This window comes from Acanthochromis polyacanthus, chromosome 21, assembly GCF_021347895.1.
Source record: "Acanthochromis polyacanthus isolate Apoly-LR-REF ecotype Palm Island chromosome 21, KAUST_Apoly_ChrSc, whole genome shotgun sequence".
NCBI classification, from domain to species: Eukaryota; Metazoa; Chordata; class Actinopteri; family Pomacentridae; genus Acanthochromis; species Acanthochromis polyacanthus.
In genome coordinates, this window is record NC_067133.1 from 18,895,700 (window position 1) to 18,955,370 (window position 59,671).

At 40.1% G+C, this 59,671-nt stretch overlaps 2 protein-coding genes across 4 annotated transcripts; one reads left to right on the plus strand and one right to left on the minus strand.

Moving 5' to 3' along the window:
* Positions 1-2,137: 2,137 nt before the first annotated feature.
* Positions 2,138-4,668, minus strand: LOC110962416 (protein PET100 homolog, mitochondrial). Its single transcript, XM_022210378.2, has 4 exons — positions 3,450-4,668; positions 3,161-3,247; positions 3,012-3,044; positions 2,138-2,730 (listed from the first exon to the last, which is right to left on the minus strand). The coding sequence occupies exons 1-4, from the start codon at positions 3,474-3,476 to the stop codon at positions 2,641-2,643; spliced, it is 237 nt and encodes a 78-aa protein (XP_022066070.1). The 5' UTR covers positions 3,477-4,668; the 3' UTR covers positions 2,138-2,640.
* Positions 4,200-49,623, plus strand: brd4 (bromodomain containing 4). Of its 3 annotated transcripts, none has more exons than XM_051941607.1 (19): positions 4,200-4,292; positions 28,906-29,299; positions 32,501-32,638; positions 32,725-32,860; positions 32,949-33,289; positions 34,543-34,926; positions 35,022-35,150; positions 35,501-35,731; positions 35,824-36,053; positions 36,473-36,804; positions 36,933-37,028; positions 37,113-37,502; positions 38,070-38,834; positions 38,994-39,100; positions 39,188-39,338; positions 39,423-39,553; positions 39,676-39,881; positions 44,354-44,612; positions 47,112-49,623. In XM_051941607.1, exons 2-19 carry the CDS (start codon positions 29,072-29,074, stop codon positions 47,178-47,180), a joined length of 4,323 nt encoding a protein of 1,440 aa, XP_051797567.1. In that variant the 5' UTR covers positions 4,200-4,292; positions 28,906-29,071; the 3' UTR covers positions 47,181-49,623. The 3 variants fall into 3 exon arrangements, with proteins under 3 accessions (XP_051797567.1, XP_051797566.1, XP_022066069.2); XM_051941606.1 differs by lacking the exon at positions 4,200-4,292 and adding an exon at positions 14,109-14,781 and having other exon boundaries at positions 39,191-39,338; XM_022210377.2 differs by lacking the exon at positions 4,200-4,292 and adding an exon at positions 14,110-14,781.
* The last annotated feature ends 10,048 nt before the right edge of the window (positions 49,624-59,671 follow it).

A 59,671-nucleotide genomic window follows, 5' to 3' on the forward strand; every position in this document is an offset into this window, starting at 1 on the left:
ACATCTTTAAGTTAGAAATATGTCCATATAGGATGTGTATAACATGAGGTATACCTTCATATAAAACACAACCTCATTCAGAGAGGAAATAATGTAAATGAATAAACTTTAAATAAGATGTTAAGTATATACATGATTGGTTCCTATAGTGTTAATCTTCCTTTACAAAGTTATTATTGAAAAAAATTTATTTTATAGAAATTATCACACAACTGAATCAACAGTACAATCTGAAGTCCCTATCAAAGAATTACTCTGACGACCAGCGAAGAACAACAAATTAAGTACCTGGAAAAGACTAACCTTCTAAGTAATAATCACTTTATTCTAGACAATGGCCGCCTTCTTTTTCCCCCTTCTTTCAACTCTAGCCATGTGTGGCATGCACCTTATCACAGATGTATTCATTATTTCATTTGATTCACTTACCTCAGACAACTTATTTTCATATCTTTGGTTCTAATGATCTTACTTGTTGATCTCTCTTTGCTGTGCTTTAACTACACAATTCAACAAGCAGGAGTTTAAAGAAAATGAAAGTGCTTTGCTTTGCACTCCTTCTCATTTGCATGAGCCTCAACCATTCAAGCCTTGAATTGAGCAGACAAATCAAATTGTTTTGAATGCCACAAGGTAATTAACAGAGTGTAGTAAAAATGTGAGAATTTAGATTCAGCATACTTGTAGCTGTTAGGTGGGAAAAAAATCCTGATGAAAAAGCAACAGTCAGATCCTCTACACTGGAACAAGTAACTAGTCTTGTATGCAAGATACTGTTAACAAAATGTTTAGAATATTTGAGCTAATGGTTGCCAGAAGGTATAAGGAAGTGTCTAAGTTGAAAGATGCTATTTGTCTGATGAGAACAAAGATTTGCTGTCATAGTTAAGGTAGTTCTGATGAAGAGCAAAAACCAGATAGGACAGGCACATATGGGTGCAACCAGAGGGGATGAAACACTGGGTCATGTTTATTCCAATATTAAACATGTCTATAGAGCCAATCCCCTGTCCCATCTTGCCAATTCTGTTCATCTCTGCTTGTCCCCCATCTCCGTATACACCCCACTCAGAAGGAAAACAAAGCCAGAGACAAAGACTACAAACATGGCATGAGGGAGCTCTCTGTCAGCTGCAGGACTGTTTTGCATGGACCTTTAGGCAATTATTTGAATTTCATGACCTACAGGAATTTTCAGGCACTGTACTTTTCTATTTCAAAAACTATGCTGACACTGTCACTGCCAACAAACAGATTCGGATTTCTTCCAACAAGAAACCCTGAATGACCAATAGTGAGGTTCAGACTCTTCTCAAGAGCCTCAACACAGTCATCAGGTTAGGGGACAAGGCCCTGTACAGCACAGCCAAGTTTGACCTGCAGAGAAGCATCAGGGAAATGAATTTGCTGACAACCACTGTTGTTGGGCTCATCTCAGTTGGAGATGAGTCTGCTTATAGAGATGAGGTCAAGAGACTGTCAGCGTGGTGTTCAATGAACAATCTCACACTAAACACCACAAAAACAAAGGAAATTATTATGGACTTTAGGAAGGACAGTGCAGACCTGGCCCTTCTCAACATCAACAAGCAGTGGAAAAGGTCCACTTGTTCAGATCCGAGGAGTGCTCAGGAAAAACAATATCAAGAAATATCTGTGCAATAGCTCTTAATGTGCAATATACATGAAAAAAATACCACACACACACACACACACATATATATATATATATATATATATATATGTTTTTTTTAACCAAATCTGTTATTTTTTGCATATTGTTTTTGTACTTACCATTTACATGCATCAAATTAAGCAGTGCTCCTAATTTCACTGTATACAATACAGCAGCAATAGAGGCATTCTGATATTAATATCAGCCCTGCAACAGATTGGCGACCTGTCTCCAGGGTGTCCCCTGCCATTGCCCCAAATCCCAAGGCTGGCTGTAGCCTATCCCAAGCCCATGGGGTAGGATCCAGGTCCCCAGTGACCCTAATGAGGATTAAACGGTGTGTAGATAATGGATGGATGATTCTGATATCCATAAGGGACCCTGATGGTGACAGTCATGCTGGGAGGATACTAATCTACAGGAGGACTAGGAAAGCAGATGAAAATTTCAGCACAAAATCAATTACTTTGTGTTTTACGTGTTTGCTTAATTTTATTTGAGCTTATAAAGATTTGTTTTACACCTGAATATCTTTCTGTTGATCTGTGTCAAAATGCCAAATTACATCATCTGTGATTCAGTGTTGCAAAATTTGAAACATGAAAACAAAATCTAACAAGCAGAACAGACTTATAGGCACTGCACCTTACAAAATAAATAATAATTACATAAGATGTAAAGCTGTACAAATCCAATAATTATTTAATGACAGTGTAATGATAGAAACTTAATGAATAAAACCCCTCTAGGATTTGATCAGTCTTGTGTGAAACAGATGCATCAAAATGAAACAACAGGAGGCATATAAGTCATTCTTGGAAAATGTCCAGCACACCCGAGGATATTGAAGCTTTGTAGAGACTTCCAAAGTGACATGGTCTCACTCCAGTCCAACCATTTTTTCTTATGGCCAAAAATCACTTTCAGATAATCCTGCATCAGTATTGCCTTGTTTGGCATTATGTTCAGTTCTCAGATTCCTTGGAAAAACTTCTTAATATCCGCTGCTCCTTACGAACTCGCATTCGCTCCTTAAAGTTTTCCAACTCTTTCCTCTGAAAATAAATACAGAACAAACATTACTATTATCAGATATCATGCTGCATCACAGTAGCTCAAAGCAGACTTCATTAAAAACACAACTTTTTGTGAATAGGTCAAACAAATAGCAGATAGAAATGAAGTATATAAAATACAAGTATGACTTGTCAGTATGATCTAAAAAATCAGTTTGATCTGAACTATTAAAATAAAAAAGTAGCAAGCTTTGTAATTCATAGTACGAGGTGCTAACGATAGATAGATAGATAGATAGATAGATAGATAGATAGATTACCTGTGCTTCCTCATCAGGGGGGAAGATTTCCCTCTGGATACCATTAAAAAAAGAAACAGTCATGATGGGACAGAGAAAGAAGACATTCTTTACAATAACACTTCAGTCAACTGATTCACATGTTTAAAAACTTTAAATTTCTTACTCACCTTCCTTTTTACTATATACTCTTCAAAGTACTCTGCTTGGTTTGAGATCCAAAACATGGTCACAGGAAAGGACAGATATAGCATCATCTGTTTAACACAAAATCAGAAAGACCGACCAGTGACTTAGGGTTTGGGTTAGTGGAAAACATGAGTGTTATTCTAATGGTAATGACTAGCGAAACAGCAAACGAAACCAAGGGAGACTCGCACCCTTTTTATACCTGAACAAAAATACATATTAAATATCAGTGCATAATATTATAATATTTTTAAAATATGTAATACTTACTCTGAACACCTCTATTTTAACACCCATTTTCACGTTGATTTCGGATCTCGAACGGTGAAATGTTACCAAACTCCAGCCATTACCCAAAGACCTTCAGAGTACTTCCGGGTTTCGATGAGGTCCAGTCACGTGAAAGTCAGGACGCATGTGTCAGTATTGTAAGAAATGCATATTTTTAACAAAAAGAGGGACACGAAATTCCAGATTTTCATATACATTTTCGCCTCGCGATAAAATACATTTTTATTTAAAAATCTTAATCTTACGTTTGAATTGCATTGTGTTTTAATGAAGGCATGTCGAACCACGGCTGTCCACAGAGGGGCTCCAAACCATTGATTTTGTCCACAGGATTCTCTCTGTGCATTTTTGCTGATATAATTACAAGCAAGTACCACGTCTTTGGGCAGTTGTTTGTGACAAGTAACTTCACTCACTGTCATATTTTATATTTAAAAGGCAAATGGGTCTAGCAACATATACTGATACCATCGGTTACAATGGTACCAGTATCTGTAACTGAATCTGTCCTGCGACTTTTGCACAGTCCAGTGCAGAAGTTTAGGCCTTAATTAATATTCAGTGGTAGTTCTATGGACCTCCATATACTGTATTTTTCACAATGTTTAAATTACACTAAATTGCATCTTTATCAGTACCTCTCCTGTCTTCATACTGGTGCACTGTGCAGAATTTCCTCCTCAGTTGCCGCTGAAGTTGCAGTCCGTGACGCGTCTTTACGTCCCCGTCCGAAGACCTACGCGTGACGTCATCCACAACGAGAGGTGTTCAGGATCCTCGGAGAGAAAGATCCCGCGCGCCCTGACAACCTGATAAACCCAGGTAAACGCCGTTGTTTCCAGCATTATTCTGCCAGTCATGTTGTCTCAGTGAACTAATTGACTAGACAGCAGGACACACGGTAACAGCGGTGTAAGAATTAAGAGGTAGCACTGATGCCCGGCGCCCACTGAGACCGTTCTCTTGCACGGCGGCCTGTTCTGGGTAGCTAGCTTGCTAGCTAAAGCTAGTTGGCAGTTGTCTATCAAAAGACACAATAACCGCACCTACATTGTGTGTGTCTCTGACATCCCTTGCCTGTCTCACCCACTGCTGGCCCCAATTACGGTACAAATAGTTCAACAGACAATGGCACGACCACCGTGTTGGGCATCTAATGCTAGTTTGCTCGTCGACTGTCTTGTGTTGTGGGAGACGGTGACGCCGTCACGGTGATGATGGCGCACACTCAGACTGAAGCTATTTGCTGAGAATGCAGTCAATTGAGCAGATAACAGAAAATCGAGGTCTGGTGGTGATTTTTACATAGCTTGGTCCCACGATCTTCATGACAAAATGCGTTCATCTTGGTCTACTTTCTGTTCTGCTGTGCATGGCACTGACGTCCATTACGAAACCCAAGCAATAATCTATGCCCTGTGGCCTAACGCTAGGATCTTGGCTCCTCGACGATGGTCGCTCGCAAGCAGTCATTACTCTGCAATTTATCGTTGTATTCAACGATCCAGTAATGGTCCCTATGCTAGACAGACGTGTTTGGACGTATTGTGCTTATGTCACCAATATGACCGGCTATTATAGACACAAAGCAGTGGCATTCGTCCGACCTGTGTCTTCCACAGATTACTAACGCTGAGGCCCGTTACTTAGCTTACTGTCTTGCTGCTTCCTTCTAAGAAATATCCTCGCTTTACAGACCTGTAACTTTGCTTTTTGATTTTAAATGTGGACTGTTGCTATAGAAGTTGGACGCAAGATGTGTAACAACATATCAGTGTATCTTAGGACAGACACTTCCTTACCTGCAGTTACTATTATATTTGGACAGGCTGCTTTGCCTGAAGGTGCACAAAGACAAAAGCAGTTTAAAGATCTGAACATAATGTTACTGCTTACTCATGCCTTTTTTTTTGCACCATCCCTTCAGAAATATCTTGTCAGTCTGTTACTATGGATTCTGAAAGAATCAAAGCCTGAGTGACTTATGATTAACTTTTCACTGATCAGATAAAAAGCTTCCTTCAGACATTCACTCCTTTCAGTTAATCAGATTCCATGTTAACCCGTGGCCTTTTGAGTAAAAGTCATCACAGCCATCTTACTAGGGTGGACGTAGTAACGTTTCCATATCACTTTCAACGGCACAAGTCTCAACTGCGTGCTTCACATAAACAGATAGCCACAGTAGTACTTTGTGTTGTGTAAGATGATGTGAGAAAGGTGTTTTCCGCATTTCAGCACCAGCATTGGTATGAAAACATCAGAGAACACATTCACTTCGCTCTAAAATTTTACATCTATTACGCTACAAACTAATATTTAAAAAAATGACAGTTTTACTGTGATAACAGAAAACTTACAGCCTGCTTAATGATATTCACCAATAATGACAATTTTTTTTGGCATAACAATAACAGGCGTTAAAGTTCTGTATGTTGCATTTTGCTATTTGTAGTAGACTTTCCTCTGAGTCATGAAATGCCTGCTGCAGCAGTCGGTTCCGAATGTGTGTCCCCAAAAGTTAAGTTGTACGCATTTATGCGCATGGAACAAGAGCAGCGGTAACTTCATATATTGTTTATAATATAAGTTGTCTCTGACATGGATGCAAGATCATTCAGGATCTAACGGCACATCGGACTGTATATGTGTCTTCGCCTCAGACAGGTAAGCTGTCATACCCAGAGTCTCAGTTTATAAGCTGAGGGTTGAGTTCTGAGTTCCATTACTGCTGTTGCAATATATTTATTTAACTATTTGTGAAATTGTTATTAGGTTAACATTACATATGCACAGAATTCCCATTGTTTAGGAAATCATAGATAAACTGGACAGTTTTTTGGGCAAGCATCTTTTGTTTATTAGTCCATCAGTATGTATTATACATCGCTGGGTGTTCTGTCTAATCTTGCATGGATGACAAACATGAACTCGGTAAAAGGGCATGGATTTGCCATTAATCAAACAAGCTCTGAGGGTTGAGTTGTTAATCACGTTACTCCAATTAATTTTCCTCGATGACGTTGATCAGCTGCACCATAGGTTTGTGAATTGGGTTAAAGTGCTTGTAGATACTAGGTAGGCTTCATGTTCAACATATTCCAAGAGTTGAACATACTTTTCTTGCACCTCTTGTGTTTTTTCTCATTTTTAAAAAAATCTTTTTTGGTCCTGTTCTCTCTGGTTTAGTTGCCATGGTAACACCATCCTTGGCCTAGTTGTGAATGACCCCTGAATGAAAAGGAGAGTGTGGTCTGAGAACAAATGAGCGAGCGAACAAAATTTATTATACTGTGTGTGAGTGTATGTGCTTCATTTATCACTTTTGAATCATACAATTACTACAGCCATGTTACTTTTGGTTTCTCTTCAGTCACATGAAAACTGTGTGTGTGTGTGTGTGTGTGTGTGTGTGTGTGTGTGTGTGTGTGTGTGTGTGTGTGTGTGTGTGTGTGTGTGTGTGTGTGTGTATGCGTGTCTTTGTTTGTCTCTGTTTCTGTGTGTGTGTTTTAAACAATACTTTGACATATTGAGATGTAATAGTCAATTACCCATGTGTTCTTTATTCTTTTCTTATGACCAGTATTTCCTATTGCTTTTTAGCCTATACTTATATTTTTATTTAATTTGTAATATCATCTGTGATGATCTGCTTGTGAGGCCCAGTCTGACTGCGACTTCAGCATCATTCGAATCAGACCGTATTCTTTATCACTTACAGTCAAGCTTTAATATTAGTCACTTTGACAGCTGTGATTTACTTGTGACTGACCCATGTCAGTTTCAGAGATTATATGGCAGAGTAATATATATTATTTTGTTGAATTTGTACATACTTTTCTGAAATTCACCCAGTATAGGCATTGATACAGTCCATCTCTGTACACAAGTGTCACATCTCACAAACCTGTGCACATTTCCATGTCTCAGTATTGTACTAACAGCATCTTATAAATGCTGTCAGTTCAATTAAAACTTCACTCAGCCCTGTTTCAAAGATATACCGATGTGTCAAGAGTTGGTTACGTTTTTCAGAAGCATTAGGCTGGCCTGATTGATTTGAAAACAGTCATTGCCACTTTCACAGTTCAAAGTCAGTAATTTCATCCTCTTCTCCTCAGGCTTCTCAGTAGGTATTGATCACACATGTGCTACTATTAATGATCAGAGTAGCTTGAAATATTTAAAAACATATATATGCAGTTTTTAGTTCTTTTAGACCAGGCCCTGATTTCATCTTGACTGCCACTGTGATCAGCAGTGTCAGGCTGCTCGGGATAAGACAAGATGTGAAGCAGGGTTTAGACATCAGCTGGATAAATGTGCTGAGTAATATCTGTTGGTATGTCAACTTTGCAACAGAGCCTGGCATTTTTCACTGCTTTACCCAGGGCGTATTCTCCAATGAACTTGCTAATGAGATCAGACCCAAGAACGTAAATAAGGTGTGAGAATGCCCGAGCTTTTCAGATGATCGACTGGGTGGTGAATACATCTTTGACATAGCATCGCCTTTGAAGTTGATAGGGCAAACTTGTAGTAGATAATTGTCTATTTGAGCGTCTGACAGTTATCAGTCTGTGTCTTGGTCTACTTGGTGGATGTAAGTCCAATATTCACTTTCTCTTAGCTTTGTTTTTGGTCTCTGTCAACTTGTAAAGGAAATGTTTGGTGTTTCTTGTTTTTCCCCCTGCTATGTTTACTTGCTAGTCACAGTGTGCGTTTACTATTTGGTGCTGAGCAGGTAGTCCACTGCTTCTTCCCTAAAAACAGTTTTCTGCTGTGGCTTTAAACAACACTCTTGACAGCACTATGAGCGAATCAGAACTGTAGAGTTGTGGCTTGGACAGCTAAACAATAAGCAAAAACCCCTATAAACCTGAGATAACCTGCAGAATTAGGTGTTCATTTTTACTGCTTGTTTCACATGAATATTTAATGCCTTATTCTCATTTTTATTATTGATCTGAAATATCTCTTATAGCCGATTTAAAGACTATATATTGTCTCATATATAATGATTTTCAGGCAGTCCCTAGCAAGTTTGATGGGTTTAAGCACAATTTAAATACTTGAGAAGATTTACAGATGTCCTGTTAAAAATGTTCAATTTGCCATAAGTTTTGCTCATTATTTCTATCTTTATACTGCTCAGATCTAAATTGATTTCTTTTGAAATGTTTATGGTTATTCCACCGCAGTTCATCATAAATGATAAAAAAAATCTCAGTGAAACCTCAATAGGTTCGAGGTGGATCATGATTAGGATAACATGAGCTTAGTTTTGAGTATTTAATAGAGTGGTCTGTGCCCATTTTGTTGGAAGGAACAAAATGACTTGAAAGGTCCAGATCTGCTTTGAAAGCAATATCCTCAATCCTAAAAGTACAAAGAATGAAAGTGCTCTAAAGGGTGTGAATGCAAGGAGCCATTGTGTGGGAACACTACAGTTTCTCAAGTAACTACAGTGATGATGGACAAAGATAGTTGGATTGGGCCAAAGCTATACGCCTGCATTGTTCAGTTGCGATTGGCCGTGTATCTGGTTGCATGTTGAACGAGCTCACTCATTTAAGATGGCAGTGGTACACGAAAAAGTGAGGATGCAAAACCAGCTTCTTGTGGCATTTAACTGGCCTCTTGTTAACAGTTCAGACTGGGCCAAAGTGGTAGCAAATGCCATAGATGTTTTTATAGCAGCAGATATGCGCACAATCTCTGCTGTTGAAAACACAGGTTTTGAACACATGCTGAAAGTAATTGAGGCACATTACAAAGTTCCCTCATGTTCACATTGAGCCAGCAGGTTATACCAGCCCTTTATAAACAAACACAACCTACAGTGGTCACAAGTTATCCATCTGCTGCTGTCGCTCTCCTGACTGATGGGAGGACATCTAGGAATACTGAGAGTCAAATGACCACTTGAAATGTATTGATGCATTTCAAGTGGTTAATTTTCTAAATGCTGTGCTTTAACTAATATTAGATTTTTTTATTTGAAATAATATTTCTGTTGCACAGGCAAAGTGGGAAGCTGAAAGTTGCTAATGTGAATACACGGTACAGGTTAAGCACAAGTAATCTTCTGAACTTGTTATCTTAATGGATTTTTTTGTTCTATTATATTTTATTTGAAATATTTATTAGTACATTACACTTTATCGGTAGGATAGGTTGCAGTTTAATAGCATGTATTTAATGTTTTCTTGGTACGGTACACTTACTGAACTGTGGCCTCAAAACAGAGGTATGTCCCAGTGTCCAGTGCTTTAGTACAGTTGGCACAAACAGAAAGTTGGAGCACTTGCAAAGCACAGATTAAAAATGACTGGTTAAAATTGCAACAGAAGACGGTAATTTTAGTCAGGAGTAAGGGCCAGCATTTCATTATTTTGACCCCCCTGCATTTTTAATGCCAACTGAAGTGCCCAAACACAGGCTTTCTGAGAAAAATGTTATTTTCAAGGCTAAGCTGAGATAAGCCTCATGATATCATTAGCCAAAAGTTAATCAGCCTGATGATCTTCTTGACCTGATGAGATCATTTCTGTACCTATGAGAGATCTGCCTGAAGTTTACAAAAAACAACAACTAATAACCCGGATGAAATTTTCAGTCAGAAATCTGATTTCATTTATATTTCAAGCAGATCTCTCATACAGAACAGAAAAGAGAAAAAATTCTCGAACTGATTTCAGAGGCTGAATGGAATTCCTACAATTGTTAATAGCTTAATAGCTGTTAAGATCATGTTAATAAAGTTGGTGCCACTGTAAATTGGATTGGCATTTTTCCTCACCCTGGATCTTGTGACTGTGGTTTGCACTAGTATAAACAATATACAGGTGTATAAAATATTTGTTGAATTTAAGGCAAGATGTCAGAAATGCTTGTGGTTACACAGGTCTTGGTGTAAAGAAGCAGCATTTTTCTACAGAGTCATTCATTGTTACATTTGAAATTCCCAAATAAGAAGACATGGCTGTGGTTTATTACTACTAAGTACCTGTCTCACCACCTGTTTTCTTTATGTTGTTTTCACAACATATAAATGAATGTACACACATGTGTGCTACAGTCTCTCGTGGCAAATTGCCTGTTCCCTGTTTTCTCTGCTCTTGCTCCCTGTAGATTTCAGCTGCTCTGGCACTGTGATGATTAATGGAAGCACTCTCAGACTTTCTTGGAGAATCTCTGTGTACTGCCCAGTCTTCTTCTTACCCAACCCCCAGTCTCAGTGCAATCCTCTTGCTTTCCTCTTGCTCTCGCTATCATCCCCTCCCTCCCTTCTTCACTATGTCTGAATACGATCTCCCCCACCCTTCTAGCAACAGGGCCATCAGTTTGGGCTTTTCTGAATTGCTGTAGGTTGGAGCTTTGTCACTCTGGCAGCTGCTTTATTGTCTCTGGGAATGGTGCATATGGCACGTGGACAGCAAAGTGGGTCTGTGAGGGCACCATCAGTGTGGCTGCTGCAATGAAGTGCTGCTGCTACGTGCTTAATATGAGAAAACGTGCACTGCACTCAACAACTCACCAGGATACATTGCACAGCATGACTCTTTAATTGCCTGACCTCTTGAGGTCTTGACATCTGACCAGTTTTGAAAGTGTGGGTGTGTCTGTTTTTATGCATATGAGACTTAAGATTGATAGAGAAATGAGAGGTCAGTGGTCAACGTGCCTGTGGAACTGTATATTAAGCATACAGATATATAATATAGTTGGATATATTGTAGTGAAGACAAAATCTCAGAGGAATTAATTGAGGATCTTTGTATGTCACATCTGCAGCTACACCTACATCTGTAGACTGATTGTACCATTACACAGAAGGATTCTTGTTTGTTTTGGCTCTTTTATAGGCATTTAGCATATTATGAGACTACAAGTACTGATATAAAAGTAGTATATACATTAATAGTATATTTGTAATATAATTACCTTTTTACTTTGGTAATTATACTACAAGTTGTCATTTGAAATTACCTGACCTTTGGTGAACTTTAGTCTTAATTGTGTGAATTACTTTGTTATATCTCCTGAAAAGATCTTGCCTGAAGTGAACTAAAAGCAAATGACCATATGTGTATTTTAGATTACATTAGTCTAGACATTAAAGCATTAATTATTTTGTGAAAAGTCCTGTTTCTGCTGCCAATGTAGTGTGGATACTGTAATGTCATGAACATACTTATTGGAGACTTATAGGAGTGCCCAGTGGGTGGTCTCACTTTGTTGCATTCTTTCTATTACACACTCTGTGGCTACATCCACAACTAATGCTTAAATTGTAAAAAGAAAACAATCTCTGTACAGACACATGTTTTAGCACCATTCCAACATTAATCTCAGTGTATACTAACACACCTGAAAACACGTCAAGTGGTCATGGACATACACTAGGCATGCAGATGCCAACGTAAACAAAAAGCAGGAGCTTGGTTGCTTAAGCCCATTTCAGACATTTAGCCCTTTGCAGTTAATCTGTTAGAAACTGAACTGAATTCTGTTTGAATGAGCAACTTTGTCGTAGCGACAGCAATCTTACTAGGTCAGACCTAGTAGCATGCCATGCATTAACAGATAGGTTTCCGCAAGTAACATACTTCAAGAAGATAAAGAAGTACCAAAAACATCAGAGAGCACTAAAGACGCTGCTTGCAAGCCAAAGTCACAACACCTTGTTAGCTATCCTTTTTGTACAACTTCACATCTATCGCAGTCTGAAATGTCCATAAAAATAAAAGTGCACTGTGATGAAGATGGAACTAATAGAGAGACTGGTAACTTCAGTAATTACTTTTACTAATAAATAAGTCCTGATGCAAAAACAAGATCGCCTTGGATCAGAATCTAATCGCAAGTCACATTATGGACTTTTCTTCACATCAGACAGGTGGGCTGCCACACACAGAATCATAGTGTATAAGCTACAGTTAAATCATTTGTTATATTGGGGTCATCATCACAGCTGTCAGGATATATACAGTCCGCTAAATGAAATTATAATTGTAATATTTATCTTACTGTTCTTAAAAAAAAAATAGTCAAATTATCATCCCACATGAACAGAACTTTCTGTGTAATAAATCATAAATAAACTAGGCTATCAGAATCCATTATTATCTGTCATACATTACTTGATGTACTGTCCAATCTTGCTTGAATGACAGAAATTGCATTCATACCATGGTTTTCTCTGTCGCTGTTCTGGGTAAGTCTGAGTGAGATCATGAAGAATATTAATGGTAAAGTGACCTATGTCAGTCATTTTATACAGACTATTGAAGCCAACTTTTACATGTCTTAAAAGGGCTTTAATGTAGAAAATATTGTGAAGGAAGAACAGCAACGACCAAAAGTAAGTCACGAGATTTCCTTAACTGCCCAGCAGTTTTTCATAATGATAATAAGATAAACAATGAATGGAATTCATAGGCATAGGCAAGGCTGATGTTTTTGTTGTCTTCTGCAAAAAGTGCACTAGGTAGGAGCATGATGCATCAAAGAGAAACACAAAATGATATTTACAATCCTGTCGGAAAGCAAACATGGGTGACTGTCTGAGTCATCATTTCCAAAAGTTTTTGTTTCTGCCTGTCTGGACTGAAACCTAACCGTGGAGTTTTCAAAGTAAGACGGACTCACCAGTGCTCACAGAAGTCTTTATTTTAGTGGTCCTGAAACTCTGAAGTAGCGTGAATGCCTGGCAGAAATTTGTCAAAAGTTATTTGTTTCAAAATTAAAATATAGCCTGGTACACTTCAGATCAATTTTGATTTCTTCACATTTGTTATTGTTCCGCTTCCTTATGATATACCCTGCATTCAGATTTGTGACAAGTTTACCTGTCGTCTTGATGTACACTGTGCAGCTTCTGCCTCTGTGCAAGTTGTTGACAGCGAGTATTGAAATTAATTACTGCAATTACATCTATCCATGCATTATCCATTATCCTCTCTAGGGTTGCTTGGGGGCTGTAGCCCATCCTAGCTAACTTAGAGTGAGGCAGAATACACCTTGGACAGGTCATCAGCACATCACAGGACCAACATAGAGAAAATAGACACAGAATAGACAGACAAAGTCAAGAAATTGTTGAGTGTTGTAGATTGCATCAGTAAATCTGAAATTTTCAGTGAGTGACTTTTTGACGAAGTGATCACTTTGTTGACTGTGATCAAGTTCTTTGAATTAAATGTGATTCAGAGGTACACTGGTGTTTCTAGGATTCCAGAGTTGGTTGCATAGATCTGGCTTATTGTCGTATGTTTTCCACTCAACAGTTTGCACAGGGAAAAACAAGGCTTGAAGTAATCTGGCCACAATATGAATGCTTGTTGGGCTGATTGAGGAAAGGATGGAGCACAGATAAGGGAGTCCTTAAATTGGTGGGGGAAGGCATACACAAGATTACTCTAAGGGAAGAGAGCGAGTGGGGGTGGGGCATGATGAAATGGACAAGAAAAAGACAGGAAGGGGGTGGGGTGTTAAAGGTGTAACAGAGTGAGAAAGAGAGAGAGGAGAGAGCAAGGACCTCAAGCTATTGATGGGGAAAGAGGGGAGGGTGGAATGAGAGAGCGCGTAGGAGAGAGAGAGGGAGGGGTGTGTGGGCTGAGGCTTGCTGAATGAGGAAGCAGCAGAGCCATTTTTACTGTTGAGTAACTGCATGCTGGTCTGCCTGTGCTAGAGAGAGGGAGAGCGAGCTAGAGGAATAAAGTGCTCCTCCAGGATCTTATCGGAGCCCTCTCCCCTCTCTTGCCTTCCCCTCTCCTCCTCCTTTACCTCTCGGTTGCTGCTTGTGTCCATTTAAGTTGGGGAGGCCCTGGAGAGGACACACAATGGAGCGAAGAGCCTGTGGCAACTGGGCCGTTGTACTGCTGAGAGGGGGATGGGGTAGAGAGAGGACCGGTTCACACAGCTAACACAGCTTGCCGGCTGTAGGTTTCTAACAGCCTCTCCTCCCTGCCTGGACCCACTGTTTCCAGGCAGGGGCCTTTTTCCTGGAACAGCCACCCTCAAACTCCGCTTGGACTACACTAAGGATTACTCACCGTGTTCTGTGGGATTTAAGGATACATACTGGAGCCTGAAGAATAAATCTCTTTTGTGCTTTGGATGAGAGAAAGGAAAAACAAACTTCTGTGTAATTCTTTCATGCCCAGTTCTGGTTTTTGGTTTCTGTTTTTGTTTAGTGGAATTCATAAATGGATTACAAAATGCATGCCAAGTCAAACGATTTGCTGGATTTTCAAAAACTGGACGCCCTTCTGGAAAAAATTGCACATTCTGTCTCTGTGAAAAGGTAATGTGACTTGATTAAATAGATTCTCCTATGAAGTTTGAAATTTTCAGATATGTTGTAGAGTTTCTGTTGTCCTAACATTCATGTGTATACAAAATGTTTGAATACATGGTTTAAAAGCTGAGGAGGAAAAGGAATTCAGGACAGCCTGGAGTTATGATCCTTGGGACTATCATGTGGGTAGCACTATCTTAGGTTTTCCCTGACCTAGCTCCCCAATCCAGTTTAGAAGTTTGTCTTCAGTGTTGTGTTGAAAGTAGTATTGTTATCCAGATTTCAACCAGAAGCCATGAACCTACCTCCTGGTGAGTGAGAGGGGGGTATGGGGGAAGGGGGACTACGGAGGAAGAGTTGGTGTGTGTGTGTGTGTGTGTGTGTGGTGTGTGTGTGTGTGTGTGTGTGTGTGTGTGTGTGTGTGTGTGTGTGTGTGTGTGTGTGTGTGTGTGTGTGTGTGTGTGTGTGTGTGTGTGTGTGTGTGTGTGTGTGTGTGTAGTAGAAATGTCTCCTAGTTCCTGGCAGGGTTTGCCTTGCTTATCCTAACCAGCTGGAAGTTTAGCTTCAAAGAACCAACATGATTCTTGCCTTTTCCTGTTATGTGCCTGACTCATGGTTAGACTTTTTGAGTCAGTTCATGTACTCATGCACTGACTCATATCTAGAGTACTTGTAACTAACACAGGGGTAACTTCTTTAAGTTGGCAACCATTCAGGGAATTATTGAAAACAATGAATCCTTTTGGAGTTAATCATTTCTGATTTAAAAAGCAATCAGACAGATGAACATAAAGACCAATTTGTACTTCGCTTGCATTTGTCTAGAAGCCAAAGTAGAACAGGTCGCGGGTGATTACGATTGAATTGGTAAGCATCCAATACTAGGATCTGGAACCATCGAGAATTAAAATGTAGTGTTCTGGCCAACAAGTGTTACCATAGAAACATCGGCAACATTTGTTTTTCTTTGAGCCATGTTTCAGAGGTGCTTGAAAAAGGCAGCAAAAGGCCAATCACACATGAAACAAAGTATACTAAGAATAGCTTACCCTGCTAAATACTTAATGTCTCTTGAAAGAAAGAAATTACACTCCACAATGTGAAATGGATATGCAGATTTAGAGCTTAACCTATTCTAAGAGATCATCAGGTTGTGATGAATTACAAATCATTAGGGCTCTTTAAAAATCCCTGCATGTATTTCCCTCGTTAAAGCTTTTTGTGTGTTTTTCAGCAGCACAAGCAAACCATTTAGGTCATAAATTTAATTAACTCTGTTATTTTGGTTATTCAGTTAATTACATAATGCTGTCCCATTTAAATTTGCTGCTTAGACTTAGCCTGTCATTATTTACAAACGATGACGTGATGAAATATAATTCTAGGCGGTTTACTAACTCTATTGAAGAGCGCAGCCTACAGGACTTTAACACATTGAATCAACAGTTGTCCTTGAGATGCCATCGGGTTATAGGTAGTGGTCTGCTGCTGACCTTTTCCAGTAATTTTTGGTGTGGCTGATAGTGTTTGCACATTTGAATCACCAGTGGAAAAAACAGCTCTGCTTGTTATGCATAGAAAATCACAGTGTCGCTCATTTAGTGTAGTTTCTCATTGTTTTTCCATTCATTTCTTCTCTTTTTTTTTTTTAGTTAGAGGGCAACAGGCCACAAACTGACTGTGTCACAGCAAAGTAAGGGTGCTTTCACACATACGCCTTTTGGTCCGCTTAAAGTGGACTGGAGTCCGCAACACCAGCAAGTACGGTTCGTTTGGTCTGGTGTGAAAGCAGACCAGATGTTTTGGTGCGGACTAAAGAACCGGACCGAGACCACCTCTCGAAGGTGGTCTCGGTCCGCTTCTATGTGAACTCCAGTTCGGTTCGCTGCTGGTGAGAACACAAACCTGTCTCCATTCGGACTGGCTTGATGGCGCAGCAGAATTTTTGGTCTACGGGAGCTTCCGTAGCAACCTGCACGGGGAATTTTGGGATAACGATAACGTCTTGCAATGCATCTTCTCCGTGCCAAAAACGACTGTGTAATGTTCTCATACCGAATGCGAGCTTCATGCTGGAACAACAGCAGTATTTGTGCTTGCTGCATAAAGCAATGATACGAATATATGGCAACAAGAAGGAACAGGAGAACATAGTTCATTGTTTACGAATAAACCTCAATCCATGGAATAAACACAGCCTATTGTTTTCTTCTGGGATTTTTCCCTCTTCACATGCTGCGCCAATCAGCGTTCACCTACGTCATTATTTTTGTGAACAGCGCCGCCAAACGACTAGGGGGAGATATAACATTCATCGTAGTTGGTTCAACTGCGAAAACACTGGTGTGAATGCGAACCGAACCAGTTGAAATTAGCAACATTGTAACAACTTTTGGGTCCAAACGAACCACTCTAACGGACTAACAGGTGTGAAAGCACCCTAAAGCACCACATTATACCTTAGTATTCCTGTCTGGCATTGTGATGTGCCATTATTGTTTTGGTATGGTTTGATGTAACTAAAAACATCGGTAATTGATGTGCCCAGGAGATACTACAAGGACTACAGCAGCTGGTTACAGGACATTTCCATGATTACTTTAATTCCTAATAATGATTGATGAGCGATCCTTTTACTTTATCATAGGGGTTATCTTGTTATTAATTTCTTGCTTTGATATTGCTCTACACATGACTTTCAGAAAGATAATGATCTGTATCTGTATTCATCTTACCTCACCTCAGAAGAAAGTTTCCTTTTCTAAATATTTTTTTTCGAGTAAAGCCAGTTTAAACTAATCTATTTATTAAAACCAAGTGAACCCAGAAGACAGTCACAAACAAAATAACCATCTAGTAACCAATCTAAGGCAAAAGTTCAAATAGACCAAATAATAAGAACATCAGTAGGATCAATACATTAACGTTTAGTGGCAGACAGTGTGGATTTAGAGTAGAGCTGCTCCCTGGAGACTGGTTGAAGGTGGTTTTGTGAAAGAGTGAAAGGGTGGTGAATAAACAAGGAGTAGTGTTCCTGGCCTTGTCACTGTAGGCCCATTAATTATTTATTTTGTTGCTTTCAGGAAAAACATAAGCCATCATTCTGACACTTAGTGGGTGCCTCAAGTGGAATCCGCAGGCCTGCATTTTTGCTTGAAATCAACCCCCACTCTTGTGCATGAATGATTAATAGCTTACTTTCACGGGGGACGCAAATGTCTTGCTATTATGTTTTTCTCCGCTTTTCATGTAGGACAGTCACTGTGAGGCTACACGCAGGACCAGATTTCCTGGTGTGAGAACCCCCACCCTAGTAACCAGAACCACTTCCTCCCCAGAAACATTCCACAGCAGTCTGCAGTGATGTATGTCCAGGTCAAAGGTCAACTGTTATTCCAGAACTGAGAACGATGTAGGCCAGGCAGCAGCAGGAGGTGAACTCTCTGACTGATCTATGTCTGGGACTTTTACAAACTCGATTAGTGTCACATGCCAACGTTGCTGTTTCACCAGGACAGCAGGTCATTGAGATTGGACTGACATCGACATCAAGATTTACTCAAGATTACAATGAAAGCAAAAATCAATATGATGCTTGCAAAAGTGCAGTAGCAGTTTAAATGCAGGATTTAAATGTGGATTTCACTGCCTCTGTGGTTTTTAACTTAAACGAGACATGCACTTAGAATAAGCGTTTTTAGAATTTCAGGAATACTCTTATTTTTTTGGCTGCATTTGCTGAAAAATAATGTCTTTACCTCAAATAAGGCATTCTTAACAATCAGTGTATTGTGTACAGTTTGTTTCACATAACTATTTGACATCATTACCTAGTTTCGGTCTTGATTTACTCTAAATACACTGTATTCACTAATGAAATGACCAACAGAAAGCAGTGTTTTTGTGAGATGTTCTACACTAAATGTATTTACTGAAAAAATGATTGATGATGATCAATATGATCAATATTTATATGAAATAATATATTAAAATATTCTTGGTAACATCCCTTTAAATATAAATATTGGAACTAGGTAAGGTTTTATTTAAACCAGAGATGATTTTATGCTACTTATGTTTTAATGGCAGTAATATAGTTGAGAAAAATGGAAAAACAAGAGGATTAACCTGTAACATCACTTTGCTGGTAATAAGTTTGTTATTGTGACTTACTAAACATAAAGGACACCAGAAGAAACCGGCTCAGATGGATCCCTTTCCAAATATATCAACATCAGCTGCAGCGTTTTAAAGGACAGCAAAGACAACAGCCCAAACGTCAGCCTTTTTCATGTTTGTCGTGTTTCTGTCTTGTTAAGTACAAATGGCACACAGGTCACAAACCAAACCACTGCTTTGTTATATAACGTAATTCTTCGTCGTTCTTAAGAATCAGTGGAGATTCAATGTAAAAACTTTTAGCTGCTGAGTTGAAAAGCCTCATGTTTAGGCTTGTTGATTCCTGGGACTGTTTGGGTGAAAATGCTGGCATGACATTTGGCTCTGAGCCCACCAAGCCATTTTTATTACAGTCGAAAAAGCAATGCACTCTTCTGAAAATGCCCAACAAGGATCACTGGACAATTTAGAGGCACTGTTTTTTACATTTATTTGTTGCTAAGACAAAGAATGGTTGCAGAAGTAATTGCAAGAACTGATCAACTAGCTGACCTGGTAGACCCATGGTGAAATGGTTCTTTGCGTTGAATTGTCTCATTAATAATGTGGCCATCCAGAAATGAAGACACGAATACTCAGTCTAACAGTATTGACCTGTCTTTCATTATTGCTTAGTCGTTGTTCAACACTTGCTCTAACAGAATGTGATGGTTGGTCAGTGTAGTATTGAACAGCTGGCTGGGTAAAAAGTTATAGTGACGAGTGCCGTGTTTTATGCAAGATGAACATTTGTCAAGTCTTGGATGTGGAATAGATGCTGAGCGCCTTGTCATTCTGCTGCCATTTTTAGCATAGTGTAAGTATGCAATGCTCGCATAGCATCATAACTGAAAAGATATAGCCTAGCCGCGCTAGACAACCCACGGCAACGAATTTAATTCTCTGCCAGGGTGGGTCTAGTTACCCTCCATAAGGCTCGAGGTTGGATGTTCCTAAAACTGGCCGGACGAATCACCATGAAGTGTAGAGTCAGAAGGCGGACGTAACTAAGTGACGACAGAGGCGCGACGATTCTGACAGAAACAACCGGCGCACAATAAACAGCTGTCTTTCGACTCGGCTTTGGCCACAGCCCTTAAAGATTTGAAGCTAAAATTCAACTTAAAGATAAACAAAGGACGGCACTGATGTATTTCATTGAGAAGAAAGACGCATTTGGACTTATGCCGACGGGATATGGCAAATCCTTAATATACCAGTTGGCTCCGCTGGTTGGGAAGCTAATGGGACTTAGCCACAATCCGGCGCTCTAGGAACTACGTCAGCTATTCGTTGCGCTGATTGGTTGTATACCTACCCAATTGCTGCAGAGTGATTTGAAAGACAACCTTTTAGCCCTCCTCCCTCCCTGTTGAGCGTTCCTAGACTCTTGTGTCTTAAGAGCTGGGTCTAGCGCGGCTAGGCTAGAAAAGATAGGCTGATCTCAGAAAAATTGCTTTACTGGACATACTTCCTTATGGCTACAGTACAGATTACAGACTGTCCTTAAATCACTTTTTAACATAACTGACACAGCGTCAGTGATTTATAAGACGCTATTCTTTGACAAACTGCAAAACCTAGATCAGACAGAAAGTATAATACAGGCTGTGTTGCTATTTCATAAATTTAACCTGTGAATAAATCCCTAGTAAAGTAACGCAATCACATCATGAAACATAAATATAGCAGGAGGTTGAATGCCTTTTGCTTTGAACTCTGTCACACCTTTGGTGTTCAGTGAGGCATAATCAAGTGCTTGTCTTCGTTATATAATCTATATGGCTTAGCAGAAAACAGTAAAAACTTTGTGCAGACTGTCATAATAGTTCCTGAAGAGATAGTGGATGGTATTGTCCTTAACGTAACCCTTTGATGCACAACATGGTTCAAGAGAGACACATTTTCCAGTGAATATGGGTCACTTTTGACCCATGTTGTGCATCAAAGGGTTTTAAGTGTCTCTTGTCAGCTGATCCTATCTGGTTAGAGTGTCATAATTAAGAAGTGTTTATCATGGTAACACATGGTTTTTGATACAGTTACAGTGCTCGATTTAGACGGTCGCCAGGTCGCTGCGAGCGCGGGGAATCATGGCAGGCTGATGACCATTTGCGATTAAAAACGTCGCAAATGGCGACCTGGCGACCGTCGAAATCGAGCGCTCGATCGAGCTGAACCGCCTGTCATGTTTTCTTCATGGAGGCAGCCACTCTGTATGATGTCATCAACCTGCCATGATTCCCGGCACTCGTGGCGACCTGGCGACCGTCTAAATCGAGCGCTGCAGTTACCATGTTGCAAGGTGATTGAAAACCTGTCTCTCTATGTAAAGACACGTAGTACAGGATTCTCATGGTTCTCTCGCAAATGTACATGAAAACTAAGTAAATTAGATATAAATACAAATAAAACATCTCAGAGTTTGCAGATTACAAGCTTGATGAGTTGCACGCAAATTTTTATGTGTTCAGTTGTGTTCGTGAGCGAGACTTTTGATGAGCACTAGGCATCAACAAACCAGACTATTGTCAGTGGCACTAGAGATGTCATTTGAAAAAATTGTTTCATTAAATACAGTGTACTGCATATCTGTATTGCAGATGCCTGAATCCTACAAGGGATGTCATCCATGTTTGCTTGTTTATTGCATCTGTCTCTGTGTGACAAGAAGTTTGTTTACACTTGTCATTGTTACAGTGCTGTAATGTCAATGATTGTCACTGTGAGTGTGCTTGAGTTGTTTAGGACCATCTGGCAGTATTTGTGTGTATATGATGGGACTTTGCTCCCTGCAGCTTTGGAGGCCAGCTGGTGCTGGCTCATATCTTTTTTGACTTCGTCCTTGTAAAAGATTTTCAGAGGTCTTTGTCTGTCTCACATCCCTACCTACTGTAATGGGAATAATCTATTTGTTGTCAACTATAAATAAGTTCTCAGCTATTTTGATTATCAATGAATTGCTGTTTTTAAAGAGAAAAAAATCTTAATTTTTTTTAAAATTCAGCTTCTAAAATTTTAATATTTTCTGGTTTCTCTACTCCTTTATAATAGTAAAAGGCGGCATGGCTCAGTGGGTAGAGTGGCCGTCTTGCAACCGGAGGGTTGCCAGTTCGATCCTCGGCCCGTCGTGCTCATGTCGAGGTGTCCCTGAGCAAGACACCTAACCCTTAATTGTTCCTGATGGATTGTGGTTAGCGCCTTGCATGGCAGCTTCCGCCATCAGTGTGTGAATGTATGGGTGAATGTGACGTATCTTGTAAAGCGCTTTGGGTACCTTGCAGGCATAGTAAAACGCTATATATTTACAGACCATTTAAGCTGAATGTCTTTGGTTTATGGACAAAACAAGACGTTTGAGGATGTTATCTTGGGCTTTGGGCAACACTGATTGACATCTTCAAACAATCGTTTGAGAAAGTAATCAACCAATGTACTGACAATGAAAATAATTGTTAGTTACAACTCGAGTTCAGGTTCAGTCTTACTTCTTGCTTGCTACCTTTTCCCTATCTTACCAACCTTTGATGTTTTTTTATACCAATAGAGCAATAGTAAATTTCCATGACATCTCAGTAATGACACAAGTTATATGTGGTTTCATCATCTTCATCACCAACTAGGGCTTTGCAAGTAGTCAAATAAGTTGACTAGTCAACATTATACACAATTTTACACAGGTTAGTATGTTCAGTTAATTTATTCTTTCCCATAGACAATCAATAAAATGAGTTTTATGCTAAAACTAATTTGGCAAGCGCTTGTCAGGAAATGCAAACATTTGATGATGAATAAATTAAATAAATAAATTAAAAAGCTGCAGTTAAAGTAATTTGATGACCTCACACACACACACTTTACTTTTGTTTTTACAGCTATGATTGCGCGCTTGTGACGCTGGCAGTGATCAGGTTATCGAAGCTCATCTTCCTGGAAAGTTGCCCTGACTTCCTGATAACTTGCCCAAATGTTGTCATTCTAGTTTGGCTAGGTGAATTATTCTGGTGCTGTGTTACTGTAAATAAAATAGTGCTTTCTCCTCATAATCTTTACCAAGGATGTTTTTTTGTTTTTGTTGTGCTTGGTCTTTGTGTCACAATTTAAAAACTGTTATCAAAACCCAGCTGGTTGAGAACAGAGTGTTCTCTGTCGTGAAGAAAGCATTTTTTTTTTTTTTATGATTCTCAAAGCTGTCACATTTTTAAAGAACATTTGGCATTCTTTAGCCCAGCTCAGTCTATTTGGTTATATGGGCCACCTGGCTTTTTCCCACCAGATCACTAGTACCTTTTTTCAACCAAGGCTGTTCAGGGGCTGGATTTGAAGCTGTAGAATCAGGAACCGCTCATGTCAGAAAATGGGAGTGGGATAACCATGACTAACAACACCAACTAAAACTTTGTCAACCACCATTTTGTAAGAACCAGAGCTAGTCTGAATAATCCAAAAAATAAGTTTAAAAAAAACGGCTTCAGTATGTTGTGTGTGGAAAGCCATTTTTCCTGCCGTTCGATGTTTTCATGTCATCAATTGGTGTTTGTATGTACTGTTGCATTCCGATTGCTGTTTCCAACAACGTATTTAGATGTGGACTGCCAATATTAATACATCGACCTCCGAGGCAGTCGTCTGTGGAAGAGACAAACTGTCTTCTTCAGGGTGTGTTAATAACAAAACTCATGTTCAAACAAATGTATGCTGTGTCATAATGATATGGTGCTATGGTGGGTTTCTAGCCCATGGAAAATGCAAACCGGTGCTTCAAAAGCCTGCAAGTGAAACTGACTAAACCAGCATTAGCCACTGCCCACAACTAGCACCCAGTTCACACTGACGAACAGAAGGTATAGAGTGTTTATGATTGCTTGGAGGAGATAAATGTTGCAAATGTCATCTGCGGTAAGACGTTTATAGTTTCTGTCTCTCTCTAACTGTTTTCATGTCTTTGACAATCAGTAATCAGTTAATGTAGATCTGATGATGAAGGCTGTTAGACACTTAAAAATGGGAATATCTTCAGCAAAAGTTCATGTAGTTTAAATTGTCTAGTGCAGGCTTTGAAACAACGGGGCTCGACACAATATCATAAATACCTCCACAGTTAGGTGCAATAGCTCTTGACAAAACTGTCAAAGAAGTATTGATTATGCCCTGCTCACTTTTTCCCTCCCTAATAACAGGCAGGAAATGAAAGGGCCTCCCGACTCATTGTACCAATAGTCAAAAGCCAATCTGTGTAGCGATTTGTTTTTTTTTATTACAATGGCAGGGCAGCGCACCCTGGAATTTTGTGCCATTTTTTTCCGAGTTTACGCCCAGAACCCCACACACTGGATGATTTGCAAGATGTTAAAACTGAAAGACAGAAGAAAGATTTCTTTATTTAGTTGTTTAAATAGTTTTCACATTTTTTTACACATTGCATTGAAAGTCTTTAGGACAATATTATTTTAGTTATTGTCTTTTTGTAATCTCTGTTTAAGCTAGTTTAACAAAATCTTAAGTGAAGATTTTTAGCGGGAAATTTGAGCTGGAACTTAACATGAAAGTATGTGTTACCATTTTGTTTTGTTGTGGTGGTGTTTTTTTTTCTTTTTGTATTGTTCTGTTTGTTTGATCATTGTGCTTCCAGCCACAAGAGTACATCTGACTTAGACCAGTGCTGTTTCTTTTCACGTGTGGTGACCACAGTAGTCATTCAACATATTGTCCAGTTAGTCTGAGTTGAAGGGCCTTCAGGAGCCAAAGGCAGTGATCATGTGGTGCGCAAATACTTCCCTCTTCTCAGAAAATGACTCATCAAGAATGAGATTAGTCACAGATCTATACAGTGGTGTGTTTATCTTTAAAGACTCTGTTGTGTGGGTGGACTTGAGGGTGTGAGACTGGGAAACGAACTTGAATCAGATAGAGGCTTGAATACACAGTCTTGTGATCAGTGCTTTTCTGTTCCACAACATTGTTTCTCTAAGTCTATTTTTAGTCGAATATTTCTACATTTTTATTTGGCCTTGTTGCCTTAACAGCCTTTGTGTGTAATTTGAATGTGATGTTCCTGACTGCCTAGGAATGGACGTGTAGGACTGACTGAGCACGCAGTGATTCGTAGTCTCTCAGCTACCAGATGACGCCAGCTCCCCCCCACTCTCCACCCCTGTCCACCCACGTCCCTAAACACTCCCAGGTCCCGAGACAGAGTGGGAAGACAAAGATCCATTAAAATGACGCACACATATGCTGAAACCAAGATCAAACATCTGAGCTTAGATTCATAGCCAGAGTAAGAAGATTAATGTAAACGATTGTAAAGTCCCTAAAATAATAATTAGATGGCAAACAGCACATCAATCAAAGTGGAAGAAATTCATATTTTCTAAAGCATTTATTCAAAGAAAATTCTAAAATAGCTAGCAGATAATTTCATGGCTTAATTTGTGTATTTAGCATCTACAAGGACAAAAGACATTCACTGACTGCTAATAAATAGGCAGTGCATCTTCTAGAAAAATACGTCTGTGTTTTCTCCTCCCGTGTCCATGTATTGCTCTCGTGCTGCTGTGATGTGCCATTGAAACTTTGCACAGTGTACAGTCCGCCTTATTGTTTAATGATTTTTTTTAAAGTCCATCTATACATTTAAAGCCTTGAATCTTTGGAAACGTTTACACTGAAAAGAGATGCCTTGAGCCCAAAATGACTTTTGCCATTATGCATAAACTGCATAGCGATACAAAGTTTTATGAGTTACATTACTGTAAATTTAATTATTTTAGGAATAAGAATGTTATAAACAAGCATCACTTTAAGATATTGTTGCCGTCAGCATTGATTTTGTGACTAATCGCCCACATTCGTTGGTGTACTCCTCATGATAGCTATTGTTGTTATGTTAGCATTCAGTCCAGAACAGTTTGTCATGCTGTGTTTATACAATCATTTAATCCTTCAAAGAAAAAATAAAGAAAAGAGGGATGAGAAGTCCATCAGGTTTATTATTAGAAATTAATCTGCATCTTACATGACCATTCATGTTCACTGGGCCAGTGGAAAACGTAGATTGGGAGCCGTTGAGTAACAGCTTTGCTCCTGCACATGAAGGCAGTAGTATCATTATTAATTGTAGGATTTATTTGTGTAGTTACATGTCTTTATTTACATTTTTAGCATGGACGACAAGGTCAGCAGCAGCAGCTGTAATAGTCAGTGGTGGGCAAGGCTGATGTCTTTGTTTTGTCCTGGAAAAAGGGCACGTAAAAAAAGCATGAGGAATCACAGGACAGGTAGTGTTTAAAAAGACCGAAACAGAAAGCGAATGCCGTCATCATTTCCAAAAGTGCAGTCCTGAAGTTAACTAAAACGCGGCCTGAAAAGTTTTCAAAAAGTCCTAATTTTAGGGATAAGTGTGGACTCTAAATATAAATGATGTAAAAGTTGTGCATTTTAAAACAAAAATGGATTATTGTGGATGTAGTTGTAGAGTGTAGTATCACAGTAAACCTCAGGTCACTGCAATTCTCCTTTCAATGTGTTATTCCATTAACATCTAAGGTAGAAGCAGCACCCTCCTTCGATATCCTATTATAGATGATCTGTGCAAATAATCCGGGGGGGGAGTACTGGGAAAATAGTGAGTTTAAAGTATGTGAAAAGAAATAAGCTTTTCGCTCAACATCTGACAGTCAAGATGCCGCAATGTTTCCTGTGTTCCTTAGAATGTCTTTTTCCAGAAGTGAAGTACAAACTAGAAAAGAGACAACGAATATAAAATCTTCTATGCAGTTATTCAGTTATTGCACAGGAGAATTTAACACCCTGATCATGTGATGTAATTACTGTAAGATTGTACTATTAAGGTTTAAGAAATGTACTGTGCATCTCATTTACAGTATCTGGTCATTACATTTTTAGCATAGGGAATGCTCAAAAATAACTAAATAATACGTGCTGACATGTTTATAGTTGCTCTTAATAGCCACACTCAAAGATGGGATGAGAAACCGACATGGCAGGACATAGCACTCCACTCTACAAGAAAACCAGCCAGAGAAAGCTGTATATAGAATATACCAAAGAAAGAACAAGAGAGAAGTTCAGTCTTGCAGTGATGTTTTTAGAAATTTAGTGAAATTGTCCCTCATTAGATTTGTCCTTGTTGACTCTTTATATGTTACTTGACAATCCATCAGGAATTTGATGTTTTTCATTGTCATGGCATGAACTGTGATTTTCTACAGTCCCTTTATCTGCTGTTGTTGATACATTCATTGTCATGACCTTGTGTGAAATTATGTGTATTGCTGAGATGCAGTACTTTGAGCTTGGAGTGAAATGTAAACAGGAAGCATCAAATGTTAGCATTAAAGACAGCGAAGACCATGTTTAAGACATGAAGTTGACTATCTTCTTCACCAGAGAATCTTGTGCCTTTCTGGATTTGTATTTTACCAACTTAGGTGCAGCTGAAAATGCGTTAGATTTGTCAAGTGGGTATTTTGAATACTCAATGTAAGATGCCTTCGGTTAACTTTTTTGAAGATACTCTAAGTGTTTTGTCACCTGTTCTCTTATTCAGACTAATGTTGGAGTAATTCAACCAATTTCTCTGCATTTGTGCACGTTTTGCCCCCAACCCATAAATGAAGCAGGTCTGTAGTATATCAGGACAGATGGACTCACATGAGTTTAAGTTATGTTCAAACCTGACAAACTATAATGCAGCAGCAATGTAAAGTATTTTATTAAAAATACATACACTACCATTCAAAAGTTTGGCATCACCCAGGCAATTTTATGTTTTCCATGAAAACTCACACTTTTATTCATGTGCTAACATAATTGCACAAGGGTTTTCTAATCATCAATTAGCCTTTCAACACCATTAGCTAACACAATGTAGCATTAGAACATAGGAGTGATGGTTGCTGGAAAAGTTCCTCTGTACTCCTATGTAGCTATTCCATTAAAATCAGCCGTTACCAGCTAGAATAGTCATTTACCACATTAACAATGTCTAGATCCATTTAATGTTATCATCATTGAAAAAATCTGCTTTTCCTTCAAAAATAAGGATATTTCAAAGTGACCCCAAACTTTTGAACGGTAGTGTATTTGAAAAATATATACACCTACACTAGTTCATTTTGTTTCAAGCAAATATAGTACTTACAGCACTCCCTTGCTTCTGTTTGTATCAAATGACTGAAAACCCCCTGGTCCAGAATGTCTTTGTGCATCCTCGGGACAAAACCTCTTTGAGTGTTTGAACAATAATTTCCAGTGTTCATCTGAGAGAGCAAACATTCCGTATCCGAGTTTAAAAAATTAACTTTATGTTGTCCTCTTGCCTGAGCAGTCGATGCATGCTAACCCTGAAACCCAGCTGTTTTCTATTGTTAACTTGTTGCTGTCTTTCCTAGCTAGGCTCTCTACATGCTTGCTAATAATTTCTTTAAAGCACTGGGTCTCCATGACTTACTATGTGTGTTGTGTTTAGATGCATCAGGTTTTAACAAATTTGTGCAGAGGTGTTCATGATGCCAATCATTTGTGAAGCCTATATTCTTCTCATCAAAAAATCGGCAGCTGTCTTTTCTGCGAGGAGAAGTTAACAATTCTTCCTTCTGCTTGTGATCATGTTTAGATTCAGTATGCATGGAGAGGAGACGCTATTCACAAACAAGTCTGTTGATGACAGTGTGTTAGTGAGAGAGGGACGAAGGGAATCGATGGGCTGTGTCTGGAGTAAAAAAGGATTCAAATTAACTTTAAATAGTAAAAAAGATAGAAAATCGATATGTTGCGCTCAGTGTCGAGATTGTGATGCAAAAAATACATCAGTGTGTGGCAAAGACTGCACTGGTAGATAACTTTAGTAAAATGATGTGAATGATTGTGTAACAACAAAATGAAGTCTAATAAAGGAAAGTGTTTACAGTGATTCTAATAAGAGTGTGTTTTTTTGTCTTTCCCCAGAGAGTCCAGTGAAGAGTGCAATGGGATCAGTGGTGCTCTGTCAGTGGAGTCTGTGCCGGGGCCAAGACTGAACTGGTGTCCTGCCAACACCACTACCCCTGCCCCTGCTCCTGCTCCAGCTCCAGCTCCCACTCCGGGGCCCGAGCCCACGCCCTACCCTGCCAGAATGGGGGACGGCCTGGACACTGCGCAGATGTCGGGCAGCAGCAGCAGTCAGGGGCAGGCCCAACAATCGGGCAATCCCCCACCCCCAGAATACATCGACCCAAACAGACAAAAACGCCAGACCAATCAGCTTCAGTACCTGCTGAAGGTGGTGGTCAAATCCCTGTGGAAGCACCAATTTGCTTGGCCTTTTCATGCACCAGTGGATGCATTAAAACTTAACCTGCCTGTGAGTACTAGTACTTTGTTTCAGTGCGTACAATGCCACATACCTCTGTACTTTGGTTGGTACAGATTGTCACCAGGTTCTCAGCATCCACACATTTTTATCTTTATGTGTGTTGTATTTATTCATATGCAAACCACCCAGCTCACTCCTTTCATTTTCCTTACACAGCAGAAGTAAGTACCTCCCTGTACAACATCATTTAAATATCAAATGCATCAAGATTGTATACAACTGGGTACCATTTGTATATTAATTACTCTGAATCTGTTTATCGATTCTGGCCCTTAACAAATTTAATTCAGAGTCTTTTAGGGACAGGTAGTTAAGGAAGCTACAACAGTAAAATCCTAGTTTTACTACCGTCACGGGAGACATTTTTCTGTAGGAATACTTTGCCTTTTAACACCAGAGTACCTGATAATACACACATACTATTACTTTAAGCAAGTCTTTCACTGTTTCAGTTTCTAGTGGGTTTGTTTTAGGAAGTGAATCTGACCTAGCTTGTGAGAGAAGTACCAACAGGTTGTTCTGGTCAGAGTTACGTGTTGCTATACCAGTGGTAAAGTTGCTGTAGTCCGTTGTAACTTGTTTGGATAAGCTTAATAGTAACTAAAAGTCTGTGTGTGTATTTGCTTTCACAAAAGAAAAACAGAAGTAACATAGAGTCCCTGTTTTTGTAATCCTATTACACGGTCATCCTGCATTTGTCATGGCAAAACTATGTGAAACACTAACTTCCACAGATAAATGTTGCACGGACAAGTCGTCAGCAGAAACGGAGCTAGATAAAGTAATTGTACATGTAGCAACAGTTTTTTTGTTTGTTTCTGAACTATTTTGGGGTTAGGGATTTGGGGTACCGGTGGTCTTTTGTCTCATTTGCTAAATTAAGTTACAGATTGGTACAAGACAAGACTGACCAAGACCTGACGCTCAACCTCAAAACTGTGTCACCTCTCAATAATTATAATATTTTTAAGATAATCAGTGGGCTATTTCCTTTGTGCTTACCAACCATTAAAAACAAATATTTTGAAGACTTTATTGAAAATTAAGCCCCCAGAGAAACTAAATGCAACAAAAGTAAATGACACACAAGTTAAGAAACATGTGATCACTGGAATGAAGAAGCACATGCGTGATTTCTGATTAGCCTAAAATTGTTAGGAAATTATGTGCATACACTGCAATTTTGTTCAGCTTTGAAACTGTGGGCTGTGTCTGTGTCCATGTCTGTATCGTGGCTCCACTCAAAGAATTACCAGAGGAGGTGAAAAAGCTAAGGCTTGGCAAAGCTGGAAAAGGATACCGGAAGTATCCGTGGCATAGTAAAAATCAGCCAAAACACTATTGCAGTAGTAATAAAGAGATGTAGAATTAGCCATAAAACCATGGCTAGTGGTTTTATGGCTAATTCTATACCTTCTGACCAGTCACTGTCCTCTCAAAATGACGTAACCAGGTGAATTTGTTCAGGTCCGGCTAGTATTATACTTTGAAATGCAAATGCTCGAGGGTCTGCATGACATAACGTTTATCTTCTCCACGTGGGCCCATGCAGCGATGATAGTACAAGAGCAATTACTTGCATGCTTGGCAGCAGTGTGCATGTGTGGAAAATGTAGCTACAATTCATTGCACATGTATGGAACAAAGTGCTCCAAGCGGACTCCCATGGACTACAAAAGTAGTATAATAGCAACAACTGCTTATCAGTGGTGTTCACGCAGGGAGTACAATTAAATCGCAGATAAGCTCCATTATGTTCGACAACTTGGAAACAACAAAAACAGCCAATGCATAGTCCCAACACTGAAACACAATGTGAGAGTGTGATGATATGGGCCTGCGTAAGTGCAAAAGGTGTTCGGGAGATGATATTTATAGATATAACGTGGATGCCTGTGGATATGCCGGAATACTGGCTGACAAGATGACTCCCAGCTTCCCAAAGTTTGGCAGAAGAACAATATTCCAACTAGTTCAGAATCCAGAGCGCTCTGCCAAAATCACACAAGAGTTTCTATAGAAGGAAAAAGTGAACATTTTGACCTGTCCAAGTGTATTACTTGACTTCAATCCAACAGAACACCTTTGAGGTATTTAAAGAGAAGAGTAGAGGAATGCAACCTCTCCAGCGAGGGACAGCTGGAAAAAATAGTCTCTGAAGAGTGACAGAACAACGCTTTAGAAATTTGTGCAACGCATTAATCCTTCATACTGAGGAGGACTGCCATCAGAAATAAAGAACATTAGAGGAAGAAAGATGAAAGATGTTCTGACTTTTGTTGCATTGAATTTGTACTGTGCGGCCTGTATTTTAAATATAATAAATCCAAACTGCTAGTCTTTAATTTGACTTACGAGCAAATATCTTCATGTTCAACCTATAAATAACATGACTACTGTAAGTAGTTTAAGTTTAAGTAATATTTAAGTAATATTGCACAGGGGTGCACTCACTTTGGTTACTCTACTTAACACTGATAGTTTTTCCCCATAATACAAATATTCTGAAACTGATTCAGGAATAATAATTCACAGTGATTACCTCAAGCAGTACATGAATGTGTTTTTTTTCCTGCTTTTCTCACATTTTTACTCACAGTGGGCTCATTTCTATTGCAACATAAAGTCCTGAACCTCTGTGGAAACAGCATGACAATGGCTAAAAGTAGAGAAAATCCCCAAACTGCACAAATCATACAAATAATTCATTCAGAAAACAAGAGTTGAGGGTTTTTAATTATTTCACAAAAAAGGGGGGAAAAAATCTTTTTTTTGCCTCAAAGTGTTACCAATACTGGAGAAAAAAATGTGATTCCTCATACAACAGACATCCCACTACTTACATTTCTCATTTGTTTCCATTCTCATCTTTGGTATAGCCTTTAATAGCAACAGTGTTGGATTTCTAGCTAGCATTGGCACCATAAAGATTAATGTGGATACAAATGTTTACAGATGGTATGCATTAGAGAATGGTAAAAACACATTAAATGTTTTTTAATTTAGTTAACTAAAAAAATGTGAACAATACTTTACTAAAATTCTAAAACCGATTTAGTTGTATAAGTTCCTTAATTTGACTTTATTTTTAAAGCAAACTGCTAATAATTGTACAGCAACATCAAACTAGTAGAGAATGTTTCCACTTAGTGGGTGCTTTATTGACATGCTTCTGTTTGACCATTTCAGGACTACTACACAATAATCAAAACTCCTATGGACATGGGAACAATCAAGAAAAGGCTTGAAAACAGTTACTACAGAAATGCCCAAGAATGTATCCAAGACTTCAACACGATGTTTACGAACTGCTACATATACAACAAGGTAACTTGGTTGTTCATCAGAGTCATTGTTCCCAAATATTTTATTATCCTTCCAGTTTTGCTAAAAGTGTTTGTCTCCCTCTGCAGCCTGGAGATGACATAGTCTTAATGGCCGAGGCTCTAGAGAAGGTTTTCCTCCAAAAGGTTACAGAAATGCCTCAGGACGAAACCGAGATTGTTGTTATGACAGGAAAGGGACGTGGCCGAGGCCGAAGAGACGGAGGTATGTGATTTACCAATGCTTCTGTTAACACATTGTTGTAGAGCGAGCTTCAGTGGAACTTATCCGAGTGTCTTGTTTCCTCATCCAGGTCTAAACTTGAAACCCGGGGCCATAATTGATTCTTCGTCCACGACTCCTCAAACGCGTGGTCTGTCAAATCTCTCAGCAGCACCACAGACTCGAGGACCAGTGCAGGGCCCGCCTTCACTACCTCCCCAGCCTTTGATGCAGGCCCTGCCATCCCACATGCCCCCAACGTTACCCAGCCATGCGCCACAGCTGGGAGCTCCCTACTCGCTGGGCCAACCAGACTGTGCTCCTCAAGTTCCTATCATGACTTCTGTGCCTCCTCCTGCTCAGACCTCTCTTCCCCCAGCGTCCATCCAGAGCACTACCCCCATGCTGCAGACCTCTATAACCATGACCAAAGTGAGTGTAACTGACACAGAGAAATAGGGCTGGGCGATATGACCAAAATTTTATATCCCGATATAGCTTATTTTATATCCCGATACGATATATATCACGATATAGCATATTTTTTCAGGTGATAAAAACAGTTACTCGTGTTCGAGTCTGTTGTTGGGACTGGACAGCGGCATACCTTACAAAGTACGGTAGTCTGATCCTTGTCGGTCTTTTTAAATCCAAACCACCGCCATATGACAGAAGTTCCCCCTCTTTTAGCTACAAGCTCATCGGTTTGAGCTGGTTGTTCGTCATATTGTTGTTTAGATTGTTCTTCTGAGTCGAGTCCACTGTCTTCCTCCATAGCTGTTTATGTTTTAGCCGCGTGCAGTGTTGCCAACTCCTCAGTAAGGAAAGTCACTGTTGGCTGTCCTAAAAGTCGCGAGAAGTCGCTAAATGACGTCATCGCCTAAATTGCATATTTCCCAGTTTGCATGTAATTGTAATCAGCGTTGTAGGAGAGAGGAATAACGTTGTGGAAGAGACCAAAAAGTGATTATAAAACACACAATATATGTTTTTGTACTAGAGGGTAAATGCTGTGGTTTATTTTAGTATGACAGTGAAGAAACATTTTCATTTATATCCCGCTCCATAAGTCTGGATGAGATCTGTAGTGACTTTGCGCATGCGCGATTCATCTGCCATCTGGCCGCAGAATGATTTGTCCTCTAATCAGACACTGGGACTGCTGTGGGGTTACTGGACTGACAGCCTGTGCTTTGGGATGGGGAAGAGCTCACAGCAGCACCTGCTGCTCGTTGAAAACAGTATCTGCAGAATGATCCAAGTTTTCCTTTCAGTGTCTCCAAAACGGCAGAAAAAGTCGCTAGATTTGTCGCTAGTCGCTTTTGACCAAAAAGAAGTCGCTAGGACGCTTTGGAAAGTCGCTAGATTTAGCGAGAAAGTCGCTAAGTTGGCAACACTGGCCGCGTGCCTGGGCTTGCCGTAAGGCACGTCGGTGATGTAAAATACTGCCGTAAAGCATGTTTTGCGATATAAATGATAGACATTTTCTATCGTCCAGACGATATCTATCGTCATATCGCCCAGCCCTACAGAGAAATATATTTGACCAGGTGGGCAAATTTTTGACCGAGCTCAGGAGTATCAGAAAGCTATGGTGGATGGGTTTTGGCATCTCAGTCTAATTGTTTAATTCCTTGTGGTTTTCTTCCCATTTCTCTGCTTTATTTATATTTACTGCTACATAGCAAAGAAAGAGCCAAAAAAGGAAAGCAGACACTACAACGCCCACAGCAAATGATCAACTGAGTGAGTCTTCGCCAGCAGAATCCAAGTCTGGGAAGACGTTACCCAGGCGAGAGAGTACCCGGCCTACGAAACTGATGAAGAAGGAAGCTCCGGACTCTCAGCATCATATAGGCATGGGAATGGGACTGAGTGGACCAAGTGGTGGTCATAGCCCGAAACCGCAGGATCAGCTGGGATATTGTGCTGGTCTGGTTAGGGACATGCTGTCTAAGAAACACGCTGCTTATGCCTGGCCATTCTACAAACCCGTTGACGTGGATGCACTGGGACTGCACGATTATCACGACATCATCAAACATCCAATGGACCTCAGCACCATCAAGGTGTGTTGAAAGTGATGTTGTTTGTGTACTGAAGCGCAGACACTGAAGATGGTGCATTTGTGTCGAGTAGTTAATATCCTTGATATGTTCAATAGGCCAAGCTGGAGAACAGGCAATATCGGGAACCCCAGGAGTTTGCTGCTGATGTACGATTAATGTTTTCCAACTGCTACAAGTATAATCCACCGGATCACGAAGTCGTAGCTATGGCACGGAAACTACAGGTACATACATGGCATCAGTGTCACTTTGGAAAAGAAAAATGGGGCAGGAAATTAAGTGAAGGTTTTGCAGCTGTCACTGTAGTTTCAATTTTAAATTGTATGCAACATTTTCTTAAGAAAACAATTAAAATAATGTCATCCAGACGTAGTATTTCCCATAACAAACGCTTTTGCTTGGATGTGACCCCAGTTTTTGATTTACTTTTTTTAATAACTACTTAATCAGAGACAGCCATGTTCTCAGTCTAACATGCCCTTTGAATTTCTGTCTTGATGGTCACTGTAGTCTTGTTTGGACCCTGTTCAAACAAACATATACAAACAATTCTATATTTCTTTTCATTTTATAGGATGTCTTTGAGATGCGTTTTGCCAAGATGCCAGATGAGCCTGAGAGCAAGCCCCTGATTACTGCCCCAGCTCCAACACTTCATCACCCTGCCCCTGTTAAGCCTCAACCCCCTTTGGCCCATGTCGCCTCGTCGTCGGACAGCTCCAGCGATTCTTCCTCAGAGTCTGAGTCTTCCACGGATAACTCTGAAGAGGAACGAGCTCAGAGGTTGGCAGAACTCCAGGAACAGGTCAGTGATCAAGGTGGATTCAAAGTTCAGACAAAGTTGTTATTCAGCTCTTGTAAACTTTTGTTGTGAACTGCCCTAATCTCTTTCTACAGTTGAAGGCTGTCCATGAGCAGCTGGCTGCCCTGTCCCAACCACAAGCCAGCAAACCAAAGAGAAAAGAGAAGGAAAAGAAAGACAAGAAAAAAGATAAGCATAAGAAGAAAGGTGGCACGCCTGGCCTTGTAGATGAGATCCAGGAGGCTACACCTGTTTCGCAGCTGTCCAAGAAGACCAAGACCAGTAACAATAACAACAAAGAGATTGTTCCCAAGAAGAAAACCAGGTGGGTATTAAACTTTCTCCTGGAACTTGAGCAAAACCATCAACAATAAGCCTGTCAGTGCATAATTTATTATTACCCTGACTGAATTTTGTATTCATTTCATTAAGACTGCGTTCTGAGAGCTCGGCCATCTGAGGACAAGTTTTAACATATTGTTCTTGTAAAGAATTACTGTTAAAAGGTGCATTGTTGTATTCCAAGCATGTCATAAATCATTGGTTTGATGTTTAAGGAATTTACTTCAATGTTCCAGTGATTGGAAGTTAATCTGTCTAATATGTTTTCTTTGTCATTATTTACATTTGTTTATTTTTAATTATATAACATTTCACATGCCATTTTCAGAAAGTTACTGCATGAATAAAGGCGAGTAAGTGCCACATATTTGTAAATTGCGTGTTTGTCTTTTACCTCTGTAGTAAAAAAGAGGCGATGAAAAGCAACCATCCCGCCAACCTGCAGCCGGTTCCCAGCCTGGAAGACGAGCTGGCAGCCACTGGCTCGTCACTTGCAAGCGAAAAATGCAAACCTATGACATATGAGGAGAAGAGGCAGCTAAGCTTGGACATCAACAAGCTTCCTGGGGACAAGCTTGGCCGTGTAGTGCATATTATCCAGTCCAGGGAACCCTCACTCAAAAACTCAAACCCTGATGAGATTGAGATAGACTTTGAGACGCTAAAGCCTTCCACTCTGCGTGAGCTTGAGAGATATGTATCTTCCTGCCTACGCAAGAAGAAAAAGGCTCCAGGTAAGCCTCAGCAGGGGAAGATGTGTGTGATTATCTAGTTAATGAAATGTGACATTTTTGAGTCTGTAGTGTAATGCTTTGGTGTTGTATTCTAGAAATGGGTGAATATATAGCTATTGTTTTTGTAGTTGAAAAGACCGTGGAGTCCATGGCTACCTCCAAAAAGGCTGGATCATCTTCAGAGAGCAGTGGCTGCAGCTCAGACAGTGAAGCTGACGGGACAGGTGAGTTGCTGCAAAGGCAACCATATAGATTCCAACAATCAAAAACGTCAAACCAAGTACCTGATCTTTATGTCCTTCTTTCAGGAACAATAAAACAGCTGAAAAAGAAGAGCCAGTCTGCAAAGGAGGGGAAAAAGACGCATCCTCACGTTCAGACCGGCCCTGCTCAGACTGGGCTTCAGCCCCAAGCTGTAGGCCTTCAGTCCAGCAGTCAGATGAAGCAGCACCCGCAGCAGCACCAGCCATCTCCCGCAGGTTTCATGGCTCCCCCTGTTGCTGCTCTGGAGTCTTCCCAGTTACTGGAGACTAGTTTTGACTCCCTGCCCCCTTTCGGCCCGCCCCTCATGCATCTGTCCCACCACACGGGCAACTCCTCCTCACCTGCACCGCCACACCTCAACGCTCATTCTGCTGGGCCAGTGTCCCCTGAGACACACCCCTTCCTCAACCAGCATCCCGTCCTCCCATCTCCAGGTAAGCCTATATGCAGGTGCTTCACTGGCAGGTCCATGACAGGTCCAGTACTAATGACTACCTACATTTTTACTGCTTCTGCAGGTGTGACTGCAGTCTCCTATACACTAATGGCTTCTGCTGAGTCTAGCAGTTTTCAAAATAGGCTCACACTATGTCTGCACAAATGTGACAGTACACTTTAGTTTTGGTTTTTCGACCTTACACTATTAATTAATCTTACCACATGCTTTGCATCCGATTTGTAGAACAAACTAAACATTTATTCCATACATACATTAAGTAGGACTGCTGTGCTGAGCATGTATATGAATTCTGTTTTATTTTAAGCTTTTTCTGACCCACAAATAAATAAACACAAAGGTTCCACATAGTACTTGTAATACACCACTGATCTATACCCACTGCAATTATGACTATGTTTCAATAGGTGGTAATTTCCATTAATTGCAGTTTTGCTAGCTCTCATAAAATAACTTGGAAGCTGTTATTAAAGATCATAATCACAAAAAATGCTTACACTAATAATTTATTTGTTCTCTCTTTCTTGAAACTGTGCCACCTTAGCCTTACACAGTTCCATGCCTCAGCAGCCTTCTCGACCCAGTCACAAGGCAGCACCGCTTCATCCCAAACCCCCTCAGCAGCAACCGGCACCACCTCAGCAGCAGCCAACCCTGCAGCAGCAGCAGCTCCAGCCCCAGACAGCAGCACCACCGCAGCACCAGCTTCCCTCTCAGATCCTCCACCCTCCTCAGCCCCTGCACCAGCGGCCCATGTCCCCTCCAACGCTCACACCCCAAGGCTTGCTGTCTTCCCAGCCTCCCCAGATGCTGCTGGAAGATGATGAAGAACCGGGGTCTACAACGTCGATGACCCAAGTACAGTTATACCTACAGCAGTTCCAGCAACCCCGTCAGCCCCAGCAGTCCATGCAGGCGCTCCAGGCCCAGGCTCGTCAGCAGCAGCAGCAGCCAGGACAGACGTCTCTCCTGCAGTCTGTTCAGGGACAATCTCAGCTCTCCTCCCAGACCACGCTGCCTCCTCCCCAGCTCTCTGTTCAGTCGCAGGTTCAATCAGCCTCATCACATCAGGCATTGCCCCAACAGATGCCCCTACACCAGACTCGACACATGCAACACACTCCGCAGCAACAACAGCAGCCACAGCAGCAGCAACTGAACTACCAGCAGGGTCCTGGACTCACTGGTCAGTCCCAGGGATCACAACACAAAGTATCCATGCCCACCAACAAAGCACAGCAGATCATTCAGCAGCAGCAGCAGGAGCAGCCCTCCCCTCGCCCGACCAAGGCTGACCCGTACAATACAGGCACGTCTAAAAAAAATAAAAGGACATAAAAAGTGTTGTTGATAGAAGCATAAACTATTGCTGTGCAACTACTTATAAATTATTACGCCATGTTCCCCCACAAGCAAAATAATTGTCTTGTCTTGACGGAAGTTTTATTCCTCTTCCTTCTGTTGACAGTTCACATAAGGGACAACCCATCCCCTCTCATGATGCATTCCCCACAACTTCCCCAGTATCCACCTGTGTCTCACCAGTCTCCGCCTCACAACATGCAGCCCAAAAAGGTGAGAAATCACAGGCTGATTGGGGGGTAAGACTGAGTGCAAGGACAACACAGTGTCTAACTTTGACTCCATGTGATTGCCATACAGCAGAGGGCCCCTGGGACCCAAGGTATGTTGAAAGAGGATAAACTTCCTCCATCACCGGTGATGAGAGGAGAGCCATTTAATCCTGCAATGAGACCAGACCATCACAAACATCCTGATACTAAGCCTTGTCCACCAGGCCACATCCAACAGAGTGAGAACTCCTCAACTTCTTGTTTTCCGTCTGACTTAAAATGAGAAAAGCCTTTGCTTATATGTATGTATCTGTATTGAGCAGATGTGAAATCCATGGACACCTCACGGCCTGTCATCCGCTCCTCTGAGCCCACTGGGCCGCCTGCCTCTCTGCAGGACAAGGATAAGTTCAAGCAGGAGGCCAAGGTCCCCATTGCACCAAAAAAGGTCCAGGTGGGTGCAAGAGTCAGTTTCTAAAATGATCTCAGACATCAATACCTGTTGTCTTTGCACCCTGAAGCATTTTGATTTGATTTGATTCCCTCCATCCTGTCTTTATGCGTGTTCCCCTTTAGGACGTGAAACTAAAGAATATGGGATCGTGGGCCAGCCTGGCACAAAAGTCCACGTCTACGCCCTTATCAGCAGTGAAGTCCTCGAGTGACAGCTTTGAGCAGTTCCGTCGTGCTGCCCGGGAGAAGGAGGAGAGGGAGAAGGCCCTGAAGGCTCAAGCCGAGCAGGCCGAAAAAGACAGGCTACGCAGAGAGCAGGACAAACTACGGTAAGACTGGAAAGCAAACACACTAAAGGCAGCAATGTGCACATTATGAGGGACTGCCGTGTATTGAGGAGATACCTTTGTCATGTCTCCTTCACAAAACTAAAATATAAAAGAGTAATAGAAAATGTTCAGCAGATTCTGCAGCAGTGTGGGCCATAAAGAGCAACCCCTAAAGCAAGAGTTTTGCATAGTTTTGAAAATGTGTGACTTGAGGGTTTGTACCGAAGCCAGATATTAAATGAGAAATTAACTAAATAGATTTCGTAGTTTTATTATTGCTATATGAAAACACATGCAGACTCTGGTCACTCATAGTGAGTGTCTTCTTCTTCTTCTTCTTCTTTTCCTTTTGGCTTTTCCCTTCAGGGGTCGCCACAGCGAATCAATTGCCTCCATCTAACCCTGATTCTGCATCCTCTTCTCTCACACCAACTACCTTCATGTCCTCTTTAACCACATCCATAAACCTCCTCTTTGGTTTTCCTCTAGGCCTCCTGCCTGGCAGTGGGAAACTCAGCATCCTTCTACCAATATATTCACTCTCTCTCCTCTGGACATGTCCGAACCATCTCAGTCTGGCCTCTCTGACTTTATCTCCAAAGCCTCTAACATGTGCTGTCCCTCTGATGTACTCATTCCTGATCCTATCCATCCTGGTCACTCCCAAAGAGAACCTCAGCATCTTCAGTTCTACCTCCAGCTCTGCCTCCTGTCTTTTCCTCAGGGACACTGTCTCCAGACCAAACAACATGGCTGGTCTCACCACAGTTTTGTAAACCTTTCCTTTGATTTTAGCTGAAACTCTTCTATCACACATCACACCTGACACTTTTCTCCAGCCGTTCCAGCCTGCCTGTACACGCTTCTTCACCTCTTTTCCACACTCTCCATTGCTCTGTACTGTTGACCCTAAGTACTTAAAATCCTCCACCTTCTTGATTTCTTCTCCCTGTAACCTCACTCTTCCACTTGGGTCCCTCTCATTCACACACAGATATTCCGTCTTGCTGCGGCTAACCTTCATTCCTCTCCTTTCCAGGGCAAACCTCCACGCCTCTAGTTTCTCCTCCACCTGTTCCCTGCTCTCACAGATCACAATGTCATCTGCAAACTGTCTCAACTCTTTCCTGAAAGTCATACAACACTCTTCCTTTTTCAGCTTCCACCATTTGGTCCTCTGCTCTGCCTTTGCCCTCTTTATCTTCTTCACCACCAGGGTCATCCTACACACCACCACATTATGCTGTCTGGCTACACTCTCACCTACCACTACTTTGCAGTCACTGATCTCCTTCAGATTACACCGTCTACACAAGATGTAGTCTACATGTGTGCTCCTACCTCCACTCTTATAGGTCACCCTATGTTCCTGCCTCTTCTGGAAGAAAGTATTCACTACAGCCATTTCCATCCTTTTTGCAAAGTCAACCACCATCTGTCCTTCTGCGTTCCTCTCCTGGATACCAAACCTGCCCCTGACCTCCTCATCATCTCTGTTTCCTGCACCAACATGTCCATTGAAGTCTGCACCAATGACAACTCTCTCACTTCTAGGGATGCTCTGCATCACTTCATCAAGTTCCAACCAGAATTTCTGCTTCTCCTCCCGCTCACATCCTACCTGTGGAGAATACCCACTAACAACATTGAACATCACACCTTGGATTTCTAGCTTCAGGCTCATCACTCAATCTGAAACTCTTTTTACCTCCAGGACATTCCTAACAAACTCCTCCTTCAAGATAACTCTTACTCCATTTCTCTTCCTATCTACACCATGGTAGAACAACTTGAACCCTGCTCCTAAACTTCTAGTTTTACTACCTTTCCACCTGGTCTCCTGGACACACAGTATGTCCACCTTCCTCCTCTGCATCATGTCAACCAGCTCTCTATCTTTTCCAGTCATAGTTCCAACATTCAAAGTCCCTACTCGCAGTCCTAGACTCTTGGTGTTCCTCTTCTCTCTCTTCCTACGAACACACCTTCCTCCCCTCCTTCTTCGACCAACAGTCGTCCATTTTCCACCGGCACCCTGTAGGTCGACAGCACCAATGGCTGTCGTTGTTAACCCGGGTCTCGACCAATCCGGTATGGAAGTCATGCATTTGATTCGCATGATTGATTTGGCCAAAGTTTTACGTCGGATGCCCTTCCTGACACAACCCTCTATTTATCCGGGCTTGGGACCGGCACAATAAGACACTGGCTTGTGTCCCCTTGCGGCTACATTGTCCCCTTGTGAGTCTATCACATACAATCATACAGACACACAAGGAGAAATGATTAGAAACAGGCCTTCATAGTTAACAGTAACCATTAGCCAACTGTTTTAGTTATGGATATTTTCATGAGTTCAATCTGAAACGGTCAGAGCATCATGATAAGAATTTCACAGTTTCAGAACGTGCAGATCAGGGTGGTCTCAATGATATGAAAGTGGCAAGAAAATAATCTGTGTCGCTTTATTATCGCCCTTTCATGACCTGAATATTGGTGTTGGTTGTGATAGAAATGGAACAGTTTTTTTTTCAAGTTAATTAAAGTGCACAGACCAAACACCGTTACAAAAAAGTCAAGGATTCAGAGAGAAAAAAGCAATTCTGTTCCTAATTTGTTTAGTTGTTTCTCTTGCAGATTAAAAATTAAATTAATCGAAATGCTGTTAATCATATCACTCAATGTGAGTGCTATTTATATTAAAATCTTCATGAATCCTGTCCCCCAGTGTAATTATCAATGAGACGCTGTCACTTCCCCTTAAAGGATGCGCTTACCTTTTATTTACATCATTAAAAGCTGAACAATTAAACTTTGGTTGCCGCTCTGTTGATATAAACAGCATCAACATTATACAGCTGTCAACATTTAGAAAACAGCTGCATTAATAAATTATACATCATGCATGTGGGTGCTGTGAATATATTCCTTTGGACTGCTTAATGATGATTTTAAAACGTGGGGAAACCGTGGATCACAAAGTGATCTAATACGCCATCTAGTGGTCATGTTGTAGGAGTCCAAACCACCGAAAAAGTGTAATGAAGAATTGCAGCAGTGGAAGGAATGGATTCAAATGTGTTGCAATCAGACAAGATTATGATAATATGCTATCAATTTTCTGTCTGTCAGTCCTCTAGCACTGGCAGTGGAGAGTATATATATTTCAGGGGTGTCAAACATGTGGCCCACAGACCAAAACCGGCCCGCCAGAGGGTCCACTCCGGCCCATGGGACAACTTTACAAAGTGTAAAAATTACAGACAAGACATTAACTGCAAATTGTAAATTTGTAAAACTGTAAATTTAAAATAATTTCTAGACTTTGACAAGTTTCTTTGATCTTAAAGTAAAATGCTATACTGTACATTCTTCTTTTGTAGTTTTGTGTCTCCGTTTTGTCATTTTTGTAACATTTTGTCTTGTTTGTTGTTTTTTGTCTTGCTTTTGTTGTCTGTCTATTTTTTGTCACTTCACTTGTTTTCATCATTTTGTGTTTCCTTTTTGTCTCGCTTGTGTTTTCTGTCTTACTTTTATCATTTTGTGTTTTACTTTATTTGTTCGGTTTTTTTGGTGTTTCCCTTGGGGTTTGTTCATTTTCTTCTTGTTTTATTTCTCGCTTTTGTCATTTTTTTCCTCATTTTTGAATATTTTGTCTTTTTGTCCTTTTTTGTCTGACTTCTGTCAGTTTGATCATAGAGTATAAGACTATATTGCTCAGTTGCAGATACTTGTGACTAAAAGTTTTGTGGCTTTGTAAATAAACTGTGATCTGCAGGTTGTAATGTGTAGATGGAAGCATAATGTTGTTGGAATTTAGCTTATTTTCCTTAAGAATTGTCAGGTTGTTTGTAATGTTTTGTAAAAAGAGAGTTCATTCAGTGTAAACATTTTCGGAATGTGCTTTTTTTGCGCTAAAACAAAGGGAAATATTTGGGCTTGTTGTTATTTACTGGTTATTATGCTATTATTTTAGTAGTCTGGCCCACTTGAGATCAAATTGGCCTGTATGTGGCCCCTGAACTAAAATGTTTGACACCTCGGAAATATGTAATAAGTAAAACACAGAAGGTAAAACTAATTGTCTGTTATTTTAGTGTGCCTTTTATTTTGACGATAATGTAGTCATATTAGCGCTCAGTAGTGAGGAACAATCACACTTCATTTCTTAAGTCCTTTAAATAGGAGTGAGACCCACATCTTAAATCTTTTCTCTAACTTGAGTTTAGAAACCAGCAAACAATAGCAGCACATTTTCTTTACCCCTGTACGAAACCTCATGTTGTGATCCTTACAATTATCTTGTTTTTCTGGCCTTTGAGTTTTATGTAGTTAATTCATCCTGTGAGAAATCCAGGAGGCCACCAGATGTAGCTGTGAGGACATCTCCTATGCAGCTGTGAAGCCCCTAAGGCAATCTGAAAAGCATTTGATTTCACCTGGTGTGAATTATTGGTGTGAATGCTTTCCAGAGGTCGGGACGAAGACGACGTCATGGAGCCCAGCAGAAGGGTGCATGAGGAGCCACGCAGGCGTCTTGAGCAGCAACACATCCAAGCGCCTCCACAGCAACAGCAGCAGCAGCAGCAGGTCCAGCCGGAGCCCCAGCCGGCTGCCATTCAGCAACCTCCTCAACCCCCCACACCACCTCAGCCCGCCGCGCAAAACCCACTAGACCAACAGAGGGAGCTAGCACGCCGCCGAGAGCAGGAGAGGAGGCGACGAGAAGCGGTGAGATGATTGTCTTTGGTTGTCCTAGCAACATTTAGCTCTGTAATGTGTATAACCCTCTTAATTACTCCGCCAAGGAAAGCGGGGGAGTTATGTGACGATCGCCATACATTTGTCTGGCTGTTATTTCGTCTGTGTGCAGCATTACTCAAAAACAGACTAACGGATTTGAATGAAATTTTTAAAAAAGGTCAGAAATGACACAAAGACAAAGTGATGATTACATTTTGGCAGTGCTGCAGCTTATAGTTTGGATCCTCAGATTTCTTAAACATTTCTGTATCACGACAAGATAGCAGCACGGCGTCACTGTAACCATGACAACAAGTGAACACTACATCAGCTGCCTGCTGACGATCACATGATTGCGATCCTACTGCAAAACCACCGCTGCAGACTTATCGAGACTCATTCGTTGGAAATGATACAAGGAACAGTTGATTAAACTGTGGGGGTGTTTCTGAGTCCCATCAATTCCTGCCGCTCGCTCCATATTTAAGTGACGCAATTCGGTGTCTGTACATAAGATACACATGCATAACACACACCTGTGCTCAGCACGGGTACATCTATATTAAACGGCCACATTCTATGTTGCTGTGATTTCTGATCATTAGGGATGTAACGATACACTCAAGTCACGATTTGATTTTCTCGCAATTTTTTTCACAGAATGAGCTTGCAGATAAATTGTGATTCAGAAAGATTTGTTTAATTATTTCTCGGAAAAAACACACTTCTGAGGTAGAGTTGAACAAAACACAAACTACCGTACTTGCCAAACTATAAGCCGCTACTTTTTTCTCACGCTTAGAACCCTGCAGCCTATACAACGATGCGGCTAATGTATAGATTTTTACTGGTGAGCTTCATGCCGTCAATACGTTTAGCCTCGTCACATCAGAGTGAAATTACCAAACAGATCACAGTGAACCAATGAAACTGTTCGATTTAAATCAAACGCACGCACACTAAATTCTTCAGATCGGTCATTTTGGCTTCATGCACACACCCTCATCATGGAAAACACAGAGAAATGCAAATGATGCAGCTTTTAAGTTAAAGACAATCAATCTGCCTGTGGAAGAAGGAAATAGAGCTGCTGTACGTCAGCTTGGCATCAATAAATCGACGGTGAGACGTTGGAGTCGGCAGCGTGAACTGACTCAGTGCGTTTTACTGCCGTATTACAGGCACTGCTCGGAAAGAAACGTTTATTTAATTAATAAACGGACATCTGTGATCTATCGTAAACGCGGATGTCAGCGTTTACTATACAGCTGTATCTAAATGCGGACATCTGCGCTGCATCGTGCATACATAATATATGCACGATGCAGCGCAGACGTCCGGCCGTGTTTCGCGCTCCAGTTGGCCGGTGATTTCTGTTGCATTGCGCGCTCACTTCCACTTTTGATGACGTGTCGTGCTCAGACGATGGATCGATGCATCATTTGGGACATCCCTAGTAAATATCTCATGTTACAACGTGGACACCTGCGGCTTATAGTCAAGTGTGGCCTATATATGCACAAAACTTTTTCTTTTTAAATTTAGGGGGAGCGGCTTGTATTCAGGTGCGTTCGATAGTCCGGAAGTTACGGTATGTAATGAATGCAAATTTAAAAAACATATACATATTAAGATATTTAGCCGTGCAATACAACGCATGTCCTCTTCTTAAAAGTGCAACTGAAATTCTGTTATCTGAAACAACAAAAAATAAATTAAAAACTGCATTTTCAAAACAAATCCCACATCAAAATAACTAAATGAATAATACAAATGAACAGCATCTCTTCAGTACTTCAGTAATGTTGACCCCACCGTGCGTTTCAAAAAGAGGGCAAGTTTGAAGAACAAAGTTTGTCGTTTCCCACTCAGCAGTGAATCACATGGGCGGTAGTGATGGGGATATAACTTTCGGTCATCCTAGAGGTCCAGCTGTCCGTTGTGATTGATGCGCAATCTGCCCCCCTGAGCGCCTGAACCACCTTTGCTTTGGTTTCACTGTAACACGCCGGTATCACCGTCTGGCTGAAGCGCGGTGGGATGCAGTATTAGTTGACCAACAGCCGAAATCCTTCGTTTTCAACTATGGAAATGACCTCATATCTTTTGCTATGAAAACACAGATGCACCTCGTAATCTCCTCAGCCGTTGCACTGGTTTAGGGGAGCGCGGCTGGGAATCCGTTTGTCAGCGTGGATTTCCTGCACCGACGTCGATCAAGTGAACTCAAAAGTAGATGACGCCCTCCGCTGTTTAAAAGGGGCAGCGCGGTTCATTTTTCATCTCAGCCGATTTCAATCATTAGACATTTGCATCAATTTTTAACTGTCTCACGATGCATCGTTACATCCCTACTATTAAACAAATGCTACATTTCTGACAGTCTCGTATGGGGAATGTGCAGCCTTGGTGGAATGCTGCGTATGAGTTTACACTGCAGTCTTTAAGCGATGGATGTAAAACATGGCTGTTCTTTTCTCTCTCCAGATGGCTGCGACTATAGACATGAATTTCCAAAGTGACTTAATGGCTATCTTTGAGGAAAACCTGTTTTGAGGAGAGGAGCGACTGAAACGTAACTGCAAAAACAAAAAATTCCTAAAAAATCAGATGACATAAACTTCCTCTGAAGTAAGACCGTGCCCCGCAGAGGGGCTGTATGTAAAGGTGACGGGCCTGGTTGAGACCGAGTACAAACGCTGGACGGGCGGTCACAGCTCACTCTGCCCCTGTGGACTGAACACACGACAACATGTGGGGACGCTCTTGTTGTGTTCGGGTGTCACTTCTGGGGAATTTGCCTGCCTGATATCTCACGACAAGAGAGAAAGAGGACCCCCGTGCACAGCTGCCTTTTGTCACACTTGATTCTTAGAGTGTGCGCGGGCACAGTGGTGTTTGAGTAAGTAAAGGCATCCCAGTGACTTTGAAAATGCTCTGATAATGTACTGACGGACTGTGCAGAGGCATTTTGAAACTGCCACACGTCTAAGATGGTGAAGAAGACTGGTCTTTTATGTTCTGTTTTGTTTGTTGTAAGTGATCATGTAATGGTTGGGGGGGGGGGGGGGGGGGTCCATGCTGTAAATCATGTATATTTCTCAGCAGAGAAGGTACAGTTTGCCTTACACCTCTTTCCTAAACAGACTGTGGCCTGCACACGTAGACAAACCAATAACATTTACAAACAGGACTAGAAGCAGTGCAGACCTTTTTTTCATCATGTAGTATCTACTGTAAAGAAGTATTTTCTTATTCTACAATAACTGTTTATTTTGGATCTTTCTTTTTTTTTTCCCCTCTTCTTCTTTGAATCTTCACACCGACACACTCCGCCAGCTACATCTATGCCAAACAACCCAATATCTTTTATGCTAAATTATTTGTCCTGAAACATAGTAGGTAGCTTGTGGAGGAAAAAAAAAACAACTCTGAATATATGCATTATCATAGTTCCAGCAAGTATTTATCAAAGACGGAATCAGTTGAAGTTTTCATCTTGCCTTGTAATTTTCATTTAAAGCTACAACGGGAAGCTGCTGGCAGAACAGGAGGAAGGTCCAGCTGTTTCTGAGCTTTAGTTGGATTCCACTACAGGTGTCACGCCATTTTTTTTTGTATTACACTTTTAGATATAATGTTTGCAAAGTCCATATCATTGGTGTGTTCACAAGAGTCACACTACTGGATCAGTCGAGCCCCTTGCCGTTCCCTCTGAGCATGCTCCGATCGAACGGAAGGGGACAATCAGGGGAAAAAAGACAAACACTTTAACACCTTTCTGTAGCTGTTACTTGAATCAGGTTAGTAAGAATAGTTGATGGGACTGGAAGGAGCTCCCAGTTAGTTTTTTTTTTTTTTCCCGAATCGTCTTCTAATCCGCTGAGGGCACACTGTTGGCATACAAAATAAAAAGACAAAACGAGTACAAAAGTGGAGAAACGGAAAATGCTGAAAAAACAGTTTTGATTTCTATCTTCGTTCTTGTTTTGATAATAGTGGATGTGAGTTCTAATTCTGTTCTCGGAGACATGGTTTGGACCGGGGATGGGCTGAAATCCCAACGCGTCTCGTCCTCTCTACTTGTCTCTTATGGTGTTTATTCTCCAGTGCCTGTATTGTATTGCAATTCTCGTTGGCTTATATTACACTTTGAGGGGGGTTTGGAAAGTCAGGAATGGGAGGTGTAATATTTGAACGGGGAGGGAGATTTTTGAAAGAGTTTGTGTAAGAAAAAAACAACGAAAAAGACAACAAAAAAAGGAATTACAAAAAAAAAAGGAAAAGACAGCGTTTTATATTTTACCCGTTGTCAATATTCGGGTTTTAAATTTAGTTTTAGCTGGACTTCTATGAGTGTACACACCTGACAACTACGTTCTCATTATGTTCAATCAGAAGATTTTAGGTAGATATGTTTCAGCGTTGCCACACTAGCGTTTGAGTCTGGTCTGTGAGTGTGACTGTGTACATTTGGATGGCTGTGTGACTGTGTGTTTGTTTCTTTTCTTTCTTTTTTTTTAGTGTGTGGTGCAGGGAGGCATGTTCCCCGATGTAGATAAGCATTCTATTAATGAGGAGAATAAAAAGACGAGCAGTACTTCAGGAGAACTTGTTTCTGTGCTTAAGTCACCTTTTTCATTTCTATGAAGTCCACCATATATGAATATATAATTTTATTATTAGACTGGTTTTGAAAGGGTAAAAGAAAAAAAAACTTCATTCCTTTTTAGCCTTTTTTCCTTCACACAATAACTGTTGGACATAATGTGCCATGAGTTCTACAGAGAATGTGCTGACCCGCAGCTCAGCCCAGAGTTTGCTTTATTCAGGTATTTTATTTTGTGTTACATTTGTTCTGTTTTGGGAGTTTTGTTCCAACCTTTTCCTCGATTATCGTTTGGTATGTGAGTGGTCTATCGAGGTCTCTGATTAAGTCTGTTATGATCATTGAATAAACTCATCTCTTTTATAGAAAATAAAAAATAAATGAAACTTCTGTTTTTCAGTCTTTTTTTTGTGTGTGGAGATTTGACACAACCCACAGTTCATAACTTGTAGCACTCTCCCTATTCGCAGCTTTTTTTGCCTGTTTTTCAGCTTTAGTAATCCTGGTAAATAATAATAATGGAACCACACTGTGTTTCAATCACCTTCAGTGGAATAGATTCAACAAAATGCTTCACCATCTGACTGTGAAGCACTGTTTTTTAATTTTGTTTATTTCCTCTGCAGCCGTTATAGATACACTGCCCAAAAATTTAAGGAGCACTTTTTAATCTAAGTATTGCAGCAAGACAGTTAAACTTGTGGGATTCTGATCTGGTCAAGTCAGTAACAGAGGCAGTTTTGGATCAGTTTCAGCTGCTTTGGTGTTGATGAAATAAACTATAGGTGCATTAGAGGGGTAACAATGAGACAAAACCCAAAACAGGAATGGTTTTACAGGTGAAGGACACTGACAGGTTTTTTTTCCCCCCTCTTTGTGTTTTCTGACTGTTTTTCAATAATTTTGCATTTGGTTGGAGTCAGAGTCACTGCCGGTAGCATGAGGCTACATCTGGACCCTACAGGCAGTCCAACTCCTCCAGGATGGTACATCAATATGTGCTATTGCCAGAAGGTTTTCTTTGTCTCCCAGCACATTCTCAAGAGCATGGAGGAGATTCCAGGAGACAGGCATTTAGTCTGGGAGAACTGGACAGGGCCGTAGAAAGTCCTCAGTGCATCAGCAGGACGGGTATCTGCTCCTATGTGCAAGGAGGAACAGGATGAGAACTAACGGAGCTCTACAAAATGACCTCCAGCAGACCACTGGTGTAAATGTCTCTGACCAAACAAACAGGAACAGATTTCATGAGGGTGGTCTGAGGGCCCGACGTCTTCTAGTGGGCCCTGTGTGGCACTGTGGAGCTCGGTTTGTTATAGAACAGAGTAATTGGCAGGTTCAACACTGGGCACATGTGACAGACATGGATGGATAGATATTTTATTATTCCCTAGGGAAATTCAAGTGTTCAGCTTACATACAACATAAAATAACAAAAAGGCAGGTTAGTAACACTAACATTAAGGGTTTTTTTGTTGTTTTTTGGCCGTGGAGAACGTTATGCTGCATTGTTCAGCATAACCACTTTGTGGTGGGTCAGTGATGGTCTGGGGAGGCATATCCACTGAGGGACACAGACCACTATAGGCTGGACAACAACACTCTGACTGCCGTTAGGTAGTGGGTCCTGGGTTCCTCCTGTTGCATGACAACAGTCAAGTCTTGGACGACGAAGGACGGAGGACGAAGGAATTGATACCACTGACTGGCACTAACGCTCACCTGACTTAAATCCAATAGAACACCTTTGGGCATAGGCGTCAGTTTAGGGGGGGACGGTGGGGACGTGTCCCCCCCACTTTTTGTCAGGGGTCATTTTGTCTCCAACACATTCAAATTCTTCACATGTAAGTCGTTGTAAACCCAGTTATTTTCAGTAGTATAGAAAATTCCGACGCTCCTGAACGCACCATCCGCACTCGCACTCCGTACGCCGAGAGTTGCACAGACATGCAGCACACCTTCGTAAGGTCAAAAAAAAACGTGCAGATGCTAAATTTGCGCCCGTGCCAAGTGGAAGCTCTGACCAGAGGCGTGCAGGGGCAAAATTTCGGCCCGGGAGAATTAGTACTATAGCGGCCCACAGACCCATCCATCCATCCATCCATCCTCTATACACCGCTTTATCCTCATTAGGGTCGCGGGGGGTGCTGGAGCCCATCCCAGCTGACTCGGGCGAAGGCAGGGGACACCCAGGACAGGTCGCCAGTCTGTCACAGGGCTACATACACAGACGAACAATCACACTCGCATTCACACCTACGGACAATTTAGAGTACTCAATGAACCTCAGCATGTTTTTGGACTGTGGGAGGAAGCCGGAGTGCCCGGAGAAAACCCACGCATGCTCAGGGAGAACATGCAAACTCCATGCAGAAAGATCCCAGGCCCAGACCGGGATTCGAACCAGGGATCTTCTTGCTGCAAGGCGAAAGTGCTAATCACTACTCCACTGAGCAGCCCGGCCCACAGACCCCTACACCTATATTCACTGATAGCGCAGCAGGTTTCGCCTTTCCCTTTGGTGCGATGGTTGTTAGTTCAAGCTCACCTGGTGGCATTTTGCCGCCGTTCTTCGACATTTTCTCAAAGTGCTGTAGTCTCCGTCCCCCCCGCTTTTAAAAACAAACTGACGCCCTTGCCTTTGGGACATTATGTTTCAGTCCATCCGACAACGCCAGGTTGCTTCTCAGACTGTCCAGGAGCTCAGTGATACCCTGGTCCAGGAGGATCTGCATACAAGCACATGGAAGCCATACAAACTACTGAGTACCATTTGGAGTTGCTGCTATGGACTTTCAGTAAGATGTACCAGCCATCAGTTTTTCACGTTGAATTCTGCGGTTGGTGAGGCTGATTTTCCCTCCATTGGTTACGCTGCCGATGCCAATGAAGTACTTCATGTTCTCGGATTCGTCAAAGCTCGGAAAAAGGGTCAAAAACGTCAACAAAAACCGGGTCGGGAGTGATCTGACATGGAAGAAAGCTGAAAAAGAGAAGGCTGCAGCAGGAAACATCAACTACTCGAGTCCTCCATGGCACTTGAGTTCAGTGAGTAAAGCAAGAGCAGAAAGGGAGATGCCACTCAGACGCGGTTCTTCCACCCAGAGAGGACCTCTTTCTGGTGTCACTGCTACACAGACTGCCCTAGTTGAGGTTTTAGGTGGAATACCCCCCCAGGTCTCTTTGAGGATTTTAGATGGAATACTCGGTTAAACCAACAATTTAGGTGCATGTCCAGGGATTTTTGGTGGAATGTTCCTTTAAGGTGGATGTGTGAGGACCTTGTAGGTGGAATATTTCCTGAAACCAACCTTTTAGGTCAACATTCAAAGAATTAAGGTGGAATATTCCTTTAAACCAACCTAAATTTCTTGTTTTGATCATTATCAAGTGAGAAACCTCAATCCAGACTCCTCATAAAGATGTTTGAGATTTATGCTACTGTTATTTGTTTAGTCCAGACTAAATGACAGAAATCCACAACTGTAACTGTAGAAAACAGGAGAGATTGTTGGTTCTTCTGTTGCTCTGCAGTTCCCAGTTTCCTTAGACTGAATATCAAGTTTCTATTTTAAATGATTTATTGTGTGAGCCCAAGAAGACTTCAATAAACTCCCTTCATCCACTGCACACCACATATTTTAATACCATGTTAAATCTTTTTTTAAAAGATTTTTTGAGTTTTAATCATAGTTTCAGTATAGTTTTCGTCTTTTGGTTGTTTAGTTCTGTCATCTGTGTGAAAGGTGCGAAACAAATAAAGTTGAATTGATTAACTGAATAACTCGTGATTGTGACAAAAGAAGTATTTTCATTGTGATTTAAGTTTTTTTTTTCATTTTTAAGGTTGGGGTTAAAATCTTTATAGAAAAAAAAGATCAAAGAAATAACTTACATTTTAAAAAAACAATTAAATCAGAGGAAAAAAACATTTAATACAATAAAACTTGTAAAAAGAGAATTAAACATCAAACACAGTTACATTAAACAGACAAAATATTTAATTAGATAATTAAACAGAAGATACAAAACATGTAATTATGAAATTAAACATTTTTCAACAAAAATATGAAATCTTTTAGAAAATTAAATATTAAAAAATACAATAAACAAGAAGAATATTCAACATTTAAAAAAATACAAAGCATTTAATTAGATTATTAAACCTTTAAAAAGACAAAACATTTCATTAAAAAATTAAATATTTAATTAGAAAATTAAATTTTCAAGACAATTAAACTTTAAATAGGAATGAAACAGAAAATACAATGAAGCATTTAAAAAGAAAATTAAACATTAAAAGGTGGTAAAGCTTTTAAAAAGAAAAACCTTCAAGATTTAATATAAAAATTAAACATTGGGAAAGAAAAGGAAATTTTTCAAATAAGCCGATAAAACATTTGAAAAAACAATTAAACATTAAAAAGACAAAACATTTCGAAATAAAATCAGACATTAGAAAAGAATAAAAGGTGAGAAAAGAGCAAAACTAAACACTTAAGAAGAATCAAACCAAAGACAAAACATTTGAAAAGACACCAGTTAGACTTTAGAAGATCAAATTAAACAGAAGAGACAATAAAACGATCAAAAAGAGCAAAAACAGACAAAGGAACCGTTGAAATTACAGAATTAGTTTTGCCATTGAATGATATAATTTCGGGCACTCTATAAATCATTTTATCAAAAGAAACTAGGAACTTTATATTCCGTTGAAATCATTTGTCTCGTTCGTAAGAACGGGTTTTGTCGTGCCTAAGTGTTTTAACTGGAGCCATTTTTGCAGACACTGTGAATTCGTATCGCCGCGGACAACAAAACGGTAAGCAAACTCAGTAAAGGAAGCGAGATCGATGCCTACACTGCGTTGCTCACTTTATTTTGATGACATGCGATAGTTTTGATACTTAATTTGACATATGTCTGTGATACACACCTGCTTTTAGCCCCGAAAAACGAAACCACGGAGCGCTGCCGCTTCTTGTCTGCAATGGGGATGTGCCTTGCTGTCTTCAGCCACGGCGAGAAAAGGCTGCCATTCTGGCTTGTTGATTTCAGCGGCGAATATACCAGACTTATGTGTCAATGCTTTCTAATATTCAGCATACTTTTTTTTTTTTTTTGGTGCGGACTAGTGAGGCGACAGTGTCGGCAAAATTGTAATGAGGCGGTGGCCTATACCAGTGAGGCGGCCCGCCTCGCCGGTCATACTGTATAGGAGGGGAAACACTGCATTATAAACATGACCAGTCAATATCACAGTTTTATAAATCAGGGGCGAGGGGCATACGCCCATTTCAGATTTTCGGCGTACGCAAACTTTTAGTATGGATCCTACGCAATGTTTTATAAATGAGGCCCCAGGTCTTTAACCAGCATCCATAAAATCCATGGAGCCGGCTCCAGAGAAATGAAGGAAGGTCAACTATTATCAACCTCGATCCAGATGTTCAACTCGATATCTTTGCTTTGAGATTTTTAGCACCACAAACCTTTAGTATCACATTTTATCATTTATTAGGACTTAAATGGAATCCACCAGCAGATTTAGTTTTTGTTGAGAAACTTTATTCTTGTCGTCGTGGGACTGCAGGATTTAAAACTGTTCCTTCTATTTGACCTCATGTTTATTAGTTTTAGTGGAGAAAGTTATTTTAGTTGTCAATTAGTCTCTAATAAACCAAATAATAAATTGGATTAGTCAAGAGGTTTAAATTTCTTACTTTGTCATATTTTAAATATGACAAAAAATATAAAAATAAAGCATCTTGAGACAATTTGAGCTGTAACTGGTGTTTTATAAATAAAACTGATTTTAAATTGTATGTATCTTGTAATGTTGGAGGAATTCAGCCACATATGTTGGAAAACACATTTTCTTTGTCTATTAATCTGTTGTTTGTTTTCTGCAGTAATTCATTTCTTGTTTTGGTTTATAAAATGTCAGACCTAAATATATTCAGTTTACTGTCATAAAAACCAAAAAGATTTACATTCATGATGCAGGAATCAGGCAGTTTTTCACTTTTTATCTTAGTTCAGTCAGAAAGACAGTTGATAATGTGTGAATTGTTGCAGCTTGTGAGCCGTAAAAGGTTTTAATCTTTGGGGCTGAGTGTCAGAAAACATTTAGAAACCAACATCAACAAAACACTCAACAAAGATTTGAACATTGTTAAAGGGAAATCCAACTTTTGCATGACAATGTCTAATTAAAGGACATTTATTTCCAATGTAAATATGTGATATTCATCCTCTGGAGCTTCTCTTCACATCCTCTTTCTCCTGGACTGGTTTGGTCGGGAGCATGTGCAACAAACATCTGAAAAACTGCACTTTAACATCAATGAATGACACTGAAGTTTAATCTCTACATAAATGAGACTGAGTCTGGATGTGCTGCTCTGTCATTAACTCATAAGTTTAGGGAAAGTTCAAACAAAAGACAGTTCAGATAAGACTTGAGAATGAGCTTATTTTGAACAAACATCTCAGACTTTCTGAGCTTCAGCACCTCTAGCAAGATATTTGAACAACAAGCAACTCAAGAGATCCAGAAGCTGCAGAGAGTTAGCTTGGGACGCTAACCTAGCAAACATTTCAGACTTTTCTCTGTGAATTCTGAGAAATAATTTTATATTTAATGACAGAGCTACACATCTGAACTCAGTCTCATTAAAACAGACTCTAATTCAGAGTCATCCATCCATATTAAAGTGCAGTTACCCAAAATTTTTGCTGCATGAGCTGCAACAAAACCTGTCCAGGTAGAACAGGAAGTGGAAGGTTCCAAGCAGATTTATAGAAGGGGGAACCGGACTGTACTAAGTGTGGTTGAGTATAGAGGGGTGTTTTGTGGGTTTTTAAGGCTGATAATGATTATTAGTGAGACATTTGGAGCTGATATTCATTTGCAGTAAATGAAAGTATTTAAAATCTTGGAGTTAAATTTAGAAGAACACAAACTCTAACAGAAAACTTTGTTGATATGTTTTGTGTTTTGTTTACAGATGTTAAGCTAAAGGAGCTTTATTTGTGACGTATAACCAATCAAATTACTCCAGGAGACAGAGCGACCACAGGTAGATAAAGGTTCAGAGCCAAAGTAGCGCCATTTATAAATTGATTTATGATCGTAAATCAGTAAAAACTAAAATACTGATAATCAGTAAATCAGTCAGCCCATAATTACTACAATTCTACAATGTATGTCTCTTTATATTTTAATAATATCCCTTTAAATACAGATAAATGACAATAAAAAAAATGGCTCTGAAATACTCAATGAACTGATACGTCATCCAGTGTTAAACTGAATAAGAATTCTTAATAACAAGTGCCATATTCCTTCCATTTCTTGAAAATTGATTTCACTGAACTCCAGGGGATGTTCAGTACCTTGGAAATTTTTTTGTAACCATCCCCTGAATTGTACTTCTCAATAACCCTTTCCCTGAGTTACTTAGAGTGTTCTTCTGTCTTCATGGTGTAATGGTAGCCAGGAATACTGATCAACCACTCTCTGGACCCTTCAGACACAGGTGTTTTACAATTCAATCACTTGAAACACACCCACACCGCTCAGGTGAGCTTCATTTCACTAATTGTGAGACTATTGGCAACAATTTGATGGACCTCTATTGAATTAGACCATTAAATTTAAAAAAGGGGGTGAATAATTATGCAAACAATTATTTTTATTTATATAATTTTCTTTCATTAACATTACTTTATAGAAATCTGTTTTCACTTTGACATTAAAGAGTTTTTTCCAATAAATTTTTGTGTTAAGAGAGACAAATTTTATTGAGCATGATTTATTTATGAAAGCAATAAAAGGGTAAAACATCAAAGGGGGTGAATACTTATGATAGGCACTGTATCTACTGATTCATATCTATGCACACTAGCCTGGTGCGATGCAGTCTGGATGATGACGTTTCACGAGTACGTGAGAACACAAGTACTGACAGTTACGTACCGAGAAACGGCCATAGTCTTCTTACCGCAAAGGTGCTGCTCGTCTTCTCCTCTGGCATCAGGAAACGTCTTCAAAGCTTATTCAAATCCAAACGAAATGCAATCCAAAACATCAGACTAACGTCATTAGAGCATTCAGGTGCAGTCAGACAACGAAGTTGCGTTCAGGAGCGTGGGAAATCGGAGTATCATTAATGTAAATTTCCAACGAAAATTTTGGAGGGGGCACACGGGGTAGTCAATTAGATCAACTGCCCCGTCGGAAGATCCGCCACTGGTGATGATAATAATACTGCGTCAATGATTTTTTTTAATGCAAATTTCATTCAAGTCTTACAATTCACTGGCATAATTCCCAACTTTCCTTCACAAGCAGTTTACAATTATGCTTTGCTGCTCATATAGTGAATATCAGACTACATGGATGGTGCTGTCTGTCAACAAATATGGCATTTCTGCCTTTTTAGAGTGAAATGCCTGAAAGTTGGTATGTCGCTCATATAACAGGTTCTCTACAAGGAGTTTTGACAAAAAAAAACTACAGGTCATGACTTGAAGCGCTCTTTCTTTCTTTCTTTCTTTTTTCTTCCTGTTAAAATCATTATATATCTAAAAATATGGACAAATTTTCTTTTATCTTTACTTTTGCATCCAGAAAACTCATCTCACTTTCCAGTATTCAGCAAAAAATGGGCCTCAGTTACAGTTATTTTGCAAGTTTAAAAACAAATAAAGTAAAAATAAAGCAAAACAAAGGACAGGAAAAACTACAAGCCTAATTAAGCCTCTTTAAGAGTTCGTTGTTCAGAAACCAACTAAGGAAAATGTTATGTTCTTTTTGTTCTCTAGTTGTCCTACAAATTCCAACTTAATATTTTTCAATTGTAATTGTACAGATAAGCTGTTTAGAATAATAATTATTATTCTTTTTGATTTGCGGTCATTTTTACACACAAAATGTTAACAATTAGTATAGATGAAAGAAAAGCATGCATTAAAAAATAATCCCAAACACATCGTCTTTTCTTTAAGTTTCTTATTTTGAAGATATTTCCGGTTGCTATGGTATTCTGTCTGTCTTGACACATGAAACTGCTGGTTTTAGTGCATCCCAGTGGCAAACTGCATTTAAAATAAACTAGTCGACCTGCTGACCAATCTGCTTCATGCTAGCATGAACGTTACTGAGAGGTTTTCACTGGTATTAGTTCACTGATACATTTGTTATCAGTATTATGTGTGATGTTCATGCTAACATCAAGGTAGACGTAACAGCGTTTATAATGATATATGGCTATATTCACACGAAAGAAAACACAACAATAACAGGTCTTTATTGATACACTTGTGAAACTGCCATTAAAACGACTTGTACATAAAGTTAAAATTAAAACACCTACCGTGCTACTTGCCTTCAACCATTAATACGGTAACAGAGGTTTTTTCTTTGAGGAAAAGTTTCTCTGTGATAGATGGGAGTGTTCATTTAAAAAAAGTTACTGCCCTCTTGTGGTTACAGTTGGAAACGGCACAAGATGTAAAATAGTCAATACTCCATCAATGCAGATTTGAAAACATACCAGTACCTCCGGTTTGTTGGAAACGTAAAAGCGTATTTCAAAAACCATAATATGACATCTATAATCTATAATATTATATTGTCATTATTTTGTACATTATTATGTACTTTTATTTTTAATGTAATATAATATTGTTATTATATAATGTTATTATTAATATAGAATAATCTATAATCAATACTATAGAAGTTATCATTATCAGTTCACTCCCACAGTCTGTTCATGGCATAAACATCCAGTTAATATCTATATAACTTTTATTAAACTGTTGTATATAATATGTAAAAAGCGTACTATATTAACCATAAAGTCTTGTACTTGTGCCACAACACTAAGGGGAATGGCTACGCGTGGCTTAATGTTAGTGCTGCAGCTCCTCCGTGTGGCCACAGGGGGGCAGTAAACACTCAAAATTCTATAATACTGATATCATATGAACTTTTTTAAAAACATTATTCCCCACAAAGGTGTCTATACCAGGGCTGCATATAAATAGATAGGCCTACGAATAAATAACTAAAAAAAAGAAAATATAATTATGAGTAAAATGTTATTGATCCATTATATATATATATATATATATATATATATATATATATATACAGATATAGATATAGATATAGATATAGATATAGACATACACACACACACACACACACACACACACACACACACACACACACACACACGTCTGGTTCTGATATCCCCGTGGGGACTTACCATTGACTCCCATTCATATCTAACCCCTAACCCTTACCCTAACCCTAACCCTAATCTTAACCAACACCAAAACAATGCCTAACCCTAAAGAAACGTTTTTGCACTTTTACTTTTTTCAGTAACAACAACATGGCCAAGAAAACACTGTTTCCCCC

Coding starts and splice junctions, on each gene's coding strand:
- LOC110962416 (XM_022210378.2), bottom strand. CDS start 3,476: ATGGGTGTTAAAATAGAGGTGTTCAGA. Junction 3,045..3,160: donor AGTATATAGTAAAAAGGAAG/GTGAGTAAGAAA, acceptor AATGGTATCCAG/AGGGAAATCTTCCCCCCTGA. Junction 2,731..3,011: donor CCCCTGATGAGGAAGCACAG/GTAATCTATCTA, acceptor ATTTATTTTCAG/AGGAAAGAGTTGGAAAACTT.
- brd4 (XM_022210377.2), top strand. CDS start 14,684: ATGGATTACAAAATGCATGCCAAGTCAAACGATTTGCTGGATTTTCAA. Junction 34,927..35,021: donor TGGACCTCAGCACCATCAAG/GTGTGTTGAAAG, acceptor TATGTTCAATAG/GCCAAGCTGGAGAACAGGCA. Junction 44,613..47,111: donor AGAGGAGGCGACGAGAAGCG/GTGAGATGATTG, acceptor TTCTCTCTCCAG/ATGGCTGCGACTATAGACAT.